Below are 71883 nucleotides of genomic sequence, written 5' to 3' on the forward strand. Positions count from 1 at the left end.
GTAGCGCGCAAATTATAGGTTGTATGGCGAACAGTAAACATATTCCTTACGTAAGGTGGATACTCCTTAAAAAATAGACTCTTGTAAACTAGTATTGAGAAATTCTGAATGCGCTTGTTATAAAAAGAAGCTGCTGCTTTATACAACTTCTTGCAAGTTATAATCGAGTGAATCGCTTTTCCAAGTCCATTGCCCCACGATCTCACTCTCTTAGATTATTTCCCTCCTTAGAGTTTAGAGGAGTTAATTCGATCCCTGCAAGCTCCCTTAGGGCAAAACAGTGAACTTGACCCGTTAATTGTCGGTACTTAGAATCGTAAATGTATCCGGCTATATGAAAGTGTTTGTGTGTTTGTGTTTCTCTAGGATGTTGTATCTGTTCACACTGAAGACAACCGGTCAGAGATGATTTGCCTTGGACACGTAAAACATCGCATGATCTGTGCCCCTGACTTTGAGCACCTCCTCGCCGCATCATGAGTGCCAAACAGGGAGCTACTTGTTCAAGACTGCATGCATACTAATGTCGTTCGTTGTCATTACTGAATATGGTGGCTTGCGTTTTAGGAAAGGTTGGACGTGCACAGCATATTACGAAATACAATATGCTATACGGGGGCACCTGTCATTTAGTAAATTTGCGGTAAACCACTTGTTTATCGCTCAGTCAAGGATTCTGAATAGGTTTAGGTCGCGGTCAAGAACATAGGACAAGCCTTCTGACCATGATATCCGGTTTGTATTTTACAGATCAAGTGCTATTTACCCTTGATCGAATGGGCGTCAACAATCATTGATTTAATACGTCAATAGTCAATCTTCATTGAGTTAATTCGTTTTCACCGAAAAAAAGGACGTATATTTACCTGAAAAAAAAAAACAATAAATAAATAAATAAAATGAGCACCATCCTCCTCGGTTTTTATTTTTTGAGTCGTTGATTGTTCTTCCATTTTTAGAATTAGTTGGTTGTTGTTTGGACGTGCAAGAGCCAAGTAACATTGTGAAACAGTACTTTAATTGGGGGTATGCTCTGTGGCGGTAACGGGGGCGGGGAGGAGGAAGGGTCTCTCTTTGTGGGTAACTCGCTTGGGGTGTGGTGCACGGTTCAACAAATCTTTACCCTTTGATGTTTTCCCTACCCTCTTGAAAGGATCATTCAAAGCTACTTAAGTCTAAAATATGTAAAGTAACCGCTTTGCGCGGCGCTTGAATGTAAACAGAAAAAGTAATCAGAGTTTTAGGCTGTGTTCGCACTATAACGCATAGCTTTTCGCGGCGTTACGAAAAACCATGACTCCACTTTGGAGATCCGCGCGGGGCAGCTTCGCTCCGTCACAGAAATCGCGCCGCCACAACCGTTCGTATGTGTGAACAGAGGCCCTGTCCGGTTTCTTTTTCGGCGTGGCGACGACGCAACAGCTATCCGCACAGTGTAGTGTTTCGCTGTTACTGTCGAACAATTTTTAGCGTTTTGGGCGTGGCCCTTCAGAATCATCACCTATAAGATTTCTTGGTTTTGAGTGTCTTAGTTTGAGGGCAGAAAAATCACAGGTTTAATTTCCGTATCTCTTATTCGTTACGTTTGGAAATGAATATGATCCAATATGTTCTTGTCACCAGCAGTTTACATTTGTGGAAACTGAGGCTTTTTGAGGTATGTGCTGTCAGAAGCTAGTGTGTGTAGAAAACTGATGGTCGGACCGCTAGCGCGCTGCAAGTTTTCACACTTTCTGCAGGATTCGCACGCACCTTGAAAATCCTTGAAAGTCCTTGAATTTTAAAATAAAAATTCAAGGCCTTGAAAATCCTTGAAAATTGCAGTTGGTACTGGAAAGTCCTTGAATTTTATTGCCTTGAAAGTCCTTGAAAATTGCAGTCGGTATACTGGAAAGTCCTTGAATTTCAATGCTAACTTAATAGTTTAAGGATAACTGCAAAGGAAAAGGAGCAAAGACAAAGACCCGCGGGATAAAATTCTCCAGATGTGGAAGAACTAAAACAAGACATACACTCTTTTTTTTTTAAAAGAATATACTTTATAAGAATATCGAGGCTGAAATTTGCGAAATTTTAAGAATAAAGCCGAGGCTGAGATTTTGAAAAGGATAGACATAATTTTGTGTGTTGAAACATCTGTAAATACAATACAATTTTATGTTTCTAACTTAACTGTATAAAATTATTCCTTTCTCTGAACGGCGAAACTAGCCAACAAAACGAAAAAACCTGCACTAGCTATAGCAAAATGTTTAACGCTAATGACAGTTCGATGAACGGTACATGTAATACATATACACATACCCCAATAAATTCTAAAACGGAAATGTCATAAGCTATAATTTAAGAATAATGCAAGAATATTTTCAGCCTAAAATCAGCAGAAAAATAAGAATATTCAGCCTGGGCCGGAAAAACAACATTCTTATAAAAAAAAAAGAGTGTAGACTCAAGGCTCTTTTTTTGCCCTTGAGAAATGCGAAATGTGTGCTTGAAAGTCCTAGAATTCTTTGTTCAAAAAATTGTACGAACCCTGTTTCTGCATATGCAGCCTGATTTTGATTTGCGTGATGTTACTGATCAAAGGTTAGACTGCTTAAAATAAGTAATCGCCTTAATTTCTGACACGTTTCTTCTCGTTTCTTCGCTTTCGGTTTTGGATACGTGACCGGAAACGGAAACTAAAAGTGGATAATACTACTTGATAACCTTGTTGTTGAAGAATACATAAAACATATTTTACCAACAGTCTATTTTGAAAGCCCCCAATAGTTCTGAAAAGTACCTGTCTCAGCGGCGAAAAAGGAGGGTCGTAGGGAACTTGGATGTGGCTTCCTTGACGTGTTAGAAGGTAAGAATTCGGAATTTTTAGGGAAAAGGGGAACGAGGTTCTTGACTGTTACAACAAGCGATCGACACACGGGAATTGGCGAATTCACGATACGGAATTCGCGAATTGATTCAAGATTCGGTAAGAAAAATGAGCTGCATTTTCGTAAATTCACAACTGAAAAAAACAAAGATTTTGATCGCACAAAAGGCATCTCCATTTTCCATGACCCAATGACGCGATCATTCTCATTATTTTTCTACTGTGCCTGTCCGTCTGAAGATGATGTACCTTTGCAACTTACGTAACGTCTCTATGTGCCGGATTTTGAAGCGTAGGCGGTGAGGGGAAACCAATTTTCCTCATTCATGGTGTAAAATACCATTAACAGCTAATATTCTAGCCTGTTTCAGGCTCTAAGATAGTAGGGATGACGCGTTAAGTGTAAGGCATGCGAAAATATCAGCGCGTGATCTGAGAGAAAAGGCCAATAATATTACTTTATAATTACAATACATACATAGTGAGCATTCAAGTTCTGGCCCTATCGACTTCTAACCCTTAATATATTCACGGCCGTGCGTATATACTCGTGTTAAGTTATGCTCGGGTTTCCGTCGCCTACAGTTTCCAAGTCTCCCGATAATGCGAGAAAATGATGGAGAATTTTATAACTTGGAATTGAACTTCCACTGCGCAGTTCCTGCTACTCAAACGAAAAAGCAAAAGAGAGGAAAATGAATTTAATAGCCATAAAGGGAGCGCTTATCATAGATTCGAGTATGCGTCGAATGCTTTCCCTCTTTCACCATCTTCTTAACAACTATACATAACATGAGTAGTGTGTTTAAAATTTTATCCCCGGATTTTTTGTATCTGACGTTTTGAATTTCTTGTTTAAGACAGCCACAACTATTTTCAGCTAGTTAATGACATGCTCGTGCTTGGCCTGTGGCAATTTGACTTCTGAGTGTGCGAACGAAGAAACCTTTCATTTGCTCCTCCCCAACCCCACCATTTCGTGAAGGGTTATGAAGTACATCTTACGCCTGACATTAAAACCAGATTTAACAAAAAAAGATTTTGTAAGGGAAGGTACGTTTTAAATTGGGGCGAGAGGAGGTTACTGGAATTTTGGAGGAGAGCCAGTCAGCAGCAAAATTGTTACTGTTTTGTTCGCAGCCGTGAGGGGGGTGGGGGGGAGTGGTCATCCTAATTTTGGCATGAAAAAATAACTTCCTCTCTTCTATTTAACTTGACTGTTCTATTTGTTTTTGAGTACTGAAACATGCAAAGTCTTTCTAGGACTAAAACTTCAGTGTAGCTACAAGCAAAACGACCCAGTAAGCTAACCTTATTAGCAGAGACTCTCTTTTCTGCTAATGGCGAGTTAATTTTATCTGGGTAAACCGGGACATTGTAGAATCTCCTTCCTTTCATACTGAGTTCCGCCTACTTTCTTGGGCTCAGGGTTTGTAGGGGTATTTCGGGATCCGGCATTGAGCAAAATACGGTGCGGGATTCACGAACTGCAAACGGGATTTCACAGTTATAATTTTGGCACGGGATACAGGATTTCTTTGCCTGTCGGTTAGGAATTGGGGAAATTGTACGTTTTAACAGTGGTTCTCGTGGCAAATACGAATCACAGGTGCCCGTTAGGTGGTGTCTTCCTTTCAAACTAGAAGCCGATTTACATCAGTGCCGACTCAATACTGTACGTAACTCTTATTCAAACCGGTAAATAGGTATACCCCACTTCATCTTCACACTCTAATCTGTTCCGGCCTGTAACCGTGAATTAAAATTCCATCGGGGTTAACGGAATAAAAAAACTAGAACCCACAATAATTTTGTGTTTTATTCGTTAGTCCACACAACGTGGTAAGAGGCATGTTTCTTGGTAAGAAACGGCCCCCTACCGTGCTTACTATATTATAACTGGCTCGCTGCCGGTACACATAATCTTCCCAGCTAATTTAGTCGATTTCTACATTACACAGCTCTGTTTTACTATCTGTTACATTCTGCTGCTGCTGCTTTTAAGCCGGATGGAAAAGATTTCGTTCAGTTTTTACTTTGTTTATTAATTTACGAAAAGAGAAAAAGAGGGAGCAGGGCATGTTCGATTTTGGAAGAGAATGAGTGCGAGATTTAACTTAAAGTTTTTGCGCGTGTTCTAAAAGAAAGGCACCCAGGAAAGCTTTATTTTATTTCTTTTTTTTTTCAAGGACAAGTTAGCTAAATGATACTGAATGACTTGTTCCCGCCACGACGACACTGCTCATGGTTTGCACGCGCTCTACTTGGTATTGAGAAAATTTCCTACTCGTAGTCGTCCCTGAATCTATAAACCCTTCTAATATTATAATTATTTTTAAAAAGTTCAACTTGAAGTCTAACTCGAACTCGAACTGGAGCTCGAATCCAAACTCGATGTTTCGGAAGTCCAGAAAAAGAAGTCGCCATGGAGCAGGAAAACGTGACTAATCATGAAAATGTAGATATTGACAGAGTAAATAAGAAAGAGGGGTAGTTCCGTCTTATGTCAGTTCAACAGTCACAGACAGTCATTTTTGCTAATAAGCAGCGGCAGTATGAACAAGGTAAACTGGAGATAACAAGAATATCAGAAGTAATATCAGCTGGTGTTGAAATGACGGTGAAATAATACGTCATGCAGTTTGCAAAACACACCTTTGGAAACTGGCAAAATGCCGTTTTTGATCGTTGACCCATGTCTCTTGAAAAGGTCTGAAGTGTAGACTGAAGCTGTCATATCCATAGCCGCAAAAACCGGAGACAGTTCAAGAGAAGGATTTTTGGTGACAAAAAAAATAAAGGTTCATGTTTTATCAGTTAATTGTAATTGATTTCTTTGTGGCCGGCACACGAGGGCCACGGTAACAGAAAATAGAACGAAGGTAGTTCCGAGAGTCTCGTGGTCAGTGACTACAGAGAAAGACTTTGAGAATTCAAGAAAGTGAAAAGCAAGCAGGAAAACTGGAACAGATTTCATCAGCTGAACAGACTTTGAGCAAAAAGTTATTTTTTCGATGGCCGGATCTATCCTCTCAGTGTTGCGGAAAGCTCCGCTTACTGAGATGAACCGGCAGCAATGCTAAGTATTATAAAGTGTAAAGTATAATTTAAGCCATCACCTTAAAAGATGAAAGGTTATGCCAGACCAGGCAAGCGTACTGTTTCGTATATTTTATTGTTTAGCTTGTATTTAAACCGAAAGAGAACGATAACTAAAAATAAAAATACGTCCAAGCTCTTGATGTATCTTATATTGCCCTTGATGATTGTCTCTATCTTTCCTCCTGCCATATTAGTTTGTTGTTTGTAGTTATTACTAACCCGCTCGTTTCTTCTGGTTTCGCTATTTAATTAAACGCAGGCGCCGTTTTATACTAGCAACTATGAACTTAGAGTGCTATTTGACTGATTCTATTATATTCTATCGGCTGTTTAGTGTGAAAACCATTGACCTCTCTACCCGAGTTTACTGGAGTCACTCACGGTCGACGCAGTTCATTTCCATTTCTAAATCCTTGCTTCTCAGGAGCCAAGCTACCGAATAAGTTCAATGATATTTTCTATCTCTTACTGGACTGACCCCGCGAATGACTACGTTATTGTAAAGTTGAACGGGTGAACAGGTCTTCATTGAAGCGAATGTAAAAGAGCATTCATGTGCACAAATGTGCACTAGGCAAGAGAGTCTACAACCAGCTGATGTTTTATAAATATTCATTTGTGTAACTGAACTAAGCGATATGGAATGTTGAGAACGCGTTGTAGAGAGACTGTTTGCTTTTCAAACGGGTCTCTTCACGTTCATCGGTACAACCATTAAGAAGAGGCCATGCAAGTGAACAGTGTCTCTAAACACTCCGACGATGTTTTAAAAAATATTGTTCATTCTTCCTGGTCTTGACCCACTAGTTTTGATGATAATGAGGTATTAATAGAAAACATCAATAAGCGAAAGTTAATTAGTCTATACGACAGTAATTGCAATCGCTAAGAAAATCTCAAATCAGTTTATGAAGTTTAATGGTTTAAAAATTTTCACGTTCGCCTGTGAAAAGGATTTTTATCTACATGACTATGGCCATTTGATTTGGTTTTCGAACTGGCAAAGCTGTTTCATTTAATAACCACTCGGATTTTTGTTTTCTACAGTGTTTTCTTGTCAGGTGCTATGAAAATAACTCGGATTTTTGTTTCCTACGGTTTTCTTGTTGAGGTGCTATGAAAATCAAAGAACAGGTGTGGTAGACGAGGGGATAAAGTTCCGGCTAGGTTTTTGATACTCGGTAGGAAAAGCAAAAACTAACGAATGTTTTAGACAGCTCAGACCGTTTTTATAACCTCTGACCGGCTGAATGTAGACAATTTATTGGTAGATGTAACTTGAAATCTTGTTCTTAAATTTTTTTAGTCGGTCCTGTTCCCATGGTGATCTTTTCGCTTATTGTTTAACTGACTTACACTATACCTGCGGATTTTGACGCGATATTTGATGCTGAGAAGAACTAATTTCAAACAATATATACCATACACGGAACAAAAGAACTGTTCTGTGACCCATATCGTTGCCTTCTTAACGAAGCATTGAGCCAAATATTTGGGAAAAGTTCATTGAAATATCTTTCGTTGTTTAGCTGCTTTTGTCTTCCAATAGGCTCAGTGGTTCTTTGCGCGTGATCGACCAAGCGGGAGTCCAGTGAACCGACTAAAAACTAATAAATATTTTACAATAGGCAAAATTAGCCCACAACAAAACATGATGTGCCGCAAATAATAGGTAAATTTTACATCGCCGGTGAAGCCAGGATAATATAGAGGATCAAAGGGAAAGGGGGGGTTTCCTCGGAACCTTTTGTGTTTGGCGTATTGATTGTCACCGGTCTCTAATCATGTCAATTAATTTGCCAAAGCTACCCATTGAGAAACCAATCAAACATCAATTTTTTCATTACGAGGCGTTACGATTGGCTGATCGCGTTTTTTTCCTAATTGATACTTTGGTGTTAAATAGGGCGTATCTGACGTCACCTTGACCCACGTGATTGGTTAAAGACGGCACTGCACACCGCCGCAATATGATGCAGAGCAAATTTTCTCCCGCTCACTTATTCTGGATTTTGAGCTTGTGATCATGAAGATGGCGACAGGCCTTGAGTTCTGCGAGGATGAAGGAGATTTACTCGGCGATGACGTTAACGAAGAGCGGGACCCTAACTTTGTGGAGGAAAGATTTCGCGTGGACCGTCGTAAACTAGAGCAAATGCTCCAAGGTCAGTAGCACACGAGACGCGATCGGTCCATCGAACGACTTTATTTACTCTCCATCTATATTTTGCTTAGCTAATCATTTGAACTTTATATGCTAAAGCGATATTTATGAATTTCAGCTGCTGTGGAGGGATGTGGCCAGACTGGCGAGGAGTTTTTCCAGAAGGTTAGAGGAGGTCAAATTATCTTTTAATTCTCGACATAATTGCAGCTGAGTTGTAAATTGTCTTGCGATGGTATGCCTCTCGTAGATCATGGAAGAAACGGCAACCACCATAACATGGCCATCAAAACTCAAGATCGGTGCCAAATCTAAGAAAGGTAAGTCAGTGAACAGTTCTATATGACTTGGTTTAGTTTGTCTTTTCAGTGGGCCTGAAGACACTGCACCGGAGTAGTTGCGCTTGGTTGACAGAGTAGTGTGTTTTAGCACGGGTCAGATACTCAATTTATTGTAAACTGAAGTGGAAACTGGGGTTGTTTTGATCCATTCGACTGGTTCGCCTGCTGTTTCTCAGGGAACATAATAAACTATTAGCTTCAAATTGGCTAGTTAAAGTATCTATAAAATTTTCACGGCTAAAAAAATTTATTTAAGCAACCTCTCTGACAGTTCCTTGTTCCGCAAAGAGCCTTATTCCGTTGATAATGATACTAGCAACCGCTTTTGTTTTTCGACAATAATTTTCTTTTGTAATACATTTTCTTTGTCTTGAGCTTTTATCAATTTACGTACAAGAAAAGACAATTACTGCAGCTATTTGTGCCTAATAATAACATCTTCAGGCGTTGTGAGAATTTGACGATGCGAGACGAAAATCTTCTTCTCCTCTCGACTGCGTTTTGACCCGCGTACACTTACATTTCCGGAAAGTTTAGGGTTAAAACTACACGTATTCATATAACGTGCGTTTTGGGCAATGTACATATTATTTTAAAGATACAAACTATAACTCGAGGAAGAAATATAGGAAGGCTTTTTGTATCGCAAGAGTCTGTTTTGGATTTCGTTTTCCCTAGATACAAGTATAAAGCGAATTGAACCGCTGCTTTAAGATTTGGTCATGTTCCAGCATTGTTTTAATTTGAACCCTAGTCTGTTATTGTACTCCAACGTGCATGTGGAGAAGATAAAGACTGGCTGATGATTTAGTCGAAATGTGTTCCTACCAATATCTCTGTTCGTCAAAGCGTATAGTATTTACTCTCCAAGACCGGTCATGACACGCTCTGCGAAATTTATTTTGAAATCGACGAGTGTTTCGATTTTGTTTTGGAACTGCAAGTCACCAGCGTGTTTATCTTTGAATAATACATGTTTACTTTATTCAGCAGGAATTAGCCATTGCAGACTGAAAAAATTTTTATTCACTCAGAGTAATTAGCTCGTGCATGGTGAGAGTGAATAATCCTTGCAATATCTTTTAAGTCGAGTCAATCAAGCATGTTTGTTTCAACTGTGAATGAGAGAAGACGACACGCTTGCCAGAGCGAGTCACGCACACTTGTGACCTTGTGCTTTTCGCATGAACAAGCTTAACTGCTTACATTTTCCAGCAGAGACGTAATAAACATTTATTTCCCTAAAGTGCCTGCAAACTTTTGCTAAAAATCGACAACAGTTCTTTTTTATTTCATCTTTCGTTTTAATGCAGTAATAATTTTACTTCAGATGAAAATTTTCCGAAAAGCATGAACGTGGTCTGTCAGTAGAGCCGAATCGATCTGCGGATTGTTTGATAACGTCCTTTATGTCATTTTTAAACCTTTCGGTGATAAACAACAATTATTTTAGTTTATTTGTATAATTCAGCCATAAATCTAAGCGTACAGCAGCATTAGGGACCGAGGTACAATACTTGTACATCGGAACGTGTCGGTAATGTTTAATTACATCATTTTAGGCCTTCTAAAATGTAAAGTAGGCCAATTTTTCCAGTTAGGTTCGCAAAACGGATTTCTTCAAACAAAAGGTGTTTAGATGATTAACAAGATTTCATAGCATTACCGACTCTTGTGGCTGATTTTACATTGTTGCATCATAATCATGTGTTGATTGGGAGTCAGGGTCATTACATGTACCAAGGAAATGTCTTTTTGCTTATCAAAATAATTTTTTCTAACCACATCCCCTGATAGAAGTTTCTACTGCATGTATAATATCAGACAAGTACTCAGGAAATATCAGACAATATGATCTGCAGGCAAACAATAATGACATATTTGATTATGCTTAAGTCGTCACATTCCTTTTGGCATTTTTCTGGTTCGATGTGTATTTTTTTGATAATTGATTCTCTCTACGAAAATTAGAAATTTTAGTGTCAAAAGCACTCCGCATGATCAAGGTCGTTGCTTGCTTTCAGTCTTATAAACGTGGCATGCTGCTATGGAGGGAGGAAAGGAGTTGTTTGTTTGCGGTTGGTAGTTAAGTACAGATGGACATGTAACCATGACCTCCATTATATATGATGGATCATAAAATAAAATAAGTGCTAAATATATTTTAGCACATACAAGAAACGTGACATGAAACAGCTATCTTTTCATCTGATCCATTTTCCTATTTCATTATTTGCAAAAGGTAAGGTATCATAGCACGCCCCTCCCACTCCCCCTCCCCCTACAGGATCCTCTGTTGTTTCTAAGGAGTTCTATCATGTTGTCTTTCGTCCTTGTGGCAATGCTAACTGACAGATTTTATTGCAACCATATGAACATCGTCCTTGACCTTGATGTTTGTGAAGTATAAACAGTGTGCTAATTTATCCTTTAAACTCTTAACCTGCCATCAGGCAGTCCTTCGTACTTCACTTTTTTTTGGGAGACAAGGGGAAAAAAGTGCCTGATCACAGGTTATTAAACTTCAGGACAGTTTTGAAGTTTTGCACACATTCAGTATAACTGAGTTTCCATGTCTTTGCTAGAAAGTATGAGTGCTAAGCTCATAATACTTTACTCATTAATGTAGTCATTTAATAGGTTCAATTACAATTTCACTGTCTGCTATCTGTCCCAAACCTAAATTTGTAATTGGATTAAACTGTACATGATCATTATTGTTCACCTCTTTCTTATTATTTTCCGGCCTCCTAGAATTAGAAGAGGGCTTCATAGAGAGGGTTGATTTTAAACTCCCTCTAGAGTTGAGAAAATATGTTTTTTTCCTGTATAATCACAATGTACAAACCTAGTAAGTAATTAAGACATACAAATATGCTGTTTTCTTTAATAATAAATTGTTTTTCTAGCCCCACTAATGAGATAAAGATTATAAATCCTTAAACTCTTGAAATAATTTATGTATAGGTGAAGTAAGGGGTCCACCCCAAGATAGCTTTAGGAAATATGTTGTGAGAGCTAGGTGCATGAAGTGGAGGGACTGAAAACACAGTAGTTCATGAAATAATATAACTATCTCTATCCAGGTCCCTGTTGTTTGAAACAGAAACTTGCAAAATGCACCTTTTTCCATCAGGCCAGCCATAAAAGTTTGCTAGCTAACTCAAAAATATGAAAAGAACAAAAAAAATTTTCTTGCTTTTTTTGGTGAAAAGAAAATGCTTGCTTGGCATAAATAGGGCTGATAGATTTCCTAAAGTTTTAAGGTACAATAGCCTGATCATGTACAAGTGCAGTGAGTTTTGTTGGCCCAAGAGAGTTTAGTTGTGACTGCTTTAATAGTTCTTTAGGGTGTTATATAGTTTTGTATTATGGCACTTGACACATTCTCATTTTATTGGATATCATATATATTACTTGAATAGGGGTTTATTTGGTAGGTACCAAGGCACAGATTACGTACAACAAAAGAGACAATACAACCCCAGGAGAACTCTATTATTTGGTTCCTTTGATTCTCTTGTGATGTTGGTACCTGCAGAAAGATCCTAAATAGGGATCAAACTATAACAATGTAATTCATTGGTTTCCTTAACTTCGTTTGTAAGTTAATGATGGTGTCCTTTTTTCATGTATGTACATGTGAAGTGCGTATAGTAACTGGCACCAAACAACAGCTCATTTAACTTTACAGATCCTCATATCAAGGTAGCAGGCCTACCCGAGTCTGTAAGACAGGCAAAGGAAAAAGTCATGGCAGTCTTGGATACAAAGGTTTATTATTTTGATTGATTTCTGCATGCATGTTTAATGCTTCAATAGTTGAAGGGAATATATATATATATATACTTCATAGTTCATTCTACACAGATAATGAAATGGGCTGGGATATTTTCTTTTGCATCATGAGACGCCAAAAGTGCACAAATTGTGTGTGCATGCTAGAATGAACTCTGATCTGATGCTGTATGCAATTAAATAAAGTAAACTCTACAGAATTGTTATTGTTATGGAAATGAGGTTGATAATGTTGTTTTCCTTCGTCTCTTAGTCAAGTAGAGTGACCCTAAAGATGGATGTTTCATATACCGATCATTCACACATAATTGGAAAAGGAGGAGGAAACATTAAGCAAGGTCTGGTAATAATTAAGTATTATTATATACACACCTATGAAATACCAGGTGATCTTTCGTGCCAAAACATGATACTTTCACACGTGAAAATAACATCTATCACGAGAGAAAAGGGCCTTTTTTTGTCCTTACAGCACACAATTTTTTACTTTTAACTCATCCCACTTTTCACTTTATATGATTGGGGTGTCAGTAATCCAACAGCTCAAACAAAATAAGCAATAACCAAAGGAAATGCAAATAATTCTAATTTTCGTTCATTTGTTTAAGCCAATTAATTAACACAGGGCTTCTGATATTTCGCGCGGTCGCGGACCCGCGAAATTTGGGTATTTCCGCGAAATCCCACGAAATTCCCAAAAAAACGCGAAATACCGCGAAATCCGCCAGAAATATTTCCAAATACATGTCGGCAAAACATATTTAATACTTATCTTGGCTATAAGACCTGTTCTATTCACCCCAAACGTCCAAATTTATCTTGAAACTTCGTCAGTGCAACGAGTAAACAACGTCTCAAAACTACCAGGCGTTCTTAGATGAACGTTGCGAAAAACTGGGCACTAACCATAATGTTAACAGCTTTAGCATTCGCTCATTTCTCAAGCGAACTGTTGTTGAAAGAGCAAATGATTATCCCTGTTAAAAAAAGTTAAATAATGCTGGTCATATCGACGCAAAATTGATCGATTTTAGCAAAATTTGCCAAAACAAATCCAGCGAAATCGGCTGTTTTTTACTGATTGTTGCTTGGCAAAGTTTCCCCCCAAATTTCCCGTGAAATCGGCCGATTTTTCTAAGAATTTGCCCCGAAAATCCTTCGAAATTTGACTTTTTTCCGCTAAAATCCCGCGAAATCGGCCAATTTTTTTGCAAATTTTGACTTTTCTTCCGCGAAAATCCCGCGAAGTCGGCCGATTTTTCCGCAAATTTTGACTTTTTTCCCGCGAAAATGCCGCAAAATCGGCCGATTTTTCCGCGAATTTACCCCTGAAAATCCCGCGAAATTTTGTGTTTTTTTTCCGCGAAATATCAGAAGCCCTGTTAACATTAAAAATATTTTTCTTGTTACATTCCTGTTATGCCTAAAGGTGCTTAGTAATAGTTTATGTATGTCATTTCTTTAATAATATATTTCAGTTATGCACGACACTGGATGCCACATTCACTTCCCAGATTCAAATAGAGGAGCAACTAGTGAAAAGAGCAATCAAGTTAGTCAACCTTCAATGCAACTATACAGTACATGTCAGTTGTAATTTTTTCAAGTGTTTCATTGGTTATAGTGATATTTATTTAATTTTCATAAACTTACAGGTTTCCATTGCTGGTCAACCTTTAGGTGTTGAAAGTGCAAGACGACAAATCAGGGTAATATATATTATAATACTTTTATCTCAGATTTCCAAAATTACTGATTCTAGCTTTAATAAATAAAATTGTATAATTCTAATTTCTTGTTATCAAGGATCCCCACTGGCCCACTATTTTCAGAATTAATCATTATTACAATTCCCTTAATTTGAAAGTGAAAGAAAAAAAGAATGAATTGAATAATGAATATGTATAGTTTGTCTTCCACTATTCAAGAGTTTGTACAATTTGCCCATGCAAATTAGGTTCTTTAGTTAATTTTATGTATTTTTTTGCCTCTAAAAATCCAACATTTTTTTTGTTGCATTTGATAGCGTAGATTCCTTTAATAAGTTATGACACAACACAAACCCTCATGAACTTGAACCTCACTCTAACTCAAACCAAAAAGTTAATTGATTTCTCCCAAATTTCCTTCATACATGTACTGTAATTTTACCCGTGGTAACTTGAACCTTCAATAACTGGAACCTCCCACTAACTCAAAGTAAATTTTTGTTTCCCTTCAGATCATTTTTATATAATTTTACCATTGATTTAAGCGTGTAACAAGTTGGGAAAAAAATTAAAAAAAAACCCAGTCCACTGAAGAAGTCTGAAACATTGAATAGGAGTTTTTTTCAAAACAAGTGTGTCAAATCTTTGTCTTAACTTTTTTCACTCCAATTCAAATTGTGTCCATCCCTGTATATTAATCAAGCTTTGTTAATTTCTTTTTAAAAATAGTGATCTATATCTCTTGCTGCCCTTTAAGTGAAGCTGGTGCATGATCCTTGCATTTCCTCCCCATTTATATGCTTATTGTTTTCCTTATTTTCAGACATTTGCTTCAAAGTCCCGATAACACAAACTTTTTTTATTTTCCATCGAAAATCAAGTTATCAGGGGTCTGCTGTATCATCTGACAGTTATTTCAACAAGTCAATATTAATAGTAGTTTGGTGTTTTCTTTCATGATTATCAGGATTTACAACCCTTGGTTCTTACCTTTGAATTGCCACTAAGTGGAAGACTGCCATCAGATTCCAGTTCACCAGCAATCCAGCAGATAGCACAAGCCTGCAATGTCACCATCACTTTTAAACAGGTAAATAAGTAAAAATTTAATGACTTCTGCTAGCTGGTGGAAAATCAGTTTTCTGTAATTCCTGTTTGCTTGGTGTAATCATGTGGCTGTTGGTAGCATACTGTGCAGATCAGGATCTGAAATCTACTATTGTCTAATGAACATTACATAACAACAACAAGAACAACTTGTACTGCAACTTGCGAAACTGAATAAATTCATGATATAAGATTTAAATTGCTATCAAGAAGACTCAGACAAAGCCAATTAGCCTTGAAGCAACAACAAAACTCCGGAAATCTGGCCTACCATGTGCTTTTGTCTGGTGACTACATGTAGATGTTGTCTCAGACACTTAGACCTGAACGTTTGTCCAGTGGGCAACCAACATCAAAAGTTAATTGAATTTTGGACCTTTCAGATCAGCTTAAAATTTTTTAAATTGAATTTTTCCTGTGATGGTTACATGAATAACAAAGCCTGTGAGTCAAATTGTTTTGAAGCAGGTGGGGAAATGGTTTAGGAAGAAAATACTGGGTGATTCCACTTTTGTTGTGTTTTCAGTGTGTCATTTTGTACCTGATACCAGCAGAGTGGCCATGCAGGTCTCCCATTTCAATAGCCGGGCACGTTCCCTTTGCCATTTTGGCCCTTAATGTCAGCCCTGATTATCTGTAAGTTTGGGCTGACCTTAACTACTTTAAGATATAACATGTTCTTTGTGACAGTTTTTTTTCATGTACTTATGTTGTCTTACAGAGACCCAGAGCTGGCAGTCAAACAGCAATAATTAGAGGTTCACAGCAACATGTTGCTGGTATTAAGGTTTGCGAATTTTTCATTTATGAAAGTAATTATATAAAGGTAGGTTAAGTTTTAAGTGTTATTGTTTGTTAGTACAATGCTCCATACTGATGACATGTTACTACAGAGATTTGGGTAGTGTTTCTGATTGATTAAAGAAAATTTCCCATGTGGCAAAACCAATGAACGTTCTGTGCTTGTTCCTCAGATATCATTTCACAAGGAAACCAGTGATGCTGCAAAATGTCAGCTGTTTTCCTAGGTTAAGTGGGAGTCCAAATACATGATTGATTCCAGTTAGGATTATACAGACAAAATTGGACAGCACAAGAGTTTTCTGCTAGATCTGAGAAAGATGAGCCCATTAAAAAACAACAGTCCAATAATAGTGGCAAGTACTGTCCTATCAAAGAGGCTGAGGCAAGACACAGTCATTGTTGCTTCTAAATTCAGGGCTCCTCATTCGCCAGTAATACTGGAGAATTTTGTTTTAGATAAGATTAAAAACAATATAACATTGTTTTTAATTGAATGTTTTTGAATCCTCAGGATGCCATTTCCCATCTAGTTGAGCATTTCACAGCAAAAATAGCTGTAAGTACCATTTAAAAGTTTTTTTTTTTTTGTAGTTGTTAACATTACCTAAGCATGATGCTTCAGGTGCTTTTTCATTGACATTACCATGGATAGGTATCTTTTAAAACCCTTTGTTTTTAACTGCTGCAGGATTAGCTCAGTCGGTAGAGCGTTTGACTGCAGTTTCGGTTCGCAGGACCGGAACAACACTCAGGGTCTTAAAATTGACTGAGAAATAAAAGTAATGCCTTTGCCCTGCAAATGGCTAGACCATCGTGTGGCTCAGATGACCAAGTAAAATGGTGGTCCCGTCTCCAGTAGGAGATGTAAAAATAGTGTCCCTATTTAGTACTTTTGTGCTTAATACATTGACACTCAAATAAAGTGCATTTTTTTAATCTGTAGGTAAATTTTTATACCAGAAATACTTTATAAGGGTGATCTTATTTACAATACAATAGTGCCTATTTGCAGGTCCATTGACAGTTGGTCCTTGTCAGCTTTTAGGACACTATCCTTTTCATTGTTCCTTTCATATTTAAATTTGGTCATCCCAGCAAGGTTTAAATATTTGCACAAGAAAGCAAAACCCTGAGGCATTCTGGTCTTAGTAGTAAAATAGCGTCATCGTGCAAATGGCCTATTATTTGCCCAATAGAGAACAATTGACTTTTAAGACGGTAGGACACGGGAAATCCCAAGCAGGCAAGATAGGCTCATCTTACATGCTTGGGTAGCCAATCAGAACACAGGATTTGCTTTATCTTGCCTGCTAGTGGATTCAGCCATAATAATGAAAATTATAATAACAAAGGTGTTTTATTGTTTGTTCAGTCTTCAGTTCCAGTGAACATGCAGATTGATATTGCTCCTCAGCATCACTTATTTATTATTGGAAGAAATGGAGTAAACATCAAACAAATCATGCAGCAAACTGGGGCAAGGTCAGTTGTAGCCAAATTTTTGTGCCAGCAAGGAATTTGAATTAAATAAATGATATTAATATTAATTAAGAGGCAATGTAAAGATTTAAGTACTTAGCAATTAACCAACAATTAGGTTTTCGTTCCATCAATCATCTTGACAAAACTCTTGGTGGTTGTAATAATGGTAATATGATTGATTGAAGCAAGCAACTTAAACATTGGTTAATGTTTTGACTTGAGAGGTGGCATATGTTATTGAAAAATGCAGCAGAATGTTTACTCTACAAATTGATACAGAAAAAGAGGAGTACTGCAAGTTGCATTTTAGAACATTCACTCTAAACATAATTCTTATTTTTTATTGTAGCATTTCATTTCCTGATCCTAATGGAACACAACGAAAAGGCACAGTCTTTATCACTGGAACAGTGGAGTCAGTTATTCATGCAAGAGCACAGCTTATTGTAAGTAAACAACCAAGTCCTTAATTATGATAACTTTTAATTTTTTTCCCTTATGATCTTTACATGAATTAAATGCTAGTTGCATGGCATTTATCTTGCTGTTTCTACTCTATCTCTTAGGAATGCCTTCCCCTTGTACTGATGTTTGACCTACGAGAGGAGGATGGAGATATAGATAACAGTAAGATTTCTTTGCACCCTACATGTATTTTATTAAACATCTTTGTCATTATGTAAGTTTTAAGAAACCAAACTATGCACAAAGTTTTTAAGCCATCTAAGGTAGAACTGCAAATTTGTTGGTGCCTGCACCCAATTTTTCAACCTTCACTTACACTTATCGTAACTATTTTCTACAAGTGAGATGTTGTGTACTCAAGAAAGGGTTCAAGGAGGTCCAACCGCCACCCCCTATTTTCAGTGTTGATGATGTTTATTTTTTTAAAGACACAATGTTGTCAAGAAGGGACTGCTTGTCAAACAAGTAAGCCTCATAGCAGGGTTGTCAGAAAGTTTTGAAGTAGATGGCTGAGTTGTCAGAGTAAGTGGCCAGTCCAGGGATATTTTATTTAAAAAACACCATCTGAAAGAGATGCCAAGCAGAGTAGTCTGCCAATACTAACCAAGTAGGTGACGATTTTTGCCGGCAGCCAGCTACTTTTGACAGCTCTGCATGGGCCTTCCTAACACTCCTATAATATATATGGCAGTGTGCTAACAATTATCTAATGGTATGAACAACCACATGGCTTCATGTCTTTGGGTGTTCACCGTCTTGTCAACAGCACACTTCAGCAGTATATTAGAGTTCAGTGATGTCTCTTTTCAATAAATTATTGATATAAAACAATGCCAAGATCTCTCCTCAGGTTATTGTCCAAAGAATGCTAAAGCCTAATGACATAAAAAAACGTTTTTCTTGGGTCTGCACCTCACCACTTTTCTTTTTCTACTTATCTTGTATTTTTTGTTTTATTTTTACTTTTGTTTGGCAAATAAATAAATAAATAAATAAATAAATAATGGTAAGAAAAGTAAGATTTTAGTGAGTGACTAAATTTAGCAAGTTTGAATTCCGCTGGCATAAACTGAGGTTGTGGTTGTGCTGTTGTGAGATAGTGGCTGCTTTAAAAAAAATATTCCATGTAAATAATCCTTGTGTAATTGTTGACTGTTTTGCTTTTATGAGGTCAGGTCAGTTGCCTGCTTTCGGCAAACAGAGTTTTACGGAGTGTACTGTCATAGTCACTTTTTTGTATGTTTTTAATTTCAGCAAAGTTAAATACAATAATGGAGGCATATGATGTTTTTGTGAGTGTAAAACCCAAACCTAAGCAACCAAGTAAGGTGAGAAAATTAGCAATATTCTTTTGCAACTTAATTTCACCATAAGAGAATTATTATTTATTAACATTCTAGTCCAATATTTAAGGAATTACGACTGGGCTATTGATACAATAGTCACTATTGCTGGCTTTCCTAGTTTGGATATTTTTAAAGCTGTTCATGTCCTTTCTTTTCATTTACAGTCTGTGATTGTAAAGAGTGCGGAGAAAAATGTTGAAAACATGTTCATTGCAAGACTAGACATCCTTGGACTTGACAGCAACGAAAATCATGCTTCCTCGCCAGCATTTTCCACAACAGGCTTGGTTAATCATGACCAATGCACTGCCTCACTAGATAACCTCTCAAGAAATTACTTCAGCATGCTTAACCTTACCTCTGCTCCACAACGCTACATTCAAGGTCATCTGAATGGACATTCGAGCCCCACTCTTAGCCCAGTGGACCCTTCAGCTAGCAACCCAAATCCATGGTTGACTAGTGCTGTTTCTCCAACATCACCCACTATTTCAAACATGATTACAGCACATCCTCTCATAAACTGTGTAACAAGCTATCCAACGAGTCCTCCACCTCCTCCCGGACTAGGACCCCCTGTGACACTGACCTCTATGGCTAATAATCTACCAAGTGGTTATCTTTTGAATTACACTGGATCTACACCCAACTCAGATGGATACATTAACAGTTTAAGTACAGGTAATTAAAACGAGCTAACGCTAACCCGAAATATAGAGATATTGAGAATGCATAGTCACACGTAGGCTGACATGCAACACTCACATGGATCACATTGGTGCTGTGATATTGTAATGTGCCTCTCAACAAACATTTCACACAGCAAAATAATATTTAGGACTGTAAAAGTTCAAGTTGTTTGGTTACAGGGAAGTGTTTGCTACAAACATTTGACCTGTATTAAATAAACCACGTCAAGAATGTTGAACTGTTCGTGATCTGGTTGTTTGGTATTTTGGAGTAGAATTTGTTGCTTTCTTTAGAGGCAATAACATTCACCATTTGCACATCTCCCATATTACACCTGGTTTGCTCCTCGAATCACCCCCCCCCCCCCCCCCTTCAAAAAAAAATTGCATAACCTTTGTTTTTAATTTCCCTTGTATATTGCTTATGCAAAGTTTTGGTAGTGTACCAAATTCTCTGATAGCAACTTCTTTTCATTTCACCAGGTTCAACACAAGGTTGTCTAAGCAAGTCTCAAAGTCAGTTAAACCAAAGAAAAGGCAGTCCCCTTGGCCAAAGAGCTCCTAGTCCCGTTGGAACCATCGGGCAAGGTCCTGGATCAAGGACCTTTCGGCCTATAGACAGACAAAGCCTCAATGGAAGTCCCTTGAGACGTAGCTCGTCAGGCAGTTTAAGTCCTAGGAGTCAGACGAGTACAAGCCCATTGACTGTTGACGATGATGGTACGTTTTTTAAACACGGTAGATAATAATTATCAGCCTTACTCTACTGTGGCCTTTAATGAGCCGAGAAAGTTGTATTTGCACATAAAACCTTAAATGCGTAAGTGGGTTGTTTATACTGCATGAATTCCTGTATAAGTCTTAAAGTTGTGCAAGTTGAAAAATGCTAAATGGCATTAAATTAGGCACGTTCTGACACTACAGAAAGGGATCTGGTTTGACGAAAGAAATAAGCAGAAAACACCCTTACAGTGGCCAATTTAGTGTATCTCATTTCATTATTGATGTCAAATAGAAGTAATATACCGTACTGCAGATGTGTTTTTATGATTTTAAACTCCTATTTGGCGTTTTTTTATTTGCTTGTCTGTATGACAACACTACTGGTGAAATTAGTACCGAAATGAACTGAGACTGACGTTCGGTTATTCCATTACCTCTTTTTTGCCTTACAGCTTGGTCTTGAAACAATATTTACTCACATACGTTGCGTTGGCAATTGAAAAACGTTCCTTACCTGTACAAAGTCCTTTTGCATCTTTTTACATCTTCGGCCATTTTGACTTCGCAGAAATTTTTTCAAAATTATTAGCTTGGTTGGTGCCTTGCGCGCACAATTTTCCCGCCGAAACATAGTGGGCTGATTGGCTAAACTCTGTGCCTTCAAAGATAGCCGAGTTTTCGGTCCGTAAAAGTCCGTAGCGCCATTTAAAATAAAACTGGACATTTTGTGGGAGTAGATATAAATGCAAATTTTGCATTTAAGTATGTCTACAGATAGACGACAAACTTTCGCAAACATTTTGTTTGGCTCGAAGTCGCTTCCATCTTTCTTTCGTTGATCTGTGAAAAAAATTACACTGCAAATGGCAAAGAAGCTTGTTAGATCAGGTGATGGTATGTTTGTTATCATATTTGTCGAAAGAATCACTCGTTTTCTCTTTGACAAAACGTCACTAATCTCTAGAATACTATTCTTCGTAAATCTTCGATACGATTACGATTCAGTTTCTTCATCGGCTTCGTTCACAAATAAACACAGGTCAAAATATCGAGGTACGAACTCAACATCCAGGTCCTCAAGGTTGACAGACGTATTATAAATTTTTTTAAACCTTTTTTTTTTCTCAAGACAAAGACATTTAGAGCTGCGAAATGAGCAGTTGCCTTTGAGATTTACTTCCGTATCACAGCAAATCGGACCGCAAAGCAGTGACCAATTTTTGTAAATGATATAAAACAACCACCGTATCGGTAGTCGTAATTACGGGTTGATTGCTTTCTACCCCGGAGAAAAAGAAACGGCTAGGCTACCTTATAGAACGATGATACCACTTTCACATCTGCCGAGGAAATTCATGTTACGTTTTACAGTATATAGCTACGTAGCAGACATGTTCCTCTACCCCTAACCATTGGCAAAAACGGTGTATTTTAAGGTAGCGTACGTTTAACGTGTTGAAGATACTAACATACTTGTCGGTTTCTTCCTTTGCAGCAAATCACCACAGTATGGTTAATGGAAACGACCTGACTGACTCGATTGTAAGTAACGGAGACTCACTGAACAGAATACCACTGAGAGGCGAAAAACACTGGCTTTACTATAGCCACTAAACTTAGGACCCTAAATACTACTGTACTAACAGTGAAAGGCAATGATGAAACTGTTTAAAACATTGAAACGCAGATGAACGATGTATCAGGAACAGCCAACGACTTTTATCTTTAAAATAACAATAATTATTATGATACCCGGAGTTTTTTTACTAACTTGCCCACGATTTTCAGAGGCCATCACATTTTATTACCAAGATATTGCGATTATTGTTTTAAAAGGTCGTCTGAAAATTTCAGTATATCAACAAAACTTCCCCAAGAGTTTTCTAATAAAAGTGAGACTACTACATGTCTTTGAACTTTCGAACGGACCTATCAGGGTATAGCTAACAGCTTTGTTAAGACGAAAAAGCCACCTGAAACTTTCAAGACATCAGAGGGAGCAGTTTTTAGGGCAGCTCAAAATTAACCGAGAAAACCATTTCAGACACTTCTGACGTATTTGGAAACATTCAGTCGTTGGTTGCCACTGGTATATTGGGATGTCAATGAGTCTACATGCGTACCAAACGTACATTTTCTTTTCATACGCTTTCATAATAACTCTCTTACTCTTTTGACTGACAGATGTAACAGTAGACGGACATTAAAACAAGACAGACTCTTACACTCTGTACAGACCGCTTGCTTGCAAAGGTGCGGCACCGACATTGTCAAAGAAGTTGCATGGCCAATAGAATGTACATAAAAAGATCGGTTAACACGAACAGCGACCAACAACCAGCTTTAATTGTGCATAACAAGACGTGAGTTTGCAAATGTTTGCCTTGACACTTTTTTGTGCTGGTTTTATTTATCTACCGCCCCGACTTTTGAACGACATTATCGGTGTCAATAAACCGTTGACCAACTGAGTCGCAAGTCGCTTCGTTCTGCGCTGCGTTAACTTGGTGGTAAGTGCTAATTTGACTGATACATCAGACAAACTTACAGACAGATACGCAGACAGACAGACAGTGCCAGACTCTATAAACTGTATCGTACTTGGCTCAGTCATGGACATCGCGTTGGTAAGGGCTCTCATAGCCCAGTCGCCGATGGAAATGCTTTCTTGCGCTGTATTCAAATTGTGCTGTCAAAACTTCGCCTTGTTTTGTAGCTGATGTTTTGAGTTCTTTTTGTTTTTCAGCCATATCACGACTCGCAAACGCATGGCAGCAATGGGGGAAGCCAAAGCCCTGTTGGTATGTAATCCGGTTATATCGGCTTAAAGCAAACCTAGATATGAGGGGAACACTGACAGTAATGTGGTTTCAGAACCCGGGAGGAGGGGGGGGGCGTACTCAATAGAGTTTTAAACGGGGAGGCTCCGCATCGAGGTGCAACCCTTAACCCTTCTATATACTATTTTGATAAAAAAGGTACCCTTGCTTATACCTTTCACTTTGACAAATGTTACCCTTTTCACATACCTAGTTTAGAACTTTACATCCCTTTTCTGCTGTAAATGCACTTTTTTTGTCATATAGGTGAAGGCTACAGCGGCGTACGGAGTAGTATTCAGATTTAGATAAGCCTACTCTACATGGAGAGAAGGAATTAAATTATTTACAGACAGATTACTCTGGTTAAAAAAAAACTGACTTGTAAGGCGCGTCTTTACTCTAAGGAACGTCTTCGACTTTCCACTGTTATTAGCTCTCAAGGGTGATTATTATTAGTTGTGGTTTGACGTTAAAAATAAGAAAGAAAGAAAGCAGCTCTGTTGAAGTAAATTGGACAAACTGTTTTAACATTTTTTGTGGCATTTTCTTCCAGGTTCTTCCTCAAACCATTCCAAGAGACAGGCCAGTCAATTATTGTCCGGCACAAAGCATGTGAATTTTAAGTAAGTTGTCAAAGGCTTTTTTAATTTTGAATACCACGAATTTTGTCAGGAATATTATTAGTAAATGGAGCATTTATGTGCGATTGGTTTCGGACAACTCCAAGGGAACACGCACAATGAAACTGCACCTAGGTCGAGAAAATGCAACATTAGGGACCCTGTGATCGACAACGGCAACAACACTTAAAACGTCGCTATAAAATAGACTTTCACCTTTGTACAAAGTCACCCAGTTAGTTTAAAGAAGGGGAATTAGGTTGGAATTGAAGGGGACTGCGTCCGAGTTCACGGAGAGAGATGAATGTAAGAGGTATTCATCGCCTTGCCGTTCCCGTTCTAGTTAACGCAATAATTGGTTATTTCACATCGTGGTTATGCAGCAAAGAAATTTAGCGTGATGCACGCTTAGAGTAGGTTTTTTTGCCTACTTAAGTTTTTTTTCCCGTTGTTCCCGTTGCTGTTGCCGTCGTAGTTTTGTAAGGTTTCTACGTCTTACGCGACTAAGTACCGACGACGTTACTTCTCTCTTATGTAATAAGCATTTTTGTATGTTTTCTAGGACAAGTTCATCAAGCCTGAGCTCGGATTCAAGTGAACTAGATGACAGTAACTCTTCTGCGGTGCTGTGAGTACCAACCTATCCAAACTCAATACTACAACTGTGTACTTAATTTTCAGAAACATGGAGACCTTTAGGCCTTTTGTAGATTCTAAGACCAGGGGCCCGTTTCTCGAAAGTCCCGGTAACTTTACAGGCCCGAAATCAAATATTCAAATCGAAATGTAAAGAATAGGAGCGCGGGTCCTGGCTAGCAAACTACTCCATTTTATTTCATTAACTGATAGTTTTAACATGTTAGATGCAAAACTATTGAAACCTCGATCTTTAATGTAAACGGAGACAGCTTACCAGGCCCGTTAATTATCGGGACTTTCGAGAAACGGGCCCTAGGACGACAACGGATTTTCTCAATACTAATTAGTGCTCGCGCGTGAACCAGCGTCATTTTGGCGGGAAAACGCGGCAGTCGTCGTCATGCTACTACGGGTTTTATCGAAATGTAGTGATGGAAGCAAGGAATCAAATGTTGAAAGTTTTATCATTTTGCAACAGAAGCATGCTTCCGTTTTGCAAGCAGCAGATGAGAATATCCGTGTTAACTTTTATGGTGAAAAAAGGTGAAATGAAGCTTTCCGGGTTGTCTATTTTTTGGGATTGCACGAAAAAATATTTCGTCCTCGAATCCAAAGTTGTCTATTTATAATTTACCCATTGTCATCAGTGAATTTCAATTTCACCTCAGATTCAAATTCTGTTTCTCACGCTCACTCGCGTCTAACCTTTCCGCCCTCCTAATAGAAGTATTTAAATAGATTCTTTTTTTCCAATTTTGACTGTCAAAGACAATTATAGAGACGTTTTATGAAGTTTTGACGTCTGAGACTGTTAGTGAAATGAATTCCTGATGTTTCCTTTCAAATCAAACATCTTAAGGGAGGTTGGTGGGCTTGTGCATGAGGGGAATTTCTTTTCCCTTAAATTTTTACTTTGGCTGTTACTGCATGGGAGTGAAGGAAGGTGTTCCAGATTGTATGAACAGATTCTCGCGTAAATACCCTGGATACCAGAGGTTTTTTCCCCATGAGTTGCTTCGGGGCGACAGGGCCGGTGTCACGACCGCCAGAAAATGCTTATCGCGCGGGTCACAAGGCATGAAGACTTGACCGAAACCGGAAACGGCGCATGAAAAGTCTCTGGCACCCAGGGTACAAATAGATTCCGTTGAATTCGAGTTTTAACTTTGTTTGTTTCTGTTTTCAGTTTACAAAGGATCCCTCCAAATACGCCGACCCAGACAGTAAGTTTATAGCTTTTTGTGGGTTAGTTTTGTTTGATATTTTGCATTGTTTATTTGTTTTAAGTAGTTGTTCGGTCTCAAACTTCTGATTTTTAATGTCTTTCACAGGCAGATAAGTACGATTACATGAAGACTATGGCGACAGTAGGTAATGCTTTTTTAAAAAAGTTTATTAGCTAAGGTTGCTTGCTGTAATTTAATGTCAACTATTACTAGTTTAATATTAACCTAATGCCATTTGGCCTTATGCTGTTTTATAGTTGAAATAGTGAAACGTAAATCACTCATGTGAGATGATGTGATGACTGCTTGGTTTTTAGAAAGTGTGAAGATGCTAACTCGAAATGTCTTTCTGTTGTTTAGCCATGCAAAGGAAAGTTGTCGTTGACGAAGTAAGAACACCGACCAATACATGGAGCGGACTCGGATTCTCAAAATCCATGCCAGGATCAGCGATAAAAGAATTGGTAAGAACAGTAACGTATGCTCTAAAAGGAGAACATTCTGCCGTACGGATCAAAGAACGTTTATTGAGCGCATGTGTTGTTGGTTATTGTTGGTTTTGCTGTCCTGGCCCGGGTTCCTAGAAAGCCGATTAGCGCTAATCGAGGATTAAATCTCGCTAATCGCGGAATACATTTTGTCTCACGATTTGATCCTGTTCCTGAAAGCATGATTAACCTTAATCTAGGAATAAACTAAGTGTTAATTTTAACCCACCTAGCGAGGTCGATTAAGTCACTAATCGGGGGAAAACGTTAGTAAAACAAACAAAATGGCGGACTTACCGTTGCCTCAGATACGTGAAAAAAAGTTCCGACAGCAAGAAATTGATCTCGACCAATTCACTGATGAAGAGCTTTTCAGTAAAAACGGGTTTGGCCGAGAGTCAATTCAATATTTGGTAGAAATCCTCAAGAACGACCTCGAGAGAAAGACGAGGAGAAAATATAAGCAGTTGCCAGGGTGGTTACTACTTCATGTAATAAATTTGGTCATTATAAAACATGGACTGTGGACTGCGGATTGAATATAGGGACTATGTTATAAAAACTGGGCCAAATATTTCTAGGTAGATGAAGAATTTCGGTTTCCTCTTCTTCTCCTTTGGTTCAACCTAGACCACTTCATTTTCCGCCATTTTCCTTTACTTCACCCATACCTAAACATTTTTCGCGCCATATTTTTTAAAAGCAATCATCCCAAAAACTAGTTAAACCGGTTTATTTTAACACTAATCTCGGATTAGTTAATCGCGGGTTTATTTCGCTTTCAGGAACTCCTTTTAAACCCACGATTAGTTATCCGAGGAATAAGAAAATTAATCGTGGATTTGACGCTAATCGGAGGATAGTTTAATCGGCTTTCCAGGAACCGGGGCCTGAGCTGTAAACACTTGTTTCCACACTCTGAACTGACCTTGGACACCTTGTGATCCCTACACAAAATAATTTCTTATATGGGAGTGAGCACTGACTACAGTGATTAGGGTTGAGCACTGACAATTCACTACTTTCACATAGGCCATAATGCACGAAATTCCATTAATGAATTTGTTTTTCGAAAGTTGAATCAGTTGGTAGTTGTAGATTTTAGATTAATTAATCTCTGCATTCCTGCATGCGTAATAAGCAGTGATAATTATGAAATTTCGAGTAGCTCAATTTTTTTGAGTTTGATGTAAATGTCTTCAAAGCAGTTTAGTCCATTCAAAGATATTTTCCGGAATCTGTCCGAATACAGAGAAGTTATCGAAAAAAATTCACTGGTTATTACGCATGCAGGATTGCAGATTTGAATTTGATACTGGCTGCGGGAACTACCAACAGATTCACTTTTCAAATGGTAAATTCATTAATGGAATCTTGGGGGGTACACTTGACCTAGCTTGACTGCAATGTGCTAACACCTCCTTCATTTTTCAGTTGGATTTCAAGGCCAATAACAAGGGGAATTTGTTGCCTTATAATGGACCACTCAACGGTAGCTTTGAAGTGAGTTTAAATGAAGGCCTTTTTTTCTACTCTACGCTCAGTTATTCTAGATTATAATACAGTTACGATACAGTATTTCATGTTATATTCTAATTGGCTTCCCAGCTCAAACGAATATAAAGCATTTATCATGTAATAGGCAACCACAATTGGGGTGTGTCAACACGAACCGTGTGCAGCGACCCTCTTTACTGTGCCTTCATTAACAAAATGGATGGGAATGATACAACAAACAGAATGAAAACTCGGAAATGTAAAAAAATACAGTAAGAAAGCCACCCTACAAACCGATCTAAACTATGCTCGTGTAACAATGATAACGTAAACGTGCTGAACCTTTCATATAGCAGCATGCAAAAACTACATCTAAGAGAAACTGATAACCCCTAGTCACTGGGTATTTAAATTTGAGGGCGTAGGGACGGTCGTAAGACGCGAATGAATGTAAATGACAACTACTCAAATATATAGCCTACCGCTAATGAAGCAATTGTAACAGCATACCATGTAACACCCCAAAGAAAGGGTTACATAACCCATGATAAATCATTTTCTTTCTAGTCTTCCAATCCTTCTTCGTTGTTCTGCTGTGGTCCTAGAGAGTCCCGCGGCAGAAGTAGTTTTGAGGTACGTATTGATTCTGGCTTGCTTTATACCGTGAAATTCCGAAAATAAACCCCGGGGCTTTTATTTTTCAAAGGCCCTTTTTGAGGGGCTTATATTTGGAGGGGCTTATCTACAGAGGGACGTTTGTGTTCCAAAATCGATTGTGCTAGCCTTATAGTCTGAAAGAAATTTACCCTTTTTGCTTTGTTTTACTTTGTATTTGAGGGCAATTTCCAAGTACAAGCCCCCCGGGGGGGGGGGGGGGGCTTATATTTGGATGGGTGATTTAACGGAGGGTTTTTTGCGTTACGAGTTTGGGGGACTTATATTTGGAGGGGCTTATATATGGAGGGGCTTATTTTCGGAATTTTACGGTATCTCTAAATTGGGATCGGGAGTTCTTCTCGTCCACATGATAGTAAAGACTATGGAAAAAGCGAAAGGGGGAAGGAACTCCCATCTCTCTACTAGGGAGCTTTAGCATGGAAGACGGCGACGGCAGCGAAAACATCACTTTTAAAATGAATTCCCGTTTTTTCAAACTTTGAAGACCGCACTCAAGTTTAGAAAGAGAAAGAAAAATATATTGTGCGTCGCTTGTTTACATCCTCAATAAAACGTGAAATAAGACATTTTCTCGTCGTAGTTGGCAGTGACGGCAAAGAAATTTTCCAAGAAGTGTTACGCACGTGCAAAGTTGTTGTTTTATGTATTAAGCTATTGCATTTTTGCCGTTCTCGTTGCCGTCGCCGTCGTCGTTGCTAAAGCTCCCTATTATCTCTCTACTACAGGCGAATCCTTGTTTACATTCTTTTCCTCATTAGAATATGCTTATAAAATATAATCTCTGAAAATTGAAAGAGCATAACAATTTTAGTTATATCTGAAAATTTGAGCCCGATGTACCGAATAGTTTCGGAGAAATTCTCTTTGAAAAAACCCCAAAGCTCATTAGCGTTTTGCCTCCCAGCAATTTCGCAGTGTTTGATTGCTCCTATTTTCTTTGTTATTGATTGCAAAGAGTTGAAACGTTCACAAACTGCTCAAATTAACCAGCTCTTTCAATTTTTGTACCGAATTTGTCTATACGGCTACTTCCTCTATGGGTAAACTATTATGCTAATGAGCAAAAATGTTAACAATGACGTCACGATGAATCCGCCTGTATCTCTCCTTCTCTTTCCCCTCCCTATTGTCCCCTCTCTCGCTTTTTTCGCTCTCTTCAATCTCCCAGGGCCAAAAAGAGGCCCTCGCAGAGGAGTAGGTTCTCGACTTGTAAAAAAGAACACTAGTACTTAAGAATACTGGCCGCTGCTCAGTGGAATCCAGAAAAAAATATTTTTAGTGTGCAAGTAAAGTTTTCAATTTTTGCAGGCTACGCTCATGACGGAACGATTTGAGGAGGAGGAATTATCAAGTACGTATATCACTGTGTAATTATTCTGATCGTTTAATTTCGTTTGGGGATCGTTTGGTGTAATGATAGTGGCCCTTCTGAGACGGGGCACTCACGCAGAGGAATTTCGAATTATTTCATCCTGAACTTGCTCGTAAACTAAACTATTAGCAGCTGCTACAGTTGATTTGTTTTTACTTTATGAACGTTGTTGTGTCTTCTTGTCTAATTGAAAATGTTGGGATCTTTTAAAGTAGAGAAATTCTTACTTGTCTCCCTAGGGTCGGAAATAAAGCAAAGAAGTAGCTTTCTCTTTAGTGTTTTCACTTGATCCTAGAATTGAGAATTGGAGTTGAAGTTAGTTAAAATTACCGTTTTTCCTCGACAGAGCTTCGCCTTCGAATAAGCGCCGCATCTTCTCAGCACTATTGTTGCTCATAAATCGAAAAAAATCAATAAGCACAGCGGCCCTGTTTCGAGCAAATAAATACGGTAGGCTATTATTCCATGCTAGGGACTTGGGCCGCTTGTGGCACGAGTGCTACTAACCTGTGCCATGTTCTTTCTTGTTGTTTTGTTTTTCCAGGTGAAAGCTCCAGAGCAGGAGCAATTGGTTCCAGAAGAAACAGCTGTTCATCCCTCTCACATTGCTCAGGTGAGATAATCTGTAATTACAGAGACTCACTACAAAGCGGTTTAACTTGAGTTTTACAAATCCAAAACAGAGATTGAGTGCACCAGTCAATCACATTTCGCTGTATAATAAAGTCGATTCGCTTTGCTCTTTTTAGAGCCACCAAGTTTAATGAAAGTTACATTATCCGTACAAAATTATCTACTCATAAAAATGATTATAACAAGATGAGGCACTACTGTATAACCGGCCGCGAAGTAAAAAACAAGAAACGTTTTTATTATGCTTGGAAATTGTCTTTCTACTTTAGTATTTTATGATCAAATTTGGTGGTTTTATGCGCAAAAGTGGATTCTGCAGAACACTGGGTACTTTGCTTAATATTACACGCTTTTGCCTCACTACATGTATATCCCTTAGTGCTGTTTGTTTATTATTTGTAAGTAATGTTTGTTCCCTCGTTATTGTTTTTTTCTGTTAGAACTTTTTGATCTATTTGAAAAGATTGGCCTTACGAAGTATTATAGTATTTTTCAAGAGCAAGAGGTAACTATCTCTACTTCATAACCACCTTCTTTCTGACCATCATCGAAGGTCTAGCTGTTTGTAAGATAAATAAGACAGTAAATTTATTTCTCAGTTATTTTAAGACGCTGAGTGTTGGCCTAGCCCCGGGAATCGAAACCAAGACCTAACGCTTTAGAGGTCAGCGCTCTACCGACTCAGCTAACCCCGTCGCTCATTTCACATTCCCATGGTTACGACTTACCTTTTCGTTCACAAGCTTTTTAATAGCCTGCCTACAGACGTCTCCTGTTTCTTTTATTGCTCAAGGAAAAGTGACAAGTGACGGAAATGGGAGACATCTGCAGGCAGGCTGCAGTTTAAAAGCAATATGTCCAGGATCGATCTTGTTAGCAAAAATTTGCTAGCAAATTGTTTTCGCAATTTTAGCAAAAATAATGATTCACAAGAAAATTTGGTGAGACACTCACTTGCAAATATCGCAAGAGTAGTAAGAAGAACAAATTTGACAAAGATCTCGCGATTGTTGCGAAATTTGCAGACTTCTCGAGGCCTTTCTTGACTTTTTTTCTCTCCAAGTCTATGATTTTGTTAAGTTTGTTCTTCTTGCTACTCTTGCGATATTTGCATGTGAGTGACTTGCCAAATTTTCTAGTGAATCATTTCTTTCGCCTTAAAATTGCGAAAACAATTTGCTAACAAGATCGATCTTGGACATAAGTGAGTCACGCTACAAATTTTAAAAAGCCAAACCTTTTCTTCTCATTAATTGAATTCCACAAAAATCGTCGAGGTTTGTTATTCAAGACTTTATTTAGGTATTGAAACTGTCTCCTGTCGTCTGTTACAACAGATGACAAGGATGGACGTCATGGATTTGGGGCTATAATGGGCCAACTTAGTTTTTCAAGTTATAATGCTATGCCTGTAAAATTCACCAAAAAAATATAATTATGGTTTGTACTCGCTAACGAAATCTGTTTGATATCCTCCGTATAACTCTACAGAAGCATTTTGTTCATGGGTAAAGGCATTAAGTAGTGACTTCAGCACAGAATTGACCCAAAACTGCAAACCTTCTTGTGACACAGCCCCTTAAATAGTGTATTTTGTTTTATTTGGTTCGTCCCCAATAATTCAGTATTGATTAATTAGAAGGACTTTTCTTGTGGACGAATTTTCGGGGACTTAATTTTGTCAATGTTAACTCATTATAACGCCAACATTTTCTGTAATCTTTTTAAGGTTGACTTGCCAACATTTATGACTTTAACCGAAGAGGACTTAAAGGAACTTGGCATCACCGCGTTTGGAGCCAGAAAGAAAATGCTGCTGACAATTCAAGGTGGGTCTTACGTTATATTAACCGTTTTCTTGAAGAGGTGTAGAATTTACTTTACAATACTTTATTTCCGTTGTCACCTGGTGCTTGAATAGCCTGCTAGAAGTAATGGACGCAAGAAAGAACGAGGCGCGCGAGGGAGACACGCGAAAGGAGAGGGAGCCCCCTCTCTCCTGGTGTGTCTCCCTCGCGCGTCCAGTTCTTCCTTGCGCCCATTCCTTCCAAGCGCCTGCTACGCAGGCTACAACTAGAATTTCGCGCGTCACCAACACCCTTTTTGGCTTGGCCAGGACTGGTTTATACAAACTTAGTTTGGCGATGTTGAACGTGGCCGTCGTGTGATGATGGAGGAAGTTTGAATTGTGTTGACAGCTGCAGTTTTAGCCTGTTCACAAACCCTCTTTATATTTTCCCTTTAGAGATCGTCGAGTACAATTGTCAACATTGTTCAGGGCCCAATGTGTACAGGAAATACTTTTGTAATGATGTATCGCGTTAAACGATTTTTTGAAATTACTTTAAAAAACACGTTGAAATGAAAGATATTTTGTTCAACGTATAAACAAACCCGGAGGACTAAGAACAAATAATTTCAGCTCAGCTTTGAGAAAAAAAATGAAACGCACTATGACATATTCCCTTTAATACCATCTCCTGGTCATGTCATAGTTTCCAATGAAATGTTCCCTCATTTTCCATGAGAGTGAAAATCTTTATCTTTAATTTCTCCTCTTAGATATGAAGAACACTCCAAACGTCGAAACGAAGCAGCCGAATCCAAGCCCTGCAGACCCTCCAGGACTTTCACGAAGCCTTTTTTCCGATCATTCTTTCAACCCACTTCCGTTCTATCGACGTCATCCCGGTGGCATCGCCAGCAGGAGTGGAAAATGGTGACAAGTTTGAAAAACAAAACTAATCTATGATTAAATTATCTACAAAGTAGAAGGTACCATTTAGCCCGTTGTGCGAAGAACAGTTTTTCTTACATTTCGTTGAATCGGCGCGGAAAGGTCGGAAAATTCGCCGCTTTAGAAACAAGGAGGGGACCGGAACGCCAAGCCTGCGTCACATCCGAAACAAAAATCTGGTTAAGTCGGTCTGCGAAGCAGCGCCGAAATCCTTGTTCTGGGTCCCACCTGTGTACCAGGATTTGACTACGTGCCATGTTTAGCTCTTAAAAAAAAAACTATTGTCGAGTTACCAATCATTATGAAAGGAAATTCGAAACGTACATTCGGCAATAGACCTTATTCACGATTTCCGCCATCTTTGCACGCGCTAAAGGACTGATGGGAAAAAAAGCAATGTCACGTGGTTCCTCGGAGGGGGGGGGGGGGGGAAACAAATGATACATGCTGCCAGTGCAAAAAATCGCGGTAGAGTTTGTTTGCTCTAGACAACAGAAAATAAAGAACGTTTCATAATAAAGACGATGATGGCAAATTATGGGTAGAAGTAAAAAAAATTGTTACTTCTTTGGATGCTGTATCTACCGTAGATGTCCTCACAACAAACAATAATGTCGTAAATCTTGTCGAAACTCGAAATGTACTTTTTGCTAGACTATTAAATCAAAAGCAAATGCGACCGCGATTTCTTGCATTGGCAGCTTTTATCATTATTTTGTTTGCCCCCTGAGAATCCAAGTGACATAGCTTTTTTTCCCATCAGTCCTTTAGCGCGTGCAAAGTTTTAAGTTTTCAAGTTTCGAGTTTATTTATTATATATTAAAAAACTTTTACAATCAAATCTGACTGACCTGCAGGTAGCTAAAACTAATCGAGGCAGGTCAGTCTCACAAGTTTTAAAATATTACAGATGTCACAAAAAAAGAGATGGACAAAGTAACAGTTTCGCAGAAAAAAAGGAAAGAAATGAGAAAAAATGTGGTTCCACATTAAACCAAGAAAACGGAAAACTAATTAAAGGACAAAAAAAAAAACAATTATGATGATAGGTACAAGTTATATTTGTAGAGAAGAGTTGTAAGTTAATATTTTTGGAGTCTGGTCATGATTTTGTCGTTATCTATATCGTTGTCTTCGGTTTTCAGATGGCGGGTGGTTATGAGTAAGATTTCGGTTTCGGCTCCTGCTATTCGTTGAGTCCTTTGGGGGCACAGAACAGGGATATCGGCGCTGCGACGCAAGCTACGGAACACCGAAATTATTTCTGGGATCCGTTGTTACTTGGGACTCGCCGGTCAGCTACTGGTGAACAGTCCCAGAGGCCTTTGCGAAAGTTAACTCGACCCAGTTTCCTTGTGGTTTCGAAAGTGGCGAATGGTATGGTAACTATCATTATTCTGAAACGTCTACAACTTGAAGCTTTGGGCAGTTTTATGTCCAGTATGTTGTATCTCAAAGGAAATAATCATTATCCTCTCGAAGATCGCTTTAAGTGTATTCAAGATTATGAAGTCAAGAAACACCCTAAATTATATCACAAGAAAGGGAATAATCTTAGTTGGGATTTTGAAATATTCCGACTTGTTCAGGAAAGTTGTAAATAATAGTCAAAGACCAGAAAAAAAATTGAAAATTGGTCCCGCATTCGTTTCACATCTAATTTATAGTTTTTACGTAATAAGTTAAGTAGCCTGGAAATGAATTTGAACCTTCCCTTGTAGCTGGGAAGTGGTATTTGGACGAAAATAATGTGATCATCTTCCAAGATCAATTCAAATTGCACTCCGCTATAAGCAAAATATTTGAACGTGTTTATTCGTTTTAGTGAAAAAACGTGAACTTAGAAATGTTTCACGTAGTAAAAAAAAAAAGATAAAACATTGTGAGTTGTCAAAAAAGTGGAAATGATTCAAGTTCATTTTGCCACATATTTTCTAGTTCTATACTGTTCAAAAGATATTTCGTAGTCATATTTATAGAAAGTGAAAGGTTTTACATTTATTCGAAGAAAAAGATATAATCAACTCGCTTCAGACGGCGTCTGAAGCTCATAAAATTTTATAAAAAAATTCTGAATTCTTTTATATCGATATTGCGGAGTAAATTCTTGGATTTTTACCCGTCTATATTTTGAAAATTTAGCGAAAATTGCATACTTCGCACTTGGCTATCATAGTGATTACAATAATATGCATTTCAGAGTTTTGACAGAAACAGAATGACTGTTGCTACAACACACAAGTTATACACCTATCATTTTTGAGCTTGAGGGATTTGAGGGGTTGGTTGGGGGGAGGGAGGGGGGGGATTCAGTAGGTCAGTGTGAGACATCTGATTTTTCAAAAGGAATCATTTCCTGTAATTTCAACTTAAAAACTGAACAAAATCCCTTTCTTTTAATGGGTCGCTTCAATAATATCCACCAAAATATCGGCATTTCACCTCATAAAAGAAAAGTGGTTGTTTCTGTTGTTATCCGTGAGTAATTAACATGGAAAAAGCTGTTTTACAAATTCCTTTTTCCAATTGGCTGACAAAACCAAAAGCATCATGAATCAAGTTAATATCATTGACATAACAAAGTAAATCCAGCGTCTCCTCCCATACTAAACTCCGGAGGGTGGAATGGAGAGATAGTTCATTTGCCTCACACATGCCTAGTAGCTTGTAACAGTTTCTTGTTCCATAGATTAGCGATACCATATGACTCTTCGGGTGACACAAAACTCTGTGTGACGTCATTTATATAAATCACAGTGTAAGTGATGGACCAGTGTGTTTGGAGAGACCCACCAAAATAAATGTCCGGACTGGAAAAGTGGTAAAAGTATCTATAGGGACCAGAAGGGAATGGATAAAAAATGAGGAAACAGTAATGCGAAATTACAGTAAATTAATAAGAAGGTCCCCAATAGGTTTTTCGGGATCCGGGATTTCCATTATTTGAAGCTCGGGATTCGGGATTGAAATTATACACGCGAAGCAGGATGTGAAAAACAACCATTGGGATTCGGGATTGAAACTATTCACTCGAGGCAGGATGTCAAGAATAACCCTCGGGATTCGGGATTGAAACTACACGCGAGACAAGATGTCTAAAATAACCCTCAGGATTCGGGATTAAAAGTATACACGCGAGGCAGGATATCAAAAATAACCGTCGGGATTCGGGATTGCGCGAAAACTTGGGTCGATGACGCGATTGAAAAAGCCTATTGGGGACCCTCGAGTAAATAAAACAATATTCTTGCTAATAAATAAGACGGCCAGTCCCTAACCGCTTTTTAACGCTCATACAACATGCAGTAACTTTCCTTGTGGTTTTATTTGTGCATTGTTTCCTTTATTTTGAGAGGAGCTACGGGACAAAGTCGAGTTATACATATGAAATACCACCACAAACACTTAAGATAACGTTTTTTACCCTTTGGCTGCAAAAAATATTTTTAAAGTAATATTTTGTTGAACAGTTCTTCAAAGCCTATTTTATTTTCATTAAATTAAATTACAGTATTTTTGTTAACAATAATTAAATTTAAATTTAAATGCATCACGAGTTCTCACAGTTGTAGAGTGAACTCCAGCGCGGAATATTCAGAATTGGAATCACAAATTTGACAATGATTGTGTTAGATGTTGAGATAACGCAGCAACGTACGTGGAGACAGAATTTGCAACAAAAAAATGTAGAAAAAAATTGAAATACTATAGTTTGTTTTACTCTTTTGAATTGATTGATTATACAGACTTGCATGTTTTAACTTACGCATGTTAATTGTATTTAAACAAAATAGAGTTGAGAACAGCCATATTTCTGGGGAGATGTTCGGAGATGCAAACCCATTTTTTTGCTGTGGTTTAAATGTTTAAAGAGAGTAAGAAATGTTATATTTTTTCTCCAAGTACACCCTGGCTTAATTTAGTTTTGGTTCAGGGCCAGTTTCAGTCATCATTCACCCTGCTAGCAGAGCCTTTTTATTTCACTTTCTCGATTTTGCGTACTTGAGAAAGACTCTGTATGCATGAATGGAGTAAGATCTTTGTTGAACATACCCTGCTTGTTGCTAGGATACAGTTTTAAACCCAGGCCTTATGGACGTGCGCTTGGTACAGCGGGCTCACTTATGACCATCGGTTTATCAATAATCGGATGCTTACACTCGGAAAACTAGAAAACAAGGATTGGCCAGTTTAAAAGTTCGGTCTTCGCCGTCTTCGTGAAACGATTAAGGCAGTGCCGCCTTCTGCCTTCTTCACTCAAGAAGAAGACAAAAGGACGCTTTGCTTGCAGAGTGATAATCATCTGAAGTTTCCTCACAATTCAGTCTCCGAACATCTCCACAGAAAATAGCTTACCTCATCGTAAATGCCAAAGTGACAACCGACTAGAATCGAACGTGATTTATTCCTGAATGATGAAGCCATACATTTTATCTGGCGGTCTTAGAATGTTGTAATAATTGCTATTTTAGCTCTGAAAAATATATTTGGAAGTTGTGGTATTGTTCTAAATTATTTTGGCAGGCTGGAGAAACTTGCAGTTTATTTTTGAAAGAAGTATTTCAACCATCCATTTGTCAATTTATTGATTAAGAAAGGTGTTTTACTGACAGGGAGATTTTTATGGTAATAAAGTAAAATAGTCAGGCCTTTCCTTTCTGTTGACTTGATGGTGGTGCCAGTTCGTGATGGCTAAAATGAAATGTGATCAGGATCTTAGACAGAAGTGGCGCTCGCTTTTGAGGGAAAAAGAAGGCCTAGAAAGTCTTTTAACACTGCCACTTAAAAATTTACTGAAAAAAAATCTTTTACTTAATGTATGCCTATCACAACATTCGGAACTAACTGTAAGTCTAGTGTACCATAAATGTTATTAAAAGTAACAAGCTTTATCAAGACAGATATTTAGCTTCTTCTTTTAATATGTAAGACCAAAGAGATATTCCTCTCATTCAACCAACTAAGTACAAAGCCAACCCAGGACACTGTTAGGGGCGTAGCCAGGATTTTTGCAGAGGTACGCACAATTCTCCAAATCGCTTTGCACCCCTCCCTCCCCACCCCACTTCCCAGAAAAACTTCCTTGATTAAAGATTTGGTTACGTTGTTAGTCTAAGGAGTTTTTTCTGCATATGAAATGACACTTATGTCCAGGATTGAACACTGTTCCCCAAGCAATATATCAAGCGTTACAAACAACAAAAATGAACTTTGAAAACTGATAGGCAAAAAAGTTTTCCAAAATCACATTTGCAATCGGTCACGCAACGCTCCTGGGTGACGACACTACAAAGGGCTGTCTAGTAGACTAGATCACTCTATGCATATCTGTTGTTTTGACCGCGGTTCACTCCGTATGGTGGCAGTTCCTACTGTTTCAATTTTACGTTTGTTTCCTGACACGTCAGCTCCATTATGCACAAAAAGACTGGCTCTCAACAGAACAGTTGTTTGCTTATTGTGAAAGACAGTCTAAAGTATAACGGAGTACACTTCAGTCTTCTGAAAACTCTTGTTGCATTTCCGGTAGCTCAATTGGCAACGGCCAAATAACCGATACTTCAGGAATCTACTTGCTTTTTGCAGCGTGTGCTGCTAAAGGCAATTGCAATTGCGGGCTCTGTCAAAACTGTTCATAAGAAGATCCAGCTAAGCTTTTTTCGGTTTGTACTCTACAGACTCGACACAAAATGACGATTGAATAACCAGGTCTTTACGAAAAAGGGGGTTTGATAAAGAACACAAGGAGGTGAAGGAAATGGAGGGGAGTATTAGATGTTTAGTCGACGAAATATCCCACTATAATTTGCTCCAGCTTCAAAGATCCACTTTTTAAGAACTTTGTGATACCTTGTGAAAGTTCTCATGAAGATCTTAAAGTTAGAGGACCTGATGAGTTCGATTTTTCTGTTTATAGAAGAGGGTCTCAATGGGGTGGTGGCTTTTACGGTTATCGACTAAAATTTTGGCTTTTTTACGGCTATCGGTTAATTTTTTTCAGTTACGGTTAACAAAAAAGTTAAAAATTAACTTCTTTTGTTTCAAAAAGTTAAATATTAATTAACCTGTATTTTTTGTATCTTTAAAGCAAAATAAAGAGGTCTTAGGATCATCTCGGGCTGAAATAAGCTATTCTTTTGAAAAATTTTAACATTTGATGGATCATACTTTTTATAAAGTATTCCACTTCTTATATTATTTTACACATATAAATGTCAATAGTCAATTTAAAAATAATCTTTGTGAAAAAGCAAAGCACACACACGCACGCCCAACTCAAGGCCTGGGCCCGACATTCATTACAACAGAAATGGCCGTTTTCACATTAGAGACGGGTTATTCGTGTGAGATGGGTTATCCGTTTGATGATTCGCGTCAGATAGGTAATGTCTTAATTTGAAAATGGAATAGTTTTAATTTTGAATGAACAATCCGCCTGACTTTATCCGTCAATTTCGACGGACAGTTTGAAGACGGGATTATCCGTTCCAGATAGCCTGTGTACAGCCGCCCCCTCCCCTCAGAAAAAATCGGAGAAGGGGTGTCTGTCGGGAAGGGGGCGATTGTACACAGGCTAGTCTCAGACGGATAATCCATTTCTAGCTCTAGTGTGAAAACGGCCGATAACAAAATTCCCGTGTCCAGTGTTTTTAATGATAGCGAAGGACTGTACGGAACGACTGTCAGCCGTTGCATTGTCCGTAGTCCTCATCATCGCGCGGCTAATACGTTTCGGGTCACGTGGTCCGTGCGAGTTCGTCACCGAAACTCCTTGACCGAGATTGCGTGGCAGGACGCCGTACAGGGACTAGGCATGGCAACGTCTACCGTAGCGTCAGAGAAAAACAGGGAAATGTTGTTTATCGGCATCGTGTTTTACAAACAGTGACATCTCTGCGTGTTATTTCACTATTTTTTCGAGGGCATGACCTCCTGAAAATCGCAAATATTAATCCCCAGCAAGAAGCCACACTCTCGCTCTGGAAAAAAATTAGTTCCCCGAGACAGCGGCGGAAATGGAGCCTAGCCAACACCTAAAAGGCGCGTTACCGAACGTGCGTACGGAGTGACTTTAGCCGGGAAATAAAAAAACGCAGCCATAAGTGAGTTTAGTACCTTCATTAAAAGTAGCAAAACTAGGGAACAATTTCTTTTACGGTTGGTCCTTTTTTACTCTATTTACGGCTAACGGTTAAAATTTTTCAATTTTTACGGCTATCGACTAAATTTTTGGCCGTTTTACGCCTATCGGTTAACCCCATTGAGACCCTCATAGAAGAGCTTTCCAGCCGTGGTGTTTGTGTTATAAAGGATATCCCCTTACGAACGGTTCCCAATCCAGGCTACACAGCCAGTCCCCAGGCGTTTTCGGATCGGTCATTCCTGGACTCTACCGGACAACCGATCAAGAGAGAACGCCAGCGGACTAGGCTGCAGGGGCCCGTTTCTCGAAAGTCCCCGTAACTTTTCGGGTCCGAAATAAAATCTTCAAATCAAAATAACAAGAATAAGAGCGCGGGTCCTGGCCAGCAAACTACTCCAGTTTGTTTCATTAACTTATAGTTTTATCATGTTAGATGCAAAACTATTGAAACCTCAGTCTTTAATGTAAATGGGGTCAGCTTACCGGGCCCGTTAATTAACGGGACTTTCGAGAAACGGGCCCCAGGATACGTAGATGTTCATTTCCCCCAACGAAGATGATCGTAGTCGTTGGCAACCGCGTCTACATTTCCGAAGAGGGAATCGTTAAACCTGATGTTCTTTTGGAAAGATTTAAACAGCTCATCGACGAGGCAATAGCTAATCGACAGCGATCGATTCACGATAAGTTAGGTAAGGTTGTCGAATTTAGCCTGAGAAAGGTCGTGGATAGCCGTGGATTTAACTCTTTGTATCACATTTCAGGATAGCCGAACGCTTGGAACAGGTCAGCAGCGGTCACCGGCCTGGATATGAAGCGTTTAGAGAAGCTGTAGCCGAGGGATGAGGGATATCATCTCGTCGCAAACCTTGCCTCTGCTGGCGCTTATCATTTTCCATCCCGGCGAGGGGTTGTACTCAAACACATCTGCAAAGACCCTAACCTCATTCATGGGAGGACGGTCAAGGTTCTCAAGGTATTGCAGAAGGAAAGTGAATTTCATTTAAATCTTGTTCAAGGTCCACTGGACCTTCCACTCCTAATTTAAAACGATGTTCTTACACGAATGGATTGAGTTTCTAAACGATTCATGTTGGACCTAAGATCAGCTGGAAAAGCGAATCAAGAGCATTTTAGAAAGGATCCAAAGAAGTCTGGTTCGGAAAGATATTCGGGATCATTCTCATTAGCTGGGTACAGACCCTTATATAAAAACAGAAACAGACTACAATATACAGCTCTTTATATATTCCAAGATTCGCAGTTTCTAGGTTCCAGGTTATAAACTTTTTTATTTTAAAGCAAAAATGGCAGGAAACTGCGCGATATACATTAAAAACTGCTGGCCTTGCTCAAACTTACTTAATTGGAATAATGCCAGCTCAGTCAAGGTTATTTACCATTTATATTTTACAAAATTTTTCCGGAACCTCCGGTTGGAAAATAAATAGAAGGCGACTTTTTGTGTCGTTCCAGCGGAAAATTTTCGGGAGCAATGGAACATCTGAAAAGGTAGTCTTGTTTCTCCGGACTAAATTTTTCCAACGGAAAATCGTGTTCCATTTCTTCAGAGCCATGTTTGATACCATATTCAGGCCTTCTCGGCCGTTTTTCGGTAAATTGAACTGATTTGTACAAAAGAGTGGTAAACATGCGATTCCGCGATAAACGTTTCCAATCCTAAATTTTGCTTATAACCATTTGCCTAAATCTTGAACCGACCAGTTTGCCCATGCGATTTCCGACGGAGTTGCTCCAAGTCACTGTTTTAAAGCAAAAGTGCGAATAACCTGCAAGCAGAGGTTTCTCTCCTGCTTGGCTTAAAGAGTCATAAACGAAGTCGTTCGCTAGCTTGTCTGTCGCGTAGTTAGTTTGTTTAAACCTAGTGAGAAAACAAACTAACCACGCGACAGACAAGCCACGCGAGCTACTTCGTAAGCGCTAAAAGCCATGCAGGAGAGAAACCTCTGCTGGCATCGAAAAGTGCAAAGCTATTGACATGAATAGGGTTTTTATTGTCAGCTCAAATACAACTCTCTTTTGGCTACGTTTTGAACGTGAGAGTCTTTGGAACTCGAAAAAAGTTGACTATTCCAGGTGTACTCATCACCTAGACAGTCCTCACCTAGACATTCTTTAATTTTTTTTTCTGGGAAGCTGCGAAGTCCCGCAAGGTTGGTTCATTGTTTTGATACAAAAAAGTCACCACGGGGCTACAAAATGTGAGAAAATGTCCCTTTTTATTTTAAATATTTTGCTTCAGACGTCAAGAAGTGGTTTTCATTTATATTTTATTGATAACTTTTACCAGTTGTAGCTTATTTATTTCATAGAAGTCTTATTTTTAATACAATTAATTCTCTTATTACGCCTGGGCCACATGTGATTTTACGGGATGCTGTCCAACTTTGATATCGAGTACGCCCTGGAAACAAGTCTTCGCACTGCCCAGTCTTCTCTCTGTCCCATTTCCGGGAAAGACGGAAGTGTTAGACGTGGATTCAGAGGAAGCTAGACGACGAAACCATGGCACACATAAGAAACACGCGTTTACGCAATCTATATGAAGAGGCCGAGTTTGACCGGGAACATGAAGAAGTGCAGGAGATAGAAGAAACCGTAAGAAATTTGGTTCAAGAAATTGCAGAAAGTATCGCTGAGAAGGATCCCCTCTTTAGAACCACCGTACTCCAAAGTGGCAGCTTTTACGAAGACCTCAAAGTCGAAGGGCCGAACGAGTTTGATTTTATGTTCTGTTTGGAAGAACTGTCCAAAATTGGTGTCTGTGAGGTAAAAGAGATTCCTTTCCGGTCTGTTCGTGATCCAGGCTATGTTCATGTACAAGTACCGCATCCCTTTCATGAAAAACGCTGGAAAAAATACATCTCAAAAAGCAAGAAATTAAAACCTAAAGCACTGCTGGAAAAGTTTGAAATATTAGTCAGAGAAGCCTTGACGGAGAAATCAAACGATTTTCACCCAAAACTGGACCAACACAGTTTTACAATCGAGTTGAGGAAAATTTCCGTTACATTGAAGCTCGTGTGGAATGGTACAAAATACAGACACTACGAAATTTCGATCGATTTGGTGTTATGCATTAAAGTCGGAGGATGGCCGAAAGATTCTGACTTGCAAACTCGTTTCAACCGTTCTCACCCCGGATTTGAAGTAATGAACAAAGTTACTGAGATGGGCTATCATCTCATAGCCTCATCTATCGGCGAATCTGGGGCACCTAGACCCTGTTGGCGACTCTCGTTCTCCAAAGCGGAAGCTGTTTTGCTGAAACATATATGCAGAAACTCAACACTTATGCACAAGGCCACTGTGAAGATTCTCAAAGTAGTAAGGAAAAATAACGAATCGACGCTTGTGCTTGAAGAGGAAGATGACGATGCGTTAGACTCGATGATTCTATCAGGAACTTCCGGAATATCTTATCTGATTTGTGGGGATTTCATTCTTACGTTATCAAGACAATGTTTCTTCATGAGTGGTTCGAGCGGCCTGAAGATTCGTACTGGACCCAGGACCGACTTGCGGAACGAATCCGCAGTATCCTAAAGAGGATCCATAACAGTATTCGTGGAAAGGACATTAGGAGCTTTTGGTTACCAGAATATAAGCTGTTCAACTTTCGTGCGAGAAGAAGAACAAGGACAAACAAGGCTGAAAACACAGTCTCAACCTTGATAAAACAGTTCGAGGAAGTTACCATTTAACGAACGTTTTATAAATGTAAAAGTTAGTTAACCGACGTCATTTATGAACTTAATTGATAGTTTCTGTGTTGCTGTGTAAATTTAGTAAACTTAATTGATAGAAGTTTTCGGCTTAGAAACGGACAGAACCCTTGGACAGACCCTTTGTAGAGTATATGTATAAGGACTCCGTGAACCTATAAAACGTAACACTCTAGAGTTGTAACATTCGAGATCGATCGAGGACTGAAGTTCCTGTAGTGCCAAGGCTTATATACATGTAAGGCAATTAGGAGGATAGGCTATGCCGGATAACTCGTCTGGCATGAACAAACTATATAGTTCATACACATATTTTTGGACCGCTTATCGATTTTTTTTTGTGTAGTAAAATGCTTATGCTGCTAGATATTTTAAGACTTAAAAGTGGAAGTAAAAGTCTCGGTGCCCAGTTGTTTGCTTATCAAGAGGTCCGGCTTACGGGCCTGCTGGGAGTCATTGTGTTGTGTTCTTAGGCAAGACACCTCACTGACTTCACTCCACCCAGGTGTAAAAATACTTTTGGTAACCCTACTATGGACTGGAAACTTCATCCAGGGGAAATAAAAAGATATTCCTAGTTGCTTCATCATCAGGCTACAGAAGCTAAGTTTAGCTCCGGCCTGATGGGCCACTTACCTAGCCCTGTTTGCAAGGGCGTATAACATTTATGCTCTGCCGAATGTCTACCAGGATGTGATATCTCTGGTGCTTATCCTTTTTTGAACACTATAAAGAAACGTTCATAAGGAGCGTTCATAATTCTTAGGGTGGCGGGGCGGGGGGACGCGGTCATTTGGACTTAAAGGCGGCGCGGCCTTTCTCTTGTTTAACAAACTGGGGGTAGGGGCTACTAAAGAAATAACTTTATAGTTAGAGACTTGTAAGAGGGGAGGGATCAGAACATTACATAGACCTAATCATGAGAAATGCCTGCTCAGTGGTTCCTAAAAGTAAGCCTATACATGTACATTTCACTGGAATTGCACTGTAGATTTTTCAAGATTAGTGATCATTTAACATCTGACAGCCTTGTTGGGTCACAACCCACTGCTTTATCAGATCAAAGTTCTCGGGCTTTGGCAAAGAGATTTATTTACTATTGTTGTCAATGCCTTAGTATAACTGCAAGCAAAGTACAGGAACAAAGAGTTCCGTGATGGTATCTTTTATTATATATCTGACCATCTTCAAGGAGTTAATGTTTTCTCTTGAAGGTGCACCCAAAGATTAAACACGTGCGGGAAGCTCCAGGAATAACCTGAATGAATAAAATCCTTCATTTATTCAAACATGATCAATGATTGTACCGGCTGCATCATCTATGAAAGGCGATGCACTAACAGCTTCCTCATTCGTCTCATCGCAATGCTCCCCAGAGGCATCACAGTATTTACCGAACTGTTTTGTTGCGGAACGAAGAGCCTTATGATGGTTTTGGGGATTAATATCATTTACATTTGTGTCGAAGACAAAGAGTGACTTCTTTCAGCGAAGATCGAGCTCGGATGACCGAGCGAGACACATCTTTCTCTTGGAAACGCCGTTTACAGCGAAAACAACAAATTCAGTGGAAGGGCTAACAAAAAGGATGATCGATCAAAAGCTGAAATATACCGAGGCATCACGTTGCTCTCTGCATTAGGTAAACTCTTCACATCCATCCTCAATGATCGATTGTATGATTACATGACCAAAAAAGGAATTCTAAACGCAGAACGAGGCGGCTTTTAAAAAAGGCACGGTACCGTAGATAGCATCTTCATCTTAAAAACACTCATAGATAAGTTTGTTAAATCTAAACCACAAAAACGCAGAAACTTGCTTTTCTCGTGTTTGTAGATTTAAGAAAAGCTTTTGATCGAATACCCAGGCAAAAATTATTCGAAAAACTCAGAAAAGAAGGAATTAAAGGGCGTTTTTTAGAAATAGTAATGTCCATGTACTCAAAAGATAAATCAGCAGTCAAAATCAACAACAAAATGACCGAAGCTTTTCCGTGTTACACTGGAGTTAAGCAAGGTTGTATGTTATCACCCACCATTTTTAATCTCTATCTAAGTGATCTACCCGAATTTTTAAATTCACCAAGCTCAACCGATATTCTGTTGATGACTCTGAAAGACCTATAAACTGTTTATTATATGCGGATGACTTAGTGATCTTTTCGCGGTCAGCAGATGGCCTACAAACACTCCTCAACAAGTTGGAATCCTACTGTGAGAAAACTGAACTATCTGTAAATCTAGACAAAACCAAATTCATGATCTTTAATAATTGTGACTAGTCCTTAAATAACTACTCGTTTAAGTATGGAGTTAATAAACTAACCAATGTTAAATCTTATAAATATCTGGGAATGACACTGAACCTGTATGGAAATTTTAGTTTAGCTAGAGAAGAGTTAAAAAAGCTGGGCTTGAGGCACTTTACAAACTAAGAAAAGAGATGGGTGACAACTTTAGAGAAAATATTATGCTGACAATTAAGCTATTCGATGCTCTGATATCCCGCATACTTCTCTACGAAAGTGAAATTAAGGGTGTTGACGTGTTGTTTACGTCTAAAATTAGACAGCTTTGGATTCCAAGACGAGGACAACATTTAATTTTACGTTTTCTCGCGTATTCTTTAAAAGTAGATACCCTGGAAAGCTTCATTGTAAATTTTTTTCACAATTAAAAGCTAGTACGCTTATTTCAGTTGAAGGATGTAAAGCCAGGTTATGGGCTCCTGGTAAAGCCCTCTCCTGATCGCTAAATGATAAAATTCCTTTTAAACGTTTGACAACTTGTTTTCGCCACTACTTCGCATTAGGAAAATTTCGTTCTCTTAGAATCAAAAGCATTCTGGTCCCCAGAGCCTCCTGGTGGCCTGAGCACGAGGGCCAGGAGGCTCTAGGGACACAGGATTTGAAGTCCTAGATTTTAGGACTTCCGGTCATTTCTGATCCAAAAGTAAGTTGGAGGTTGGTTGAAGGATTCTCTTTTAAAAGCTTTGAATCAGCTAAATTTACAGTCATTGACACTTCTGCAAAAGCAAGTGAACGCTATTAGAAACGTTGTAAAAATCACAAATGACCGGAAGTCTAAAAATCTAGGACTTCAAATCCTGTGTCCCCAGAGCCTCCTGGTCCTCGTGCTCAGGTTCCCAGGAAGCTCTGGGGACGAGAATGAATCTAAAGCTCTCTAACCTCATTTCCAGTCGTCCTCAGCGATCTCGGATGTGACGTCACCTGTCAAGCTTGTCGGGAAAATTTCGCGCTCTTTTCCAAGCCGCCTCTGCACACTCGGACCCGGATAGCGCCAACTGGCCTGGGTAGGAAGCTGAAAGCTTTCTATTGACCACTGACTTGACCACTTCAGAAAATACCATAACATACCATAATACTCTTTGTTGGTCACTCCAAAATTTTGCATAAGCATTGTCGTTTGCGAGTTGATTAACCCATAACGACGGCGGCTGGGTGCTTGTGTCATGGCCAAATGACTGTTACTTCAAGTAACTTCTGACTTTTTGCAACGGCCGCTGGTAAAATTGACGGCGGGCTCAACATTGTATACCCGGAAGCGATCGTCAGCTTTAAGTTTGTACTTTGTACGTGATTCAAAATGACGCGCAACTTCGGGGACGATGAATTGCAACGCCTTTACAAAAAAGCAGAGTTTAATAGAGAGCACAAGGAGGTAAAGAAAATCGAGAAAAGAATTAGACGTTTAGTTGACGAAATCTCTGCCTATATAGGCCGCGAGGATCCACTTTTTAAAAACTTTGTAATCCCCAGCGGAAGTTTTTATGAAGATCTTAAAGTCGAAGGACCCGATGAATTCGATTTTATGATTTGTTTAGAGCAGCTTTCCTCTCCTGGTGTTTGTGTTACGAAGGATATTCCCATGAGACCGGTCCCCGATCCCGGCTACGTGGATGTTCAACTGTCCAACGAAGATTATCGTAATCGGTGGCAAAGGTACATTTCCAGGCGAGGAAATCTCAAACCTGATGTTCTCTTGAGAAGATTTAAACAACTAGTCGAGAAAGCCATAGCTAATCAAGAGCGGTCTTCCAGGGATGAGTTAGATGAATATGTCAATATTCAGCTCAGAAAAATCCCGATAACGATCAAGGTTAGATGGCATGGCAAGAAGTACTCGAACTATGAAGTAGCTGTAGATTTAACTCTGTGTATTAAAATGTCAGGATGGCCGGACGCTTCAGATATAAAGGAACGAGTCAGCAGGGGGCACCCTGGATATGAAGCGTTCAGAGAGGCTGTAGCTGAGGGCTATCATCTCGTGGCGTCAACTATTGGAGAATCCGGCAAGCCTCGGCCATGTTGGCGTTTATCATTTTCAATTCCCGAAAGAGTTATACTCAAGCACATCTGCAAGAATCCGAAACTCATTCATAAGGTGACGCTTAAGGTTCTCAAGGTGCTGCGGAAGGAAAATGAGGATTTTTTATGTCTTTTTGAAAGCCCTGGTGACGAGTTGGCGTCTTTCCACATAACATGGGTGTTCCATTCGTACGTGTTAAAGACAATGTTGTTAAGGGAATGGACTGATTTCCCGGAAGATTCATATTGGACCAAAAATCAACTAGGAAAACGAGTCAAGAGCATTTTGGAAAGGATTCGAAGTAGCGTGGTTCGCAAAGATATTCAAAGTTTCTGGGTTCCAGGTTATAAACTTTTTAATTTCCGAGCAAGAAAGCCAACCAACACGAAACATTGCGTGGACAACCTTGGCATTCTCTTAGATAAACTAGATCTTTCTAAGTGTAAGCATGTCGCGGAATTCAGTGTCCCTAAATATACCCCTAAGTCACAAATAGATATAGTAACAGTAGATCCTGTAGATTTTGTAGATCCTACAGAGTTTGTAGACCCTGTAGATTTTATGGATCCTGTAGATCCTGTAGATTTTGTAGATCCCACAGAGTTTGTTGATCCTGTAGATTTTATAGATACTACAGATCTTGTAGATTTTGCAGACCCTATAGATTTTTTAGATCCTGTAGATTTTATGGATCCTATAGATCCTGTAGATACTATAGGTTTTGAAGATTTTATAGATCCTGTAGATCCTATAGATCTTATAGATCCTACAGATTTTGTAGATCCTGTAGATTTTTTAGATCTATAGATCCTGTAGACGCTATAAATCTTGTGGATTTTATGGATCCTGTAGATCCTATAGATATTGTAGATATCAAACCCTATAGCTCAGGCTTAAAGTGACCCCTAAAGGAGATCATACTACATCAGGCATCTATAGGAGCAACGGTGGCACAGTTGGTTAGTGCGCGGCCTTCGGTGCGCGAGGTCCCGAGTTCGATCCCGGTCGACACCACGTCCTTGTTTCAACTTCTCTCCTTTTAGTGTAGCTTTGATTAGCTTTAAATACCCTTAAAACGGAGCATTGGTGGAAAGAGGGGGGTAAAATGAGCGCACCGTCGACCTCATGTTTATCAGTTATTACTGTCACGAGTTATCGACGTAAAATATGGTTGCTTTACCTTTTACTTTTTTTAAGAGCTAGGTATAGGGATCTCGTGTTCTTTTTTTGTTTCTATGTGGTCAGTGTTGTGGCATTTTTTTTAAATTCGTATGCACCTATCAATGTAAAGCCGGCACAAGGGGAGAGGGGGAGGGGGGAGGCAGGGCATGGGGTGGGGATTTGACATTTTTCAAAAATTTGCAGTCAAATTCCCTGCCCACGGGCAAATCATTCCAGTCAGATGCAACCAAATTTCCCCACCCCGAGCTGCACATTGCGGTGTCAAATATCCCAAGACTGGACCCAAGAATGGCACAATAAAAATATCTCCAAATAAAACTCTGAAATCTTTATTTATATTACGTTGCTGCGTCACCAAAGATACATGTTCCTGTTACAGCTGCAATTATACGTTTTAACCATAATCCGTGTTACATTGCGTAGAATACAGAAACCTTTAGGCGAAAGTCCATATTTTGTAAGTTTAAATATACCGTACTTAGTAAAGGGTACAAAGAAAGTCATTGTTATGAACTTACAGTGATTGTAGCAAATGAGCCATACACTGATCAATGGTACTTGCAAAAATCGACTTGGTTGCTCTTTACTTCCGTTTACTTTGAAACCACAGTATCTTAAGAGGTTCAATTGATCAAAAACACGCTAAAACAAAAGAAAATTTGAAGACAAAACAGTGAAATCCACCCAGCTTTCGCTTGCTCTTGTTGGCCTCCATGATTTAAAGATCTTTCCAGACTGTACGGCGTATGCGTGAAGTGTGGGAGTGGGAAACATATGTTCGGTCTCAGTCTTTTTCGTCCAAATCGGCAGTCAAATATCTCCCCGTCGGGCGAAGAAAGATTCAACTATCCCCCCCCCCCTGGGAGAACAAGATCAGTCAAATGCCCTACCCCAGGGCCAACAAAGACAATCAAATCCCCACCCCATGCCCTGCCTCCCCCCCCCCCCCCCTCGCCGGCATAACATTGATAGTACCCTGGGCTCGACTTCTGTCCGTACTTAAAAACTTTCGTTACGCATTTTCGCTCAAACCAGCTGACTGCTCTTAGGTCTCTGAGGATGTCCCATGAACAATTCATTGGTAACAAAGATTACAAGCAATGAACGTAGCACCAGTAGAGAAAAAAAAAAGAAAAAACTGAAAACCAGTTATAAACCACACGGCGTCACTTGACTCTGCCTTAGCATGCATGATGTTGTTTCTTAATGTTGTTCCAGTTAACATTTGTTCTAAGTTTCACTTCATAAGTTAGTTAATAGGTTTAATGAAGTTAGATTTACTCGCTATAAAAGTGCAGTAGCGTTTTAAGGCCAATAAAAGTACTTGTTGAAATTTCAATACTTCTTTTGCCTGAAAAACAAAAAGTTTAAAATACATTGCATATATACATATATATAAAAAGCTAAAGCTTTAGAAAAACAAATTTTACGAAAAACTTTTAAGTTGGAAAACAGTAGAAGTTCCTATTGTTGACTAGTTCTTGTAAGCTTTCGTCACCTTTGTAATAATGAGAGGCTCTCACTTCTTACTGTCAAACTCAGAAAACCGCGAACACCTGAAAAATTCAGGATACTCTAGCAAACCTCAAAACCAGAAACTAACTACCGTTGCTATGATTTTCTCGTTGCCGTCGCTGTTCTGGCCTGCTAATTGTTAGCTCCAAACCTTTCTCTTCTCTTTAATTTTCATATATTCCAAGAAAGTGATTCTACTAATAGGTTCAATTGTAAATCATACTTAGCAACCACTTCAAGTTCAAAAGCAACCGATTCATGTTCTCATTAATGAAGCACCTAGTATTAAAAATATCCGCCCAAGGCGCTGTTTCAGTTCGTATCTGGCAGTTGGCAGATACGATCAATGGATTCGAGAAAAAATCAAAGTACGAGATATTATGGAAACGATAAGCAAACTCAAATTGAATTGAGCTGGTCATGTGGCGAGAAGAACAGAAAACCGTCGGACAACCCCTTCATTACGTTCTGGACGCCCCAGGGACACACAGGGAACCACGGAAGACCGAGGACGAGATGGAGGGACGATTTAGAGTGTTTGGTAAAACACTGGCATCGTATTGCGCAAAACGTGGTCCAGTGGAGGTCAATGGGAAAGGCCTACGTCAAACGACGGACATTCAAAGGCTGAAACTGAACTGAAACTGAAGGTCCCTGCTTATTTGAATATGTACATACATGTAAATATAGTTTACTAAGGGTGCTTTGGCCTGGCGAACTAATAGTACAAAAATATCAATTTCAATAAAGGAAATACTGCATGGCATCGAGTTGTTCGTCTCCTCCTGACGAACCAAAAAGACCACACCCTACGAGCAGAGCCTGGCTTTGTCTTTTTCTTGATCCGAGGACAGGGGTGGATCTAGGGGTGCTGAGGCTGGGTACCCTCCCTTCCCCCCCCTTCGAGATGACCTGCGGCTTTCGTTCTGCAAAGTAAGCAGATATGTATATGTACTCTCAGCAGTTCACTTTATGTTATTGACTAGTCAAAAGCCTTCTTCGTATTCGCTTTTATGATTTGTTGTCTTCACTAGTCAGTTAAGCCATTCCTTAGTGGTGCACCCCGTCCTAAGAAAAATCCTGGACACGCCCCTGGATGAGGTGGAGAGAGGGTAAAAGCAAACAAAAATATTTACTTAAGAGCAGCTTTTTAGTGTAAATTTGGATATATGATGTAGTAACAAATAAAGTTAAACAATGGAGGAAAATTATTCGGCCTCGTTCGCCATAAAAAAATGGCTCGTGCGAAAGTTGCTGAATGAGAACACAGGCTGTACTTAAAGGAGCTGTGTCACGACATTTATATCAAAATTCAGACACTGGGAACGAAAATTCGCCCCATGTAAGGGAATCCATGGCCGTCTTGGATTCTGGATTCCACGCCGTGGATTCCGGATTCCAAGCACTGGATTTCGCCGGGATCTTTTGTCAGTGGAACATGGATTCCGGATTGCAATCGTTTTTGGGATCCGGATTGCTTGGCCTGCATGCCGGATTCCAAAGCCCAAGTCTTCCCATTGCACAAGAAAAATTACCCGGATTCCCTTACAATAAGCGAACCAAATGGCACTTAGAGTGTTAATAAAAGAAGGTTAATTAACAATTATTGGATGAGCGGAGTATCATCTGAAGAATTATGGAGATTGAGACTTAAACGCCGCTGTAAGAGCGTTCTTGTTGTAAAAGCTTTGTTTATGTTTGAAGATAGTGTTTCTGGGATTTGTCGAGTGCTGTTCCACTAGAAAAATATTTTCCCAGCCATTGTTAAATACGACAAGCCAAATTTCCCCGTTTTCTTGGCATTTAAATTCGCTGATACAGCCGTTTTATTTGTCGTTAAAATGTCGTCTTCCGAAACTGTCCCGAAACGAAAGCCATACATTTTAACTCCCTTCCCAAACAGCGAATGGCTAAAGATAATCCGAGTTATATGCAGGGAGCCGATCAAAACGTCCGAAAATTATTATGCGCCGATTTGGTAAATACTAATGACTGCTATCGCTTTCATTGCTTGTGCCCTCCAGGCTCAAAATCTTGGAATTTATACATGCATATAAATTCCTCGATGCACAAAAACGAAACTCGAAAACATAATAATGTTATTTAAAACACCCTGGCCCCGATGTTCAAAAGTTGGATAGCGGTATCCACCGGATGAAAATCTATACTCTATCCCTGGGATAACGCAATTGGTTTTCCTAATTCTTATATCCACTGGATAGTGATTTATCCGGTGGATAGCCCTATCCAACGTTTGAACAACCGGGGACTAGATGTCATACATCATGTATCATCATGAAATGTTCCTCCAATAACTAAATCAGATCTATTTTATTTATTTTTAGAAATTACAAATAATATATATATGGGAAAAGTAGAAAAAAGAAGTGGCAAGGAGACCTAACAGAAACTATAGGAGCTTATGAGAGGTTAGTTCTCTTCGAACTACGTGCTAAAGCTGTTTAAAGAAAAGACCATTTCAGTTCTCTCTAACTCTAGGCAAAGGCAAATAATTTTTAACATTACTCAATAGCAACTAATATTTTCAATATGCGGCTTGGATTCAGGTTTATTTAAATAAATTATTTTATTGTTAGATTGCAGGTATACTTTAATATATGTTTTAGAGTTCGACTCTACCGCTTAAAACATTGCCACCTTCCTGACGACATGTCCGGCTTTCATTCACTTCCGAACTCAAAGCAGATCATCTTTTGTCTACTACAGAACTAATAACGGTTAATTTTAATTTTTTTATTCAACCATTTATTTTGTTTGCTTTGTTTAGAGTTTGTTCCCGAATTCATTTATTTCCACATGTCAAAACAAAAGGGGTGACGAATGGTCTTTGCGAGCATGAGCAGAGATAAAAAATTTGCTATGCGAGCAGCGATAAGTTTAGAGAGTACAACTCGCGAGCAGCGACCACTTCTTATCTTTTCCGCTTGCAGCAATCCATCTGGAAATCCTTTTCTTTAAAATAAAACAGAAATTATTTTAAAACGGGGTTTTAATTTAACCCCAAAAAGAATTTACAAAATTGCTAGCAATACTGACAAGAAAGCGAGCATGCAAACAACTGCAAAAATTTTGGGAGCACGAGCAAGCGAGCACTCGTTTAAATTTTGTAAGCAGTTAAAATTTTACCCCTAACAAACAATAGTCAAAACAAGCAATATATGGCTAGCGGTGTGAGATTTGACGCCAAATCGACAATGGAAAATTCATATGACATGTCGATGCGATGTGATAGTGTTGAGCTATAAGAGAAAATGTCTGAAGGAGACAATGGAAAATTCAGCAACGCTTTATTTTCAGTGAATAGATCTAAGGGGTTCTTAACAGAGGTAAAATTCTTGCCCGTCCGGTTAGCAGAATCCTATGGAAACGTTTTAAATGTCAGTATCACCTCTGCTTTGTCTAAACTTAACTTTCACACTATTGCACCGCCCGCCCGCCATGTTAAGTATGGAAAAACGTTTTCGCCACTTCTTAGCTTTTATATTCATAGTTGTGACATGTATTATTTCCTGCTTCAGAATGAGAACTAATCTCTTCGATCTACACGATCTAACACGTCTGCTTCAGTATCGGACTGACACGAATTGGACGGAAAAAGAAATTGTTTCTCGAACATTTGTTTTTCTTATGCAGACAGAACAGTGTCTCCCACCGATGCTGCTTTATCATCTGAAGCTGTCCACTGATATGACATGTCGATGCGATGTGATAGTGTTGAGCTATAAGAGAAAATGTCTGAAGGAGAAACCGCCCCATGTAACGTATTTATTTGACAATACAACTACTTGGGGCTCGGGGCGAAATAAGCTGTTTTTTCTTGCAATGAACAGAAGGCCAGGCTATACATACTTCATATTCACTGACGACGATGTGTCTCTTAAGTTTAACAGTGCTGCTACCCCGTATATGAAACATTTTTCGCCAATTCGAATTTTCCAAGAATGGCTTTTGGATTATGAACCAGCAGTTGGTGTTGTTGACTATGAGCTGCGAAAAGAAGGGCAGAACGTTCGAAACAAGATGAAAACCAACTGTGGAATTAGCAACACCACCTCTCTGGCCAATCCAACGATCTTCTATGACCCTGTGTTTAACGCTTTTCACGCGCGCGCCGCTCGCCACATTTTCCCACTTGATACCATACACGAAAGACTGACCTGGTGGCTTACCGACAAATATGTCTGTTCAGCAGTGGAGCTGAAATTTCGTGGACAAGCGCTCCTGTTTTTTCCAGTGACCATTGAGAACTCACTACATCGCAGTTATCCAAGATCGCTTAGAGGAACTAGAAGAGCTTGGCAAGAGTTTATTAAAATCATCCAACAGGAGGCACCTGCCAAATATGTGAACCAAAGTTTATTTGGCGAATTCACAAAAGATCCATTTGGTTACGTAAAGACCTCCAAGACCTACTGCAGAAAGGTGACTCGTCATCAACGCATCGTTCCATTTGCGCATTTTGATGAAGAAAGTCAGGAAGAGGTGTCTCAGTCAAATTAATCAAACTAGACATAGACTAGATAGAGACAGTTTACTTTAATGTGTTGCGTGCAAAGATTCTTAGCATATTGATTTTGTCTCTGATAGGCCTACTACTCAAAACTACTACTACTACTACTACTACTACCACCACCACCACCACCACCACCACCACCATCACCACCACTACTACTACCACTACTACTACTTGATTGCAAAACTGTTTAAACACGCTTCATTCTTATTGCGAAACATGGATGTTATAAATTAATCCGAAGAAAACAAAAATAATGATATTTCAAAAACACCCAAGGAAATCGCTTGACATGAACTTTAGCATAGACAACGAGTAAATTGAAATTGTTCAGCAACTATACAAGGGGTTCCAATGGGGGTACCCAATTATCAGTTAACTACTAATGTTTTAGCTAATTCTCAGTTACCGGTAACTACTATTTTTTTGGCCAACTATCCGTTAACTGCTAATTTTTTTGCCAATTATCAATTAACTGTAAACCCTATTCGCACCCTCTTAAAATGCCTTACTAAGGAAGAGATCTATACGTCCAAAGATGTCCTAAACCGCGGTCTAAGTTAGACCTTGTTTAAATAACCGGCCCTATGGTTTTAAGGTATTAAACTGCTCGTCCAACTAAATGAAGCCTTTTCTACATTATTATTGAGGAATTAATGACGCATACCTGACAAATGCCTGGCATAGGTAGGCCAAAAGGTACGTCTAAAAGTAGAGAGCTTTGGATTCGAAGACGAGGACAACATTTATTTTACGTTTGCTAGTAGTTAGTAAAATGGGTATCCTGGGTCAAACTTCGAATTTCCAAAATTGCATTAAAAAAGCTAATAAAATCCCAGAATATGCAAGGGATTATAAAAATGAATACCTTTTTATAACAGGGATTAATAAGACATGTGAAAAATTTGTAAAAATATTAGATGAAGAAGGAGAAATATTTAAAAGTCCACAAGCTAATAAACTTAAGTTATACTTTAATAAATTTTTAAAAGCTCAAGAATTAGAATATCTTAATGATATTAGTGATTTATATTTTAAAGAGAGTGATGTTAAATATATTGAGTCTTTAGAATTACAATTAGATGATTATACGGAATTATTTTACGATCCAGATAGTTATAAGTTTGATCAGGAAAAGTATGAAAATGATAATTCAGGATTAAAAGAGTTTTTTGAAAGTTTTAGTAAATTTAAAGATAAAATAAAAATAGAAGAAATGACTTTTAGTGATTTTAAAAATAGTCTTAATTATTTGGATAGTGATAGTGATGATGGGGTTGATAGTGATGAGATTAATAATATTTTTGGTAGTGATAGTGATAGTGATAGTGATTAATTTTAGCTTAAAGTCTTATAATCTAATAATAAGATTTTAGTATATACACACTCAGTGATCTTGGTAATTCAAGCAATCTGATTGGTTAGCTATCTCGGACTATGACGTTATATTCACCGCGCTAGGCGGTGAATATAAAGCCGAGCAAAATCGCTGTCGTGAACTGGGTGTTTTGCCAAAGTTTCAAAGTAAAACCTGTTTGAAAATACACGAATATCCAAGTGCTGATGACTTTGAAGGCAAGAAAAGACTTCATGGTGTTTAAACAGCGTGATTTATAGTGAAGTGGTTTACTTTAGCTGACTTTTTGTACGCTCGAAGCTATGTTTACCACTACAGAGGAAAACGAGGTCGCTTTGTCACTGTTTTGTGATTTCGGGATTTTCTCGCAAGACCAATTTTGCCTATAAATAGAGGTTAATTTATGGAGAAGAGAGGAAGGCAAATATTTTCGAAAATTGTACGTGCCAGCAAGTTAACAAGGCAAAGAACTTTGGAGATAAACAACGCTTACCTTGATCGCAGCCGCTGTTGACAGCATTTGCAAGAAGCGACGAAGAAAACTTTCTCATTCACGGTGAGTTGAGAGAAACAAATAAAGCTCTAGATACTTTTCTTCTCAGAATTGGGTAGTAATTTAAATTTTCGGCGTTTTCTTTTAAACCGTTGATGCTAAAGCTTACAAAACTCGATACAAAAGGATTAAAACTATCATTTGCCATGTTTGAAGATACTGTAAAGATCTAACTTTTGCGAATCCACTGTTTACGGCTTCGTGTTCACGCATGAATTTTCACCCGTCAATCAAACTAATGGTTTTTTAATGGTTTCCTTTCTGATTCTGTTGAGATCACTTCGTGTGAATATACTAAAACAATTATTCACCTCAGGCTCAGTTAATATTGTTGAATAATCCCCTCGACTTCGTCTCGGGGATTATTCAACAATATTAACTGAGCCTTCGGCGAATAATTGTTAAATAAGACGTCATCTCTAACCAATCAGTTGATGGTTTTCAGGGTTCTCAACCCTTTATAAGCGATAAAGAGTATAAGAGTTTATCTTTGGATCAATTAAGATATATATTAAACCAGAAGAAACAAGGACTTAAGGATAATTATAAAGAATTAAGTGAAAAAGAAAAAATAATTCGTGATATTAGAAAAGTAGATAAACTTAATGAGAAAGTAAAACAAGGTATAGATATAAAAAAAGAAAGGAAAAAGAAATCCAAAACCAAAAAGATACCCCCCAACCAAAACGGTGAGTCCTTCTAAAATTAAAAAGATAAAATCATTCGATGAGTATTTTCAGGAATGTATAGAAAATAAAGAATTCCCCGCAGATACTCCTCCTTATTTTCGTGAAGCTCTTGAGAGAGCTATTAAGGAATATCATCAAGGACTTGTAAAAGAAAAATCAGCTTTTGAAAACTTTGCTGTTAAGTATATATTTAAAGGAGATCCTGGTCTTACTCCAGTTGAATATTTTAATAAAGTTTATAAAACTTTAGAAGATTTTTTTACATATCATCGAAATATTAAATTTAGTATGGTTTTGGTTTGTTTAATGGAACAACAAATAATTAGTAAAGATAAGGGAGTTGTTGGATTAAAAGAAGATAAAGCATACTTTAATTCAGGAACAAATATTAATCTTGAATCAACAGATGTAGAGAAATTAATTGATAAGTGTGTTAAAAAAATTATTGAAGATTTAGAGATATTTCAAAAAAATGGAAGTGGATGGTATTTTAAAGAAGTGGTTCAACTTGAAATTCATATTGTTGAGTTTAATCCAGCGAAGGGATCATCTTACATTCCTCTTCCAGATTGGATATCAAATAAAAAAGCAATTGTTAATATTCAAAACAAAGATGAGAAATGTTTTATTTGGTGTGTACTGAGATATCTTCAACCAAAAGAAATACATGAAGAAAGACTAGCAGATTTAAAAAAGTATGAGTTTTCACTTAACACCAAGGGAATTGATTTTCCTATGAAATTAAAAGATATTTCCAAATTTGAAAAACTTAATCCATCTATTCCAGGAATCAATGTTTTGTCAGTTAATGAAAGTAAAAAGTTTTATCCTTTGAGAATGGCAGAGAGAGATTGTTTAAATACTATTGATTTATTTTTGTATGAAGAAGATGGTGTTTCACATTATTCACTAATTAAAGACTTTACTCGTTTGATTAAGACGCAAAAAACTGCAAGTAAGAATGGTTCATTTTATATTTGTAAAAAATGTTTTACTCATTTTACTAAGTATGAATTATTACAAAAACATATCTTATATTGTTCAAATAATGAAACAGTTTCTGTAAAAATGCCAAAAGAAAAAACGATGTTGGGTTTTAAAAATTACCACAAACAGTTGCCAATTCCTTTTGTAGTTTATGCAGATTTTGAATGTTTTACCAAACCAATGAATACTTGTAGTCCTAACCCAAAAGAATCATATACTTACAATTACCAAAAGCATGAACCATCAGGATTTTGTTTTTACATTAAAGGAATAGATCCTAATATAACATTTAAACCAATTATTTACACAAAAACTAATAGTGATGATAATGTCGCTGAGATATTTGTTTCTAAAATTGCAAAAGTAACTAATAAGATATATAATGATTTTTATCGTCGACCAATACCTCTTCGTCTAACAAGACAAGAACAAATATCCTTTGATAAAGCGGAAACATGTCATATTTGTAAGAAAGAATTACTGTCTGACAAAGTTAGAGATCATTGTCATTTTACTGGCCAGTACCGTAGGGCTGCTCATAACAGTTGCAATCTCCAGTGTCGAAAACCAATGATTCTTCCAGTTATATTTCACAATCTTCAAGGATATGATGCACATTTATTTATAAAACAACTTGCTTGTTTACCAGGTGAGTTAAACTGTATTCCATCTACGGAAGAAAAGTATATTTCCTTTTCCAAAAAGATTAAGGTTGATGAGTATAAATCGAGACGCAATGGAGAGACTATTCCATTATATTTCGAAATACGATTTATAGATTCATTCAAGTTTCTTCAAACAAGTCTTGCTAATCTAGTGGGTAATTTACAACCAGATGATTTCCATAATACAAAAGAAATATTTAAGGAAAATGTAGATCTATTAACTCGTAAGGGAGTTTATCCATATGACTATGTTTCATCACTCGAAAAACTATCAGAAACACAATTACCAGCAAAAGAAGAGTTCTATTCAAAACTAAATGATGAAGAAATAACTGATGATGATTACCAACATGCTATAAATATTTGGAATACTTTCAAATGTAAAACAATAAGAGATTATCATAATCTTTATCTAAAGTCTGATGTCCTAATTTTATCAGATGTATTTGAAAACTTTAGAAAAACTTGTCTTCATCATTACAATCTGGATCCAGCACATTATTACACATCTCCTGGTCTGGCTTGGGATGCATGTCTCAAAGAAACAGGTCAAGAATTACAACTATTACATGATTATGATATGTTGATGATGTTTGAGCGAGGGATAAGAGGTGGAATATCTCACATATCAAAGAGATATGCAGAAGCAAATAACAAATATATGAAAGATTATAATCCTGATAAGGAGTCTACTTATATCCAATATCTTGATGCAAATAATCTTTACGGATGGGCAATGTCACAATCACTTCCAACACATGGATTCAGTTGGATGAAAAATGTCGATGCGATGTGATAGTGTTGAGCTATAAGAGAAAATGTCTGAAGGAGACAATGGAAAATTCAGCAACGCTTTATTTTCAGTGAATAGATCTAAGGGGTTCTTAACAGAGGTAAAATTCTTGCCCGTCGGGTTAGCAGAATCCTATGGAAACGTTTTAAATGTCAGTATCACCTCTGCTTTGTCTAAACTTAACTTTCACTCTATTGCACCGCACGCCCGCCATGTTAAGTATTGATGCAAATAATCTTTACGGATGGGCAATGTCACAATCACTTCCAACACATGGATTCAGTTGGATGAAAAATGTCGATGCGATGTGATAATGTTGAGCTATAAGAGAAAATGTCTGAAGGAGACAATGGAAAATTCAGCAACGCTTTATTTTCAGTGAATAGATCTAAGGGGTTCTTAACAGAGGTAAAATTCTTGCCCGTCGGGTTAGCAGAATCCTATGGAAACGTTTTAAATGTCAGTATCACCTCTGCTTTGTCTAAACTTAACTTTCACTCTATTGCACCGCACGCCCGCCATGTTAAGTATGGAAAAACGTTTTCGCCACTTCTTAGCTGTTATATTCATAGTTGTGACATGTATTATTGCCTGCTTCAGAATGAGAACTAATCTCTTCGATCTACACGATCTAACACGTCTGCATGAGTATCGGACTGACACGAATTGGACGGAAAAAGAAATTGTTTCTCGAACATTTGTTTTTCTTACGCAGACAGAACAGTGTCTCCCACCGATGCTGTTTTATCATCTGAAGCTGTCCACTGATATGACATGTCGATGCGATGTGATAGTGTTGAGCTATAAGAGAAAATGTCTGAAGGAGACAATGGAAAATTCAGCAACGCTTTATTTTCAGTGAATAGATCTAAGGGGTTCTTAACAGAGGTAAAATTCTTGCCCGTCCGGTTAGCAGAATCCTATGGAAACGTTTTAAATGTCAGTATCACCTCAGCCTTGTCTAAACTTAACTTTCACACTATTGCACCGCACGCCCGCCATGTTAAGTATGAAAAAACGTTTTCGCCACTTCTTAGCTGTTATATTCATAGTTGTGACATGTATTATTGCCTGCTTCAGAATGAGAACTAATCTCTTCGATCTACACGATCTAACACGTCTGCATGAGTATCGGACTGTCACGAATTGGACGGAAAAAGAAATTGTTTCTCGAACATTTGTTTTTCTTACGCAGACAGAACAGTGTCTCCCACCGATGCTGTTTTATCATCTGAAGCTGTCCACTGATATGACATGTCGATGCGATGTGATAGTGTTGAGCTATAAGAGAAAATGTCTGAAGGAGACAATGGAAAATTCAGCAACGCTTTATTTTCAGTGAATAGATCTAAGGGGTTCTTAACAGAGGTAAAATTCTTGCCCGTCCGGTTAGCAGAATCCTATGGAAACGTTTTAAATGTCAGTATCACCTCAGCCTTGTCTAAACTTAACCTTCACACTATTGCACCGCACGCCCGCCATGTTAAGTATGAAAAAACGTTTTCGCCACTTCTTAGCTTTTATATTCATAGTTGTGACATGTATTATTGCCTGCTTCAGAATGAGAACTAATCTCTTCGATCTACACGATCCAACACGTCTGCTTCAGTATCGGACTGACACGAATTGGACGGAAAAAGAAATTGTTTCTCGAACATTTGTTTTTCTTACGCAGACAGAACAGTGTCTCCCACCGATGCTGCTTTATCATCTGAAGCTGTCCACTGATATGACATGTCGATGCGATGTGATAGTGTTGAGCTATAAGAGAAAATGTCTGAAGGAGAAACCGCCCCATGTAACGTATTTATTTGACAATACAACTACTTGGGGCTCGGGGCGAAATAAGCTGTTTTTTCTTGCAATGAACAGAAGGCCAGGCTATACATACTTCATATTCACTGACGACGATGTGTCTCTTAAGTTTAACAGTGCTGCTACCCCGTATATGAAACATTTTTCGCCAATTCGAATTTTCCAAGAATGGCTTTTGGATTATGAACCAGCAGTTGGTGTTGTTGACTATGAGCTGCGAAAAGAAGGGCAGAACGTTCGAAACAAGATGAAAACCAACTGTGGAATTAGCAACACCACCTCTCTGGCCAATCCAACGATCTTCTATGACCCTGTGTTTAACGCTTTTCACGCGCGCGCCGCTCGCCACATTTTCCCACTTGATACCATACACGAAAGACTGACCTGGTGGCTTACCGACAAATATGTCTGTTCAGCAGTGGAGCTGAAATTTCGTGGACAAGCGCTCCTGTTTTTTCCAGTGACCATTGAGAACTCACTACATCGCAGTTATCCAAGATCGCTTAGAGGAACTAGAAGAGCTTGGCAAGAGTTTATTAAAATCATCCAACAGGAGGCACCTGCCAAATATGTGAACCAAAGTTTATTTGGCGAATTCACAAAAGATCCATTTGGTTACGTAAAGACCTCCAAGACCTACTGCAGAAAGGTGACTCGTCATCAACGCATCGTTCCATTTGCGCATTTTGATGAAGAAAGTCAGGAAGAGGTGTCTCAGTCAAATTAATCAAACTAGACATAGACTAGATAGAGACAGTTTACTTTAATGTGTTGCGTGCAAAGATTCTTAGCATATTGATTTTGTCTCTGATAGGCCTACTACTCAAAACTACTACTACTACTACTACTACTACTACTACTACTACTACTACCACCACCACCACCACCACCACCACCACCATCACCACCACTACTACTACCACTACTACTACTTGATTGCAAAACTGTTTAAACACGCTTCATTCTTATTGCGAAACATGGATGTTATAAATTAATCCGAAGAAAACAAAAATAATGATATTTCAAAAACACCCAAGGAAATCGCTTGACATGAACTTTAGCATAGACAACGAGTAAATTGAAATTGTTCAGCAACTATACAAGGGGTTCCAATGGGGGTACCCAATTATCAGTTAACTACTAATGTTTTAGCTAATTCTCAGTTACCGGTAACTACTATTTTTTTGGCCAACTATCCGTTAACTGCTAATTTTTTTGCCAATTATCAATTAACTGTAAACCCTATTCGCACCCTCTTAAAATGCCTTACTAAGGAAGAGATCTATACGTCCAAAGATGTCCTAAACCGCGGTCTAAGTTAGACCTTGTTTAAATAACCGGCCCTATGGTTTTAAGGTATTAAACTGCTCGTCCAACTAAATGAAGCCTTTTCTACATTATTATTGAGGAATTAATGACGCATACCTGACAAATGCCTGGCATAGGTAGGCCAAAAGGTACGTCTAAAAGTAGAGAGCTTTGGATTCGAAGACGAGGACAACATTTATTTTACGTTTGCTAGTAGTTAGTAAAATGGGTATCCTGGGTCAAACTTCGAATTTCCAAAATTGCATTAAAAAAACTAATAAAATCCCAGAATATGCAAGGGATTATAAAAATGAATACCTTTTTATAACAGGGATTAATAAGACATGTGAAAAATTTGTAAAAATATTAGATGAAGAAGGAGAAATATTTAAAAGTCCACAAGCTAATAAACTTAAGTTATACTTTAATAAATTTTTAAAAGCTCAAGAATTAGAATATCTTAATGATATTAGTGATTTATATTTTAAAGAGAGTGATGTTAAATATATTGAGTCTTTAGAATTACAATTAGATGATTATACGGAATTATTTTACGATCCAGATAGTTATAAGTTTGATCAGGAAAAGTATGAAAATGATAATTCAGGATTAAAAGAGTTTTTTGAAAGTTTTAGTAAATTTAAAGATAAAATAAAAATAGAAGAAATGACTTTTAGTGATTTTAAAAATAGTCTTAATTATTTGGATAGTGATAGTGATGATGGGGTTGATAGTGATGAGATTAATAATATTTTTGGTAGTGATAGTGATAGTGATAGTGATAGTGATTAATTTTAGCTTAAAGTCTTATAATCTAATAATAAGATTATAAGACGTCATGTCTAACCAATCAGTTGATGGTTTTCAGGGTTCTCAACCCTTTATAAGCGATAAAGAGTATAAGAGTTTATCTTTGGATCAATTAAGATATATATTAAACCAGAAGAAACAAGGACTTAAGGATAATTATAAAGAATTAAGTGAAAAAGAAAAAATAATTCGTGATATTAGAAAAGTAGATAAACTTAATGAGAAAGTAAAACAAGGTATAGATATAAAAAAAGAAAGGAAAAAGAAATCCAAAACCAAAAAGATACCCCCCAACCAAAACGGTGAGTCCTTCTAAAATTAAAAAGATAAAATCATTTGATGAGTATTTTCAGGAATGTATAGAAAATAAAGAATTCCCCGCAGATACTCCTCCTTATTTTCGTGAAGCTCTTGAGAGAGCTATTAAGGAATATCATCAAGGACTTGTAAAAGAAAAATCAGCTTTTGAAAACTTTGCTGTTAAGTATATATTTAAAGGAGATCCTGGTCTTACTCCAGTTGAATATTTTAATAAAGTTTATAAAACTTTAGAAGATTTGTTTACATATCATCGAAATATTAAATTTAGTATGGTTTTGGTTTGTTTAATGGAACAACAAATAATTAGTAAAGATAAGGGAGTTGTTGGATTAAATGAAGATAAAGCATACTTTAATTCAGGAACAAATATTAATCTTGAATCAACAGATGTAGAGAAATTAATTGATAAGTGTGTTAAAAAAATTATTGAAGATTTAGAGATATTTCAAAAAAATGGAAGTGGATGGTATTTTAAAGAAGTGGTTCAACTTGAAATTCATATTGTTGAGTTTAATCCAGCGAAGGGATCATCTTACATTCCTCTTCCAGATTGGATATCAAATAAAAAAGCAATTGTTAATATTCAAAACAAAGATGAGAAATGTTTTATTTGGTGTGTACTGAGATATCTTCAACCAAAAGAAATACATGAAGAAAGACTAGCAGATTTAAAAAAGTATGAGTTTTCACTTAACACCAAGGGAATTGATTTTCCTATGAAATTAAAAGATATTTCCAAATTTGAAAAACTTAATCCATCTATTCCAGGAATCAATGTTTTTTCAGTTAATGAAAGTAAAAAGTTTTATCCTTTGAGAATGGCAGAGAGAGATTGTTTAAATACTATTGATTTATTTTTGTATGAAGAAGATGGTGTTTCACATTATTCACTAATTAAAGACTTTACTCGTTTGATTAAGACGCAAAAAACTGCAAGTAAGAATGGTTCATTTTATATTTGTAAAAAATGTTTTACTCATTTTACTAAGTATGAATTATTACAAAAACATATCTTATATTGTTCAAATAATGAAACAGTTTCTGTAAAAATGCCAAAAGAAAAAACGATGTTGGGTTTTAAAAATTACCACAAACAGTTGCCAATTCCTTTTGTAGTTTATGCAGATTTTGAATGTTTTACCAAACCAATGAATACTTGTAGTCCTAACCCAAAAGAATCATATACTTACAATTACCAAAAGCATGAACCATCAGGATTTTGTTTTTACATTAAAGGAATAGATCCTAATATAACATTTAAACCAATTATAACGTCGCTGAGATATTTGTTTCTAAAATTGCAAAAGTAACTAATAAGATATATAATGATTTTTATCGTCGACCAATACCTCTTCGTCTAACAAGACAAGAACAAATATCCTTTGATAAAGCGGAAACATGTCATATTTGTAAGAAAGAATTACTGTCTGACAAAGTTAGAGATCATTGTCATTTTACTGGCCAGTACCGTAGGGCTGCTCATAACAGTTGCAATCTCCAGTGTCGAAAACCAATGATTCTTCCAGTTATATTTCACAATCTTCAAGGATATGATGCACATTTATTTATAAAACAACTTGCTTGTTTACCAGGTGAGTTAAACTGTATTCCATCTACGGAAGAAAAGTATATTTCCTTTTCCAAAAAGATTAAGGTTGATGAGTATAAATCGAGACGCAATGGAGAGACTATTCCATTATATTTCGAAATACGATTTATAGATTCATTCAAGTTTCTTCAAACAAGTCTTGCTAATCTAGTGGGTAATTTACAACCAGATGATTTCCATAATACAAAAGAAATATTTAAGGAAAATGTAGATCTATTAACTCGTAAGGGAGTTTATCCATATGACTATGTTTCATCACTCGAAAAACTATCAGAAACACAATTACCAGCAAAAGAAGAGTTCTATTCAAAACTAAATGATGAAGAAATAACTGATGATGATTACCAACATGCTATAAATATTTGGAATACTTTCAAATGTAAAACAATAAGAGATTATCATAATCTTTATCTAAAGTCTGATGTCCTAATTTTATCAGATGTATTTGAAAACTTTAGAAAAACTTGTCTTCATCATTACAATCTGGATCCAGCACATTATTACACATCTCCTGGTCTGGCTTGGGATGCATGTCTCAAAGAAACAGGTCAAGAATTACAACTATTACATGATTATGATATGTTGATGATGTTTGAGCGAGGGATAAGAGGTGGAATATCTCACATATCAAAGAGATATGCAGAAGCAAATAACAAATATATGAAAGATTATAATCCTGATAAGGAGTCTACTTATATCCAATATCTTGATGCAAATAATCTTTACGGATGGGCAATGTCACAATCACTTCCAACACATGGATTCAGTTGGATGAAAAATGTCGATGCGATGTGATAGTGTTGAGCTATAAGAGAAAATGTCTGAAGGAGACAATGGAAAATTCAGCAACGCTTTATTTTCAGTGAATAGATCTAAGGGGTTCTTAACAGAGGTAAAATTCTTGCCCGTCGGGTTAGCAGAATCCTATGGAAACGTTTTAAATGTCAGTATCCCCTCTGCTTTGTCTAAACTTAACTTTCACTCTATTGCACCGCACGCCCGCCATGTTAAGTATTGATGCAAATAATCTTTACGGATGGGCAATGTCACAATCACTTCCAACACATGGATTCAGTTGGATGAAAAATGTCGATGCGATGTGATAATGTTGAGCTATAAGAGAAAATGTCTGAAGGAGACAATGGAAAATTCAGCAACGCTTTATTTTCAGTGAATAGATCTAAGGCGTTCTTAACAGAGGTAAAATTCTTGCCCGTCGGGTTAGCAGAATCCTATGGAAACGTTTTAAATGTCAGTATCACCTCTGCTTTGTCTAAACTTAACTTTCACTCTATTGCACCGCACGCCCGCCATGTTAAGTATGGAAAAACGTTTTCGCCACTTCTTAGCTGTTATATTCATAGTTGTGACATGTATTATTGCCTGCTTCAGAATGAGAACTAATCTCTTCGATCTACACGATCTAACACGTCTGCATGAGTATCGGACTGACACGAATTGGACGGAAAAAGAAATTGTTTCTCGAACATTTGTTTTTCTTACGCAGACAGAACAGTGTCTCCCACCGATGCTGTTTTATCATCTGAAGCTGTCCACTGATATGACATGTCGATGCGATGTGATAGTGTTGAGCTATAAGAGAAAATGTCTGAAGGAGACAATGGAAAATTCAGCAACGCTTTATTTTCAGTGAATAGATCTAAGGGGTTCTTAACAGAGGTAAAATTCTTGCCCGTCCGGTTAGCAGAATCCTATGGAAACGTTTTAAATGTCAGTATCACCTCAGCCTTGTCTAAACTTAACTTTCACACTATTGCACCGCACGCCCGCCATGTTAAGTACGAAAAAACGTTTTCGCCACTTCTTAGCTGTTATATTCATAGTTGTGACATGTATTATTTCCTGCTTCAGAATGAGAACTAATCTCTTCGATCTACACGATCTAACACGTCTGCATGAGTATCGGACTGACACGAATTGGACGGAAAAAGAAATTGTTTCTCGAACATTTGTTTTTCTTACGCAGACAGAACAGTGTCTCCCACCGATGCTGTTTTATCATCTGAAGCTGTCCACTGATATGACATGTCGATGCGATGTGATAGTGTTGAGCTATAAGAGAAAATGTCTGAAGGAGACAATGGAAAATTCAGCAACGCTTTATTTTCAGTGAATAGATCTAAGGGGTTCTTAACAGAGGTAAAATTCTTGCCCGTCCGGTTAGCAGAATCCTATGGAAACGTTTTAAATGTCAGTATCACCTCAGCCTTGTCTAAACTTAACTTTCACACTATTGCACCGCACGCCCGCCATGTTAAGTATGAAAAAACGTTTTCGCCACTTCTTAGCTGTTATATTCATAGTTGTGACATGTATTATTGCCTGCTTCAGAATGAGAACTAATCTCTTCGATCTACACGATCTAACACGTCTGCATGAGTATCGGACTGTCACGAATTGGACGGAAAAAGAAATTGTTTCTCGAACATTTGTTTTTCTTACGCAGACAGAACAGTGTCTCCCACCGATGCTGTTTTATCATCTGAAGCTGTCCACTGATATGACATGTCGATGCGATGTGATAGTGTTGAGCTATAAGAGAAAATGTCTGAAGGAGACAATGGAAAATTCAGCAACGCTTTATTTTCAGTGAATAGATCTAAGGGGTTCTTAACAGAGGTAAAATTCTTGCCCGTCCGGTTAGCAGAATCCTATGGAAACGTTTTAAATGTCAGTATCACCTCAGCCTTGTCTAAACTTAACCTTCACACTATTGCACCGCACGCCCGCCATGTTAAGTATGAAAAAACGTTTTCGCCACTTCTTAGCTTTTATATTCATAGTTGTGACATGTATTATTGCCTGCTTCAGAATGAGAACTAATCTCTTCGATCTACACGATCCAACACGTCTGCTTCAGTATCGGACTGACACGAATTGGACGGAAAAAGAAATTGTTTCTCGAACATTTGTTTTTCTTACGCAGACAGAACAGTGTCTCCCACCGATGCTGCTTTATCATCTGAAGCTGTCCACTGATATGACATGTCGATGCGATGTGATAGTGTTGAGCTATAAGAGAAAATGTCTGAAGGAGAAACCGCCCCATGTAACGTATTTATTTGACAATACAACTACTTGGGGCTCGGGGCGAAATAAGCTGTTTTTTCTTGCAATGAACAGAAGGCCAGGCTATACATACTTCATATTCACTGACGACGATGTGTCTCTTAAGTTTAACAGTGCTGCTACCCCGTATATGAAACATTTTTCGCCAATTCGAATTTTCCAAGAATGGCTTTTGGATTATGAACCAGCAGTTGGTGTTGTTGACTATGAGCTGCGAAAAGAAGGGCAGAACGTTCGAAACAAGATGAAAACCAACTGTGGAATTACCAACACCACCTCTCTGGCCAATCCAACGATCTTCTATGACCCTGTGTTTAACGCTTTTCACGCGCGCGCCGCTCGCCACATTTTCCCACTTGATACCATACACGAAAGACTGACCTGGTGGCTTACCGACAAATATGTCTGTTCAGCAGTGGAGCTGAAATTTCGTGGACAAGCGCTCCTGTTTTTTCCAGTGACCATTGAGAACTCACTACATCGCAGTTATCCAAGATCGCTTAGAGGAACTAGAAGAGCTTGGCAAGAGTTTATTAAAATCATCCAACAGGAGGCACCTGCCAAATATGTGAACCAAAGTTTATTTGGCGAATTCACAAAAGATCCATTTGGTTACGTAAAGACCTCCAAGACCTACTGCAGAAAGGTGACTCGTCATCAACGCATCGTTCCATTTGCGCATTTTGATGAAGAAAGTCAGGAAGAGGTGTCTCAGTCAAATTAATCAAACTAGACATAGACTAGATAGAGACAGTTTACTTTAATGTGTTGCGTGCAAAGATTCTTAGCATATTGATTTTGTCTCTGATAGGCCTACTACTCAAAACTACTACTACTACTACTACTACTACTACTACTACTACCACCACCACCACCACCACCACCACCACCATCACCACCACTACTACTACCACTACTACTACTTGATTGCAAAACTGTTTAAACACGCTTCATTCTTATTGCGAAACATGGATGTTATAAATTAATCCGAAGAAAACAAAAATAATGATATTTCAAAAACACCCAAGGAAATCGCTTGACATGAACTTTAGCATAGACAACGAGTAAATTGAAATTGTTCAGCAACTATACAAGGGGTTCCAATGGGGGTACCCAATTATCAGTTAACTACTAATGTTTTAGCTAATTCTCAGTTACCGGTAACTACTATTTTTTTGGCCAACTATCCGTTAACTGCTAATTTTTTTGCCAATTATCAATTAACTGTAAACCCTATTCGCACCCTCTTAAAATGCCTTACTAAGGAAGAGATCTATACGTCCAAAGATGTCCTAAACCGCGGTCTAAGTTAGACCTTGTTTAAATAACCGGCCCTATGGTTTTAAGGTATTAAACTGCTCGTCCAACTAAATGAAGCCTTTTCTACATTATTATTGAGGAATTAATGACGCATACCTGACAAATGCCTGGCATAGGTAGGCCAAAAGGTACGTCTAAAAGTAGAGAGCTTTGGATTCGAAGACGAGGACAACATTTATTTTACGTTTGCTAGTAGTTAGTAAAATGGGTATCCTGGGTCAAACTTCGAATTTCCAAAATTGCATTAAAAAAACTAATAAAATCCCAGAATATGCAAGGGATTATAAAAATGAATACCTTTTTATAACAGGGATTAATAAGACATGTGAAAAATTTGTAAAAATATTAGATGAAGAAGGAGAAATATTTAAAAGTCCACAAGCTAATAAACTTAAGTTATACTTTAATAAATTTTTAAAAGCTCAAGAATTAGAATATCTTAATGATATTAGTGATTTATATTTTAAAGAGAGTGATGTTAAATATATTGAGTCTTTAGAATTACAATTAGATGATTATACGGAATTATTTTACGATCCAGATAGTTATAAGTTTGATCAGGAAAAGTATGAAAATGATAATTCAGGATTAAAAGAGTTTTTTGAAAGTTTTAGTAAATTTAAAGATAAAATAAAAATAGAAGAAATGACTTTTAGTGATTTTAAAAATAGTCTTAATTATTTGGATAGTGATAGTGATGATGGGGTTGATAGTGATGAGATTAATAATATTTTTGGTAGTGATAGTGATAGTGATAGTGATAGTGATTAATTTTAGCTTAAAGTCTTATAATCTAATAA

General features: G+C 38.0%; 6 protein-coding genes across 6 annotated transcripts in view; all 6 read left to right on the forward strand.

Moving 5' to 3' along the window:
- Positions 1–914, forward strand: part of LOC140929002 (DNA-directed RNA polymerase III subunit RPC4-like) — a 15857-nt gene extending 14943 nt beyond the window's left edge. The window contains exon 14 of the mRNA XM_073378815.1: positions 367–914. Coding sequence (XP_073234916.1) covers positions 367–480 — 114 coding nt within the window. The 3' untranslated portion in view covers positions 481–914. The remainder of the gene's footprint in view (positions 1–366) is intronic.
- Positions 915–2706: 1792 nt separating this feature from the next.
- LOC140929003 (protein bicaudal C homolog 1-B-like) lies at positions 2707–33693 on the forward strand. The gene is made up of 31 exons (XM_073378816.1): positions 2707–2851; positions 7881–8139; positions 8257–8303; positions 8389–8458; positions 12174–12253; positions 12531–12615; positions 13756–13829; positions 13933–13986; positions 14954–15076; positions 15815–15880; positions 16409–16453; positions 17270–17379; positions 17729–17825; positions 17946–18006; positions 19099–19172; positions 19355–19871; positions 20363–20599; positions 22098–22144; positions 23349–23403; positions 23978–24047; positions 24607–24672; positions 25870–25906; positions 26015–26054; positions 26270–26373; positions 27832–27900; positions 28462–28527; positions 29881–29923; positions 30489–30557; positions 31018–31082; positions 32307–32406; positions 33140–33693. Exons 2-31 carry the CDS (start codon positions 8001–8003, stop codon positions 33298–33300), a joined length of 2871 nt encoding a protein of 956 aa, XP_073234917.1. The 5' UTR covers positions 2707–2851; positions 7881–8000; the 3' UTR covers positions 33301–33693.
- A 9252-nt stretch (positions 33694–42945) lies between these two features.
- Positions 42946–44593, forward strand: LOC140927184 (cyclic GMP-AMP synthase-like receptor). Its single transcript, XM_073376830.1, has one exon. The coding sequence runs from the start codon at positions 42985–42987 to the stop codon at positions 44023–44025; it is 1041 nt and encodes a 346-aa protein (XP_073232931.1). The 5' UTR covers positions 42946–42984; the 3' UTR covers positions 44026–44593.
- A 3206-nt stretch (positions 44594–47799) lies between these two features.
- On the forward strand, positions 47800–49825 carry LOC140927185 (cyclic GMP-AMP synthase-like receptor 1). Its single transcript, XM_073376831.1, has one exon. The coding sequence runs from the start codon at positions 47813–47815 to the stop codon at positions 49340–49342; it is 1530 nt and encodes a 509-aa protein (XP_073232932.1). The 5' UTR covers positions 47800–47812; the 3' UTR covers positions 49343–49825.
- Positions 49826–62371: 12546 nt separating this feature from the next.
- LOC140926403 (uncharacterized) lies at positions 62372–63352 on the forward strand. Its single transcript, XM_073376152.1, has one exon. It carries the CDS (start codon positions 62372–62374, stop codon positions 63350–63352), a length of 981 nt encoding a protein of 326 aa, XP_073232253.1.
- A 6154-nt stretch (positions 63353–69506) lies between these two features.
- Positions 69507–70487, forward strand: LOC140926405 (uncharacterized). Its single transcript, XM_073376153.1, has one exon. It carries the CDS (start codon positions 69507–69509, stop codon positions 70485–70487), a length of 981 nt encoding a protein of 326 aa, XP_073232254.1.
- Positions 70488–71883: the final 1396 nt, after the last annotated feature.

Source organism: Porites lutea, chromosome 2 (genome assembly GCF_958299795.1).
Source record: "Porites lutea chromosome 2, jaPorLute2.1, whole genome shotgun sequence".
NCBI lineage: Eukaryota > Metazoa > Cnidaria > Anthozoa > Scleractinia > Poritidae > Porites > Porites lutea.

Bases quoted from the DNA above. Each gene is read 5' to 3' on its own strand.
- LOC140929003 (XM_073378816.1), top strand. From the start codon at position 8,001: ATGAAGATGGCGACAGGCCTTGAGTTCTGCGAGGATGAAGGAGATTTA. The intron at 18,007-19,098 runs GTAAGATTTCTT...TTTTAATTTCAG, and splicing joins GGATGGAGATATAGATAACA to CAAAGTTAAATACAATAATG. The intron at 32,407-33,139 runs GTGGGTCTTACG...TTCTCCTCTTAG, and splicing joins AATGCTGCTGACAATTCAAG to ATATGAAGAACACTCCAAAC.
- LOC140927184 (XM_073376830.1), top strand. From the start codon at position 42,985: ATGGCACACATAAGAAACACGCGTTTACGCAATCTATATGAAGAGGCC.
- LOC140927185 (XM_073376831.1), top strand. From the start codon at position 47,813: ATGACGCGCAACTTCGGGGACGATGAATTGCAACGCCTTTACAAAAAA.
- LOC140926403 (XM_073376152.1), top strand. From the start codon at position 62,372: ATGAGAACTAATCTCTTCGATCTACACGATCCAACACGTCTGCTTCAG.
- LOC140926405 (XM_073376153.1), top strand. From the start codon at position 69,507: ATGAGAACTAATCTCTTCGATCTACACGATCCAACACGTCTGCTTCAG.